The 72,089-nt window shown below is 36.1% G+C and overlaps 2 protein-coding genes across 4 annotated transcripts; one reads left to right on the top strand and one right to left on the bottom strand.

Moving 5' to 3' along the window:
• Positions 1-47,307: 47,307 nt before the first annotated feature.
• On the bottom strand, positions 47,308-68,156 carry LOC149946572 (monocarboxylate transporter 2-like). The gene is made up of 5 exons (XM_090171681.1): positions 68,109-68,156; positions 53,944-54,182; positions 51,990-52,139; positions 49,789-50,637; positions 47,308-47,715 (listed from the first exon to the last, which is right to left on the bottom strand). The coding sequence occupies exons 2-5, from the start codon at positions 54,167-54,169 to the stop codon at positions 47,573-47,575; spliced, it is 1,368 nt and encodes a 455-aa protein (XP_090027807.1). The 5' UTR covers positions 54,170-54,182; positions 68,109-68,156; the 3' UTR covers positions 47,308-47,572.
• On the top strand, positions 67,933-70,888 carry LOC149946571 (uncharacterized). 3 transcript variants are annotated; one of them, XM_090171682.1, is made up of 2 exons: positions 67,933-68,232; positions 70,243-70,888. In XM_090171682.1, the coding sequence occupies exon 2, from the start codon at positions 70,441-70,443 to the stop codon at positions 70,882-70,884; it is 444 nt and encodes a 147-aa protein (XP_090027808.1). In that variant the 5' UTR covers positions 67,933-68,232; positions 70,243-70,440; the 3' UTR covers positions 70,885-70,888. The 3 variants fall into 3 exon arrangements, with proteins under 3 accessions (XP_090027808.1, XP_090027810.1, XP_090027809.1); XM_090171684.1 differs by lacking the exon at positions 67,933-68,232 and adding an exon at positions 68,279-68,375; XM_090171683.1 differs by lacking the exon at positions 67,933-68,232 and adding an exon at positions 70,128-70,161.
• The last annotated feature ends 1,201 nt before the right edge of the window (positions 70,889-72,089 follow it).

Here is a 72,089-nt window from a genome sequence, read left to right as displayed (position 1 = left end):
TTTACACGTGAGAAATAACGTAATTTTCCTTTATTTAAGGAACCGTTTTTCCATGGTAAAACGTGATATGTAGCCATTAAATTATTTTGCACAAATTAAAGCTACCCCTTTTCCATGGAAAAACCTTATATGTGAGAAATAACGTAATTTTCCTTTATTTAAGGAACCGTTTTTCCATGGTAAAACGTGATATGTTGCAATTAAATTATTTTGCTCAAATTAAAGCGACCTTTTTCCATGGAAAAAACTTTACACGTGAGAAATAACGTAATTTTCCTTTATTTAAGGAACCGTTTTTCCATGGTAAAACGTGATATGTAGCCATTAAATTATTTTACACAAACTAAAGCTACCCCTTTTCCATAAAAAAACCTTACACGTGAGAAATAACGTAATTTTCCTTTATTTAAGGAACCGTTTTCCCATGGTTAAACGTGATATGTAGCCATTAAATTATTTTGCACAAATTAAAGCTACCCCTTTTCCATGGGAAAACCTTATATGTGAGAAATAACGTAATTTTCCTTTATTTAAGGAACCGTTTTTCCATGGTAAAACGTGATATGTAGCCATTAAATTATTTTGCACAAATTAAAGCTAACCCTTTTCCGTGGAAAAACCTTATATGTGAGAAATAACGTAATTTTCCTTTATTTAAGGAACCGTTTTTCCATGGTTAAACGTGATATGTAGCCATTAAATTATTTTGCACAAATTAAAGCTACCCCTTTTCCATGGAAAAACCTTATATGTGAGAAATAACGTAATTTTCCTTTATTTAAGGAACCGTTTTTCCATGGTAAAACGTGATATGTAGCCATTAAATTATTTTGCACAAATTAAAGCTACCCCTTTTCCATGGAAAAACCTTATATGTGAGAAATAACGTAATTTTCCTTTATTTAAGGAACCGTTTTTCCATGGTAAAACGTGATATGTTGCAATTAAATTATTTTGCTCAAATTAAAGCGACCTTTTTCCATGGAAAAAACTTTACACGTGAGAAATAACGTAATTTTCCTTTATTTAAGGAACCGTTTTCCCATGGTAAAACGTGATATGTTGCAATTAAATTATTTTGCTCAAATTAAAGCGACCTTTTTCCATGGAAAAAACTTTACACGTGAGAAATAACGTAATTTTCCTTTATTTAAGGAACCGTTTTCCCATGGTAAAACGTGATATGTTGCAATTAAATTATTTTGCTCAAATTAAAGCGACCTTTTTCCATGGAAAAAACTTTACACGTGAGAAATAACGTAATTTTCCTTTATTTAAGGAACCGTTTTCCCATGGTAAAACGTGATATGTTGCAATTAAATTATTTTGCTCAAATTAAAGCGACCTTTTTCCATGGAAAAAACTTTACACGTGAGAAATAACGTAATTTTCCTTTATTTAAGGAACCGTTTTCCCATGGTAAAACGTGATATGTTGCAACTAAATTATTTTGCTCAAATTAAAGCGACCTTTTTCCATGGAAAAAACTTTACACGTGAGAAATAACGTAATTTTCCTTTATTTAAGGAACCGTTTTCCCATGGTAAAACGTGATATGTTGCAATTAAATTATTTTGCTCAAATTAAAGCGACCTTTTTCCATGGAAAAAACTTTACACGTGAGAAATAACGTAATTTTCCTTTATTTAAGGAACCGTTTTCCCATGGTAAAACGTAATATGTTGCAATTAAATTATTTTGCTCAAATTAAAGCGACCTTTTTCCATGGAAAAAACTTTACACGTGAGAAATAACGTAATTTTCCTTTATTTAAGGAACCGTTTTCCCATGGTAAAACGTGATATGTTGCAATTAAATTATTTTGCTCAAATTAAAGCGACCTTTTTCCATGGAAAAAACTTTACACGTGAGAAATAACGTAATTTTCCTTTATTTAAGGAACCGTTTTCCCATGGTTAAACGTGATATGTTGCAATTAAATTATTTTGCTCAAATTAAAGCGACCTTTTTCCATGGAAAAAACTTTACACGTGAGAAATAACGTAATTTTCCTTTATTTAAGGAACCGTTTTTCCATGGTAAAACGTGATATGTAGCCATTAAATTATTTTACACAAACTAAAGCTACCCCTTTTCCATGGAAAAACCTTATATGTGAGAAATAACGTAATTTTCCTTTATTTAAGGAACCGTTTTTCCATGGTAAAACGTGTTATGTAGCCATTAAATTATTTTGCACAAATTAAAGCTACCCCTTTTCCATGGAAAAACCTTATATGTGAGAAATAACGTAATTTTCCTTTATTTAAGGAACCGTTTTTCCATGGTAAAACGTGATATGTAGCCATTAAATTATTTTGCACAAATTAAAGCTAACCCTTTTCCATGGAAAAACCTTATATGTGAGAAATAACGTAATTTTCCTTTATTTAAGGAACCGTTTTTCCATGGTAAAACGTGATATGTAGCCATTAAATTATTTTGCACAAATTAAAGCTACCCCTTTTCCATGGAAAAACCTTATATGTGAGAAATAACGTAATTTACCTTTATTTAAGGAACCGTTTTTCCATGGTAAAACGTGATATGTAGCCATTAAATTATTTTGCACAAATTAAAGCTAACCCTTTTCCATGGAAAAACCTTATATGTGAGAAATAACGTAATTTTCCTTTATTTAAGGAACCGTTTTTCCATGGTAAAACGTGATATGTAGCCATTAAATTATTTTGCACAAATTAAAGCTACCCCTTTTCCATGGAAAAACCTTATATGTGAGAAATAACGTAATTTTCCTTTATTTAAGGAACCGTTTTTCCATGGTAAAACGTGATATGTAGCCATTAAATTATTTTGCACAAATTAAAGCTACCCCTTTTCCATGGAAAAACCTTATATGTGAGAAATAACGTAATTTTCCTTTATTTAAGGAACCGTTTTTCCATGGTAAAACGTGATATGTAGCCATTAAATTATTTTGCACAAATTAAAGCTACCCCTTTTCCATGGAAAAACCTTATATGTGAGAAATAACGTAATTTTCCTTTATTTAAGAAACCGTTTTCCCATGGTAAAACGTGATATGTTGCAATTAAATTATTTTGCTCAAATTAAAGCGACCTTTTTCCATGGAAAAAACTTTACACGTGAGAAATAACGTAATTTTCCTTTATTTAAGGAACCGTTTTCCCATGGTAAAACGTAATATGTTGCAATTAAATTATTTTGCTCAAATTAAAGCGACCTTTTTCCATGGAAAAAACTTTACACGTGAGAAATAACGTAATTTTCCTTTATTTAAGGAACCGTTTTCCCATGATAAAACGTGATATGTTGCAATTAAATTATTTTGCTCAAATTAAAGCGACCTTTTTCCATGGAAAAAACTTTACACGTGAGAAATAACGTAATTTTCCTTTATTTAAGGAACCGTTTTCCCATGGTAAAACGTGATATGTTGCAATTAAATTATTTTGCTCAAATTAAAGCGACCTTTTTCCATGGAAAAAACTTTACACGTGAGAAATAACGTAATTTTCCTTTATTTAAGGAACCGTTTTTCCATGGTAAAACGTGATATGTAGCCATTAAATTATTTTACACAAACTAAAGCTACCCCTTTTCCATGGAAAAACCTTATATGTGAGAAATAACGTAATTTTCCTTTATTTAAGGAACCGTTTTTCCATGGTAAAACGTGATATGTAGCCATTAAATTATTTTGCACAAATTAAAGCTACCCCTTTTCCATGGAAAAACCTTATATGTGAGAAATAACGTAATTTTCCTTTATTTAAGGAACCGTTTTTCCATGGTAAAACGTGATATGTAGCCATTAAATTATTTTGCACAAATTAAAGCTAACCCTTTTCCATGGAAAAACCTTATATGTGAGAAATAACGTAATTTTCCTTTATTTAAGGAACCGTTTTTCCATGGTAAAACGTGATATGTAGCCATTAAATTATTTTGCACAAATTAAAGCTACCCCTTTTCCATGGAAAAACCTTATATGTGAGAAATAACGTAATTTACCTTTATTTAAGGAACCGTTTTTCCATGGTAAAACGTGATATGTAGCCATTAAATTATTTTGCACAAATTAAAGCTAACCCTTTTCCATGGAAAAACCTTATATGTGAGAAATAACGTAATTTTCCTTTATTTAAGGAACCGTTTTTCCATGGTAAAACGTGATATGTAGCCATTAAATTATTTTGCACAAATTAAAGCTACCCCTTTTCCATGGAAAAACCTTATATGTGAGAAATAACGTAATTTTCCTTTATTTAAGGAACCGTTTTTCCATGGTAAAACGTGATATGTAGCCATTAAATTATTTTGCACAAATTAAAGCTACCCCTTTTCCATGGAAAAACCTTATATGTGAGAAATAACGTAATTTTCCTTTATTTAAGGAACCGTTTTTCCATGGTAAAACGTGATATGTAGCCATTAAATTATTTTGCACAAATTAAAGCTACCCCTTTTCCATGGAAAAACCTTATATGTGAGAAATAACGTAATTTTCCTTTATTTAAGGAACAGTTTTTCCATGGTAAAACGTGATATGTTGCAATTAAATTATTTTGCTCAAATTAAAGCGACCTTTTTCCATGGAAAAAACTTTACACGTGAGAAATAACGTAATTTTCCTTTATTTAAGGAACCGTTTTCCCATGGTAAAACGTGATATGTTGCAATTAAATTATTTTGCTCAAATTAAAGCGACCTTTTTCCATGGAAAAAACTTTACACGTGAGAAATAACGTAATTTTCCTTTATTTAAGGAACCGTTTTCCCATGGTAAAACGTGATATGTTGCAATTAAATTATTTTGCTCAAATTAAAGCGACCTTTTTCCATGGAAAAAACTTTACACGTGAGAAATAACGTAATTTTCCTTTATTTAAGGAACCGTTTTTCCATGGTAAAACGTGATATGTAGCCATTAAATTATTTTACACAAACTAAAGCTACCCCTTTTCCATGGAAAAACCTTATATGTGAGAAATAACGAAACTTTCCTTTATTTAAGGAACCGTTTTTCCATGGTAAAACGTGATATGTAGCCATTAAATTATTTTGCACAAATTAAAGCTACCCCTTTTCCATGGAAAAACCTTATATGTGAGAAATAACGTAATTTTCCTTTATTTAAGGAACCGTTTTTCCATGGTTAAACGTGATATGTAGCCATTAAATTATTTTGCTCAAATTAAAGCGACCTTTTTCCATGGAAAAAACTTTACACGTGAGAAATAACGTAATTTTCCTTTATTTAAGGAACCGTTTTCCCATGGTAAAACGTGATATGTTGCAATTAAATTATTTTGCTCAAATTAAAGCGACCTTTTTCCATGGAAAAAACTTTACACGTGAGAAATAACGTAATTTTCCTTTATTTAAGGAACCGTTTTTCCATGGTAAAACGTGATATGTAGCCATTAAATTATTTAACACAAACTAAAGCTACCCCTTTTCCATGGAAAAACCTTATATGTGAGAAATAACGTAATTTTCCTTTATTTAAGGAACCGTTTTTCCATGGTAAAACGTGATATGTAGCCATTAAATTATTTTGCACAAATTAAAGCTACCCCTTTTCCATGGAAAAACCTTATATGTGAGAAATAACGTAATTTTCCTTTATTTAAGGAACCGTTTTTCCATGGTTAAACGTGATATGTAGCCATTAAATTATTTTGCACAAAATAAAGCTAACCCTTTTCCATGGAAAAACCTTATATGTGAGAAATAACGTAATTTTCCTTAATTTAAGGAACCGTTTTTCCATGGTAAAACGTGATATGTAGCCATTAAATTATTTTGCACAAATTAAAGCTACCCCTTTTCCATGGAAAAACCTTATATGTGAGAAATAACGTAATTTTCCTTTATTTAAGGAACCGTTTTTCCATGGTTAAACGTGATATGTAGCCATTAAATTATTTTGCACAAATTAAAGCTAACCCTTTTCCATGGAAAAACCTTATATGTGAGAAATAACGTAATTTTCCTTTATTTAAGGAACCGTTTTTCCATGGTAAAACGTGATATGTAGCCATTAAATTATTTTGCACAAATTAAAGCTACCCCTTTTCCATGGAAAAACCTTATATGTGAGAAATAACGTAATTTTCCTTTATTTAAGGAACCGTTTTTCCATGGTAAAACGTGATATGTAGCCATTAAATTATTTTGCACAAATTAAAGCTACCCCTTTTCCATGGATAAACCTTATATGTGAGAAATAACGTAATTTTCCTTTATTTAAGGAACCGTTTTTCCATGGTAAAACGTGATATGTAGCCATTAAATTATTTTGCACAAATTAAAGCTACCCCTTTTCCATGGAAAAACCTTATATGTGAGAAATAACGTAATTTTCCTTTATTTAAGGAACCGTTTTTCCATGGTAAAACGTGATATGTAGCCATTAAATTATTTTGCACAAATTAAAGCTACCCCTTTTCCATGGAAAAACCTTATATGTGAGAAATAACGTAATTTTCCTTTATTTAAGGAACCGTTTTTCCATGGTAAAACGTGATATGTAGCCATTAAATTATTTTGCACAAATTAAAGCTAACCCTTTTCCATGGAAAAACCTTATATGTGAGAAATAACGTAATTTTCCTTTATTTAAGGAACCGTTTTTCCATGGTAAAACGTGATATGTAGCCATTAAATTATTTTGCACAAATTAAAGCTACCCCTTTTCCATGGAAAAACCTTATATGTGAGAAATAACGTAATTTTCCTTTATTTAAGGAACCGTTTTTCCATGGTAAAACGTGATATGTAGCCATTAAATTATTTTGCACAAATTAAAGCTACCCCTTTTCCATGGAAAAACCTTATATGTGAGAAATAACGTAATTTTCCTTTATTTAAGGAACCGTTTTTCCATGGTAAAACGTGATATGTAGCCATTAAATTATTTTGCACAAATTAAAGCTACCCCTTTTCCATGGAAAAACCTTATATGTGAGAAATAACGTAATTTTCCTTTATTTAAGGAACAGTTTTTCCATGGTAAAACGTGATATGTTGCAATTAAATTATTTTGCTCAAATTAAAGCGACCTTTTTCCATGGAAAAAACTTTACACGTGAGAAATAACGTAATTTTCCTTTATTTAAGGAACCGTTTTCCCATGGTAAAACGTGATATGTTGCAATTAAATTATTTTGCTCAAATTAAAGCGACCTTTTTCCATGGAAAAAACTTTACACGTGAGAAATAACGTAATTTTCCTTTATTTAAGGAACCGTTTTCCCATGGTAAAACGTGATATGTTGCAATTAAATTATTTTGCTCAAATTAAAGCGACCTTTTTCCATGGAAAAAACTTTACACGTGAGAAATAACGTAATTTTCCTTTATTTAAGGAACCGTTTTTCCATGGTAAAACGTGATATGTAGCCATTAAATTATTTTACACAAACTAAAGCTACCCCTTTTCCATGGAAAAACCTTATATGTGAGAAATAACGTAATTTTCCTTTATTTAAGGAACCGTTTTTCCATGGTAAAACGTGATATGTAGCCATTAAATTATTTTGCACAAATTAAAGCTACCCCTTTTCCATGGAAAAACCTTATATGTGAGAAATAACGTAATTTTCCTTTATTTAAGGAACCGTTTTTCCATGGTTAAACGTGATATGTAGCCATTAAATTATTTTGCTCAAATTAAAGCGACCTTTTTCCATGGAAAAAACTTTACACGTGAGAAATAACGTAATTTTCCTTTATTTAAGGAACCGTTTTCCCATGGTAAAACGTGATATGTTGCAATTAAATTATTTTGCTCAAATTAAAGCGACCTTTTTCCATGGAAAAAACTTTACACGTGAGAAATAACGTAATTTTCCTTTATTTAAGGAACCGTTTTTCCATGGTAAAACGTGATATGTAGCCATTAAATTATTTAACACAAACTAAAGCTACCCCTTTTCCATGGAAAAACCTTATATGTGAGAAATAACGTAATTTTCCTTTATTTAAGGAACCGTTTTTCCATGGTAAAACGTGATATGTAGCCATTAAATTATTTTGCACAAATTAAAGCTACCCCTTTTCCATGGAAAAACCTTATATGTGAGAAATAACGTAATTTTCCTTTATTTAAGGAACCGTTTTTCCATGGTTAAACGTGATATGTAGCCATTAAATTATTTTGCACAAATTAAAGCTAACCCTTTTCCATGGAAAAACCTTATATGTGAGAAATAACGTAATTTTCCTTTATTTAAGGAACCGTTTTTCCATGGTAAAACGTGATATGTAGCCATTAAATTATTTTGCACAAATTAAAGCTACCCCTTTTCCATGGAAAAACCTTATATGTGAGAAATAACGTAATTTTCCTTTATTTAAGGAACCGTTTTTCCATGGTTAAACGTGATATGTAGCCATTAAATTATTTTGCACAAATTAAAGCTAACCCTTTTCCATGGAAAAACCTTATATGTGAGAAATAACGTAATTTTCCTTTATTTAAGGAACCGTTTTTCCATGGTAAAACGTGATATGTAGCCATTAAATTATTTTGCACAAATTAAAGCTACCCCTTTTCCATGGAAAAACCTTATATGTGAGAAATAACGTAATTTTCCTTTATTTAAGGAACCGTTTTTCCATGGTAAAACGTGATATGTAGCCATTAAATTATTTTGCACAAATTAAAGCTACCCCTTTTCCATGGATAAACCTTATATGTGAGAAATAACGTAATTTTCCTTTATTTAAGGAACCGTTTTTCCATGGTAAAACGTGATATGTAGCCATTAAATTATTTTGCACAAATTAAAGCTACCCCTTTTCCATGGAAAAACCTTATATGTGAGAAATAACGTAATTTTCCTTTATTTAAGGAACCGTTTTTCCATGGTAAAACGTGATATGTAGCCATTAAATTATTTTGCACAAATTAAAGCTACCCCTTTTCCATGGAAAAACCTTATATGTGAGAAATAACGTAATTTTCCTTTATTTAAGGAACCGTTTTTCCATGGTAAAACGTGATATGTAGCCATTAAATTATTTTGCACAAATTAAAGCTAACCCTTTTCCATGGAAAAACCTTATATGGAAAAAACTTTACACGTGAGAAATAACGTAATTTTCCTTTATTTAAGGAACCGTTTTCCCATGGTAAAACGTGATATGTTGCAATTAAATTATTTTGCTCAAATTAAAGCGACCTTTTTCCATGGAAAAAACTTTACACGTGAGAAATAACGTAATTTTCCTTTATTTAAGGAACCGTTTCCCCATGGTAAAACGTGATATGTTGCAATTAAATTATTTTGCTCAAATTAAAGCGACCTTTTTCCATGGAAAAAACTTTACACGTGAGAAATAACGTAATTTTCCCTTATTTAAGGAACCGTTTTCCCATGGTAAAACGTGATATGTTGCAATTAAATTATTTTGCTCAAATTAAAGCGACCTTTTTCCATGGAAAAAACTTTACACGTGAGAAATAACGTTATTTTCCTTTATTTAAGGAACCGTTTTCCCATGGTAAAACGTGATATGTTGCAATTAAATTATTTTGCTCAAATTAAAGCGACCTTTTTCCATGGAAAAAACTTTACACGTGAGAAATAACGTAATTTTCCTTTATTTAAGGAACCGTTTTCCCATGGTAAAACGTGATATGTTGCAATTAAATTATTTTGCTCAAATTAAAGCGACCTTTTTCCATGGAAAAAACTTTACACGTGAGAAATAACGTAATTTTCCTTTATTTAAGGAACCGTTTTCCCATGGTAAAACGTGATATGTTGCAATTAAATTATTTTGCTCAAATTAAAGCGACCTTTTTCCATGGAAAAAACTTTACACGTGAGAAATAACGTAATTTTCCTTTATTTAAGGAACCGTTTTCCCATGGTAAAACGTGATATGTTGCAATTAAATTATTTTGCTCAAATTAAAGCGACCTTTTTCCATGGAAAAACGTGATATGTAGCCATTAAATTATTTTGCACAAATTAAAGCTACCCCTTTTCCATGGAAAAACCTTATATGTGAGAAATAACGTAATTTTCCTTTATTTAAGGAACCGTTTTTCCATGGTAAAACGTGATATGTAGCCATTAAATTATTTTGCACAAATTAAAGCTACCCCTTTTCCATGGATAAACCTTATATGTGAGAAATAACGTAATTTTCCTTTATTTAAGGAACCGTTTTTCCATGGTAAAACGTGATATGTAGCCATTAAATTATTTTGCACAAATTAAAGCTACCCCTTTTCCATGGAAAAACCTTATATGTGAGAAATAACGTAATTTTCCTTTATTTAAGGAACCGTTTTTCCATGGTAAAACGTGATATGTAGCCATTAAATTATTTTGCACAAATTAAAGCTACCCCTTTTCCATGGAAAAACCTTATATGTGAGAAATAACGTAATTTTCCTTTATTTAAGGAACCGTTTTTCCATGGTAAAACGTGATATGTAGCCATTAAATTATTTTGCACAAATTAAAGCTAACCCTTTTCCATGGAAAAACCTTATATGGAAAAAACTTTACACGTGAGAAATAACGTAATTTTCCTTTATTTAAGGAACCGTTTTCCCATGGTAAAACGTGATATGTTGCAATTAAATTATTTTGCTCAAATTAAAGCGACCTTTTTCCATGGAAAAAACTTTACACGTGAGAAATAACGTAATTTTCCTTTATTTAAGGAACCGTTTCCCCATGGTAAAACGTGATATGTTGCAATTAAATTATTTTGCTCAAATTAAAGCGACCTTTTTCCATGGAAAAAACTTTACACGTGAGAAATAACGTAATTTTCCCTTATTTAAGGAACCGTTTTCCCATGGTAAAACGTGATATGTTGCAATTAAATTATTTTGCTCAAATTAAAGCGACCTTTTTCCATGGAAAAAACTTTACACGTGAGAAATAACGTTATTTTCCTTTATTTAAGGAACCGTTTTCCCATGGTAAAACGTGATATGTTGCAATTAAATTATTTTGCTCAAATTAAAGCGACCTTTTTCCATGGAAAAAACTTTACACGTGAGAAATAACGTAATTTTCCTTTATTTAAGGAACCGTTTTCCCATGGTAAAACGTGATATGTTGCAATTAAATTATTTTGCTCAAATTAAAGCGACCTTTTTCCATGGAAAAAACTTTACACGTGAGAAATAACGTAATTTTCCTTTATTTAAGGAACCGTTTTCCCATGGTAAAACGTGATATGTTGCAATTAAATTATTTTGCTCAAATTAAAGCGACCTTTTTCCATGGAAAAAACTTTACACGTGAGAAATAACGTAATTTTCCTTTATTTAAGGAACCGTTTTCCCATGGTAAAACGTGATATGTTGCAATTAAATTATTTTGCTCAAATTAAAGCGACCTTTTTCCATGGAAAAAACTTTACACGTGAGAAATAACGTAATTTTCCTTTATTTAAGGAACCGTTTTCCCATGGTAAAACGTGATATGTTGCAATTAAATTATTTTGCTCAAATTAAAGCGACCTTTTTCCATGGAAAAACTTTACACGTGAGAAATAACGTAATTTTTCTTTATTTAAGGAACCGTTTTCCCATGGTAAAACGTGATATGTTGCAATTAAATTATTTTGCTCAAATTAAAGCGACCTTTTTCCATGGAAAAAACTTTACACGTGAGAAATAACGTAATTTTCCCTTATTTAAGGAACCGTTTTCCCATGGTAAAACGTGATATGTTGCAATTAAATTATTTTGCTCAAATTAAAGCGACCTTTTTCCATGGAAAAAACTTTACACGTGAGAAATAACGTAATTTTCCTTTATTTAAGGAACCGTTTTCCCATGGTAAAACGTGATATGTTGCAATTAAATTATTTTGCTCAAATTAAAGCGACCTTTTTCCATGGAAAAAACTTTACACGTGAGAAATAACGTAATTTTCCTTTATTTAAGGAACCGTTTTCCCATGGTAAAACCAAAAATATATATAAAAGACATAAAGTGAACTTCTTCGGCCCTTACGCGCAACGTGAAAAATGAGTTTCCCCCTCAGAAAATGTGGGTTGCGGTCCCCCTTGGGGGTTGACAGGGGGGATTGGTAAATCGCCGCGGCGGAGTGTTAAATTCGCGCATTTTTACACCAGGTACATGAGCGAGTTGGTTTGAGTATTATAGTTCCCCCTATTCTCAAAACCTTTTGGTTGCAGAATACCCAAGCTAAGGCTTAGAGTTATGTTTTAATTCGCACATGCTTTTAATGAATGTGAAAACTTAGTGTTATTTAATATGAATGAACCAGAAATAAGTGGACGACAATTAGAACTAGCTGTACTACTAGAAAATTATGAAAATGACGAATACTTCGTAACTGATAAAACAGGGATCGTGAAACAAACAATTGACTATATGAAAAACAACGGAAGCTTGAATGAATTATTACAAGACATGTGTGCACAGCATGATCTGCTGTTTTCCAAATATGAAGATGACCCCTGTGGATATTCTTCTTTCGTGTTTGACTGGTACCAATGGGTGCGTAACTTGTTTGGTAATGAAGAACTGGATCCAGTTATAGTATGTGAAGCAATACATCGACCAGCACTCTCCAAGGTGCTTCACTGGTTTGCTGACAGTGTTATATGCCAAAGCGAGTATGAACCGGAAATATGCAATTGAAGAATCGTCTGCGGTTGAAAAGCCAAGAAAGTTTGAACGACCATACAATCTTGTAATTAATCAATCTGAAATCCAAAGGTGTAAAACTAGACATCTAAAGTCTGATCGTTTATACACCATGAATAGAGTAGTTGGGGGAGCTATGGGTGAAATTTGGTCAATCAACAAAAATGGTATGCAAATTATAAAGAGGCTGAAACAGGGTAAAAAACCTTTAACCACTAAACAAAGGGACGAAGCACATTTAATGTACACAATTAGTCTTTCGCTTCGCAACCAAGATCTTGGGAAAAACAATATACCACCAGCTTTAGACGCCATAAACAAAGGTGGATTATTTATTGCGGACAGTAAATTAATCCCATATGTAAATTACGTTTGCAAGATCATTGTGGATGGATTTCGCAAATGGAGGTTTGGCCCACAAGCTGCAAATGCCATAAGTAAGTTATCATTGTCTTTTAAACTCAAATAATTGATTTCTAAAATATTTTTTAATTGCAGAAGAAACAACCAATTTGGTTAGAAATACCAAGTACTTAAAAGGACTTTTTCATGCAGCTGTTAAGGATATACCTTCTATCCTTAAATATGGATTTGAAGAAAACGAATTGGAGAGGTATCGCATAATTTTTGAAAGAAAATTAATGCACGCTAAAATAGCGGATTTGGTTAGAGCTGCTGCTAGGAGAAGAAATGAAAGACGGGGGAAAAGAGGAGTTGGTGGCCAAACATTACGATGCATGCTGTATGGAATGAAACCTAAAAAAAGTAACAAAACTGTGAAATTTTTAAAAAGCAAGGCCCCAAAAAGAAGGAAGGTAGCAGAGAAAAAACAGCCCTCTAAGAAGAAAAATGAAACTGCTGAAATTTTTGCTGAAACCTCCCCTGTAACACCTGAAACTCAAACATCAACATCACGCTTTCAGTTGTCTCCAATTTCCAGAACTCCAACAATTTCCGTATCAAAAAAAGGAAGAAAAATTCGAAAGAAAATTATGGAAGATTTTGAATATTAGTTTTAATTTTTAAACTATAAAACAGTATTAGTTGGAATGTTGTTGGAAGCAATATTAAGTAAGCATTCTGTGATTTTTAAAATGTTCCTAATATTTTATTATCTAAGATGATATTGTTTATATGAATTTTGTGATAAGCCATTAACTAATATGATTGTCATTAAATATAAAAATTTATAATTGAGGGTATTTTTTAAATTACAATTGTTTGAAATGTTACTGGTCTTCAACCTCATTTAGACTATTTTTAATTGTAACAATTTCAACCTCATTAGATTTTTAATTGTAACAATTGCTCTTTGAATTGTAATACTTAATGAACTGAAGTACAAATATTAATTTCAAAATTCTGTTCCATGGTGCTTTACAAAATGGTTTTGAAATTTTACCAAAGACTGCTACTTCATGGATTTTAAAAAGTCACATTTAAAAGCTTTCGGACCGAGGTCCTTCCTCGGCTAGTCAATAATAAGGAAGGACCTTGGGTCCAAAAGCTTCTAAATAAATGTGATTTTTCAAACTTCATGAAGTAGCAATTTTTTATAAAATTTTAAAACAATTTTTAAGCAAAAATTCTTTTAGAAATTTAATTGAGCAAAATAATAATCTTGAAATTTGATTTCTTGGAAAGTAATAATTTTCTTATTTATTTATTTCAAATATCCAATACTACTTTACGGTACGAGGCTTCAGCATTTTGTGAAGTCTTAGTGCACCCTTTAATTAAGAGAGCTCTTCGAGCACTCTGATAATTTAAACTTGTGAGTTTTCCAGCAGTTATATATTTCATTTGACTGAATAGTGTCTCGACAGCTGATCCATTAATCCGAACTGGGAAAATGTAACGTGAAGAATGCCTAGTTGTAAAATCTTCAATATAATCTACAAAACCATAAACCGAAACTCTTAGTAGCTCCCAGGTTTGCCATGCTAAATATTTAGGGTTATTAGTCATAGACACATTTTTATCTTCATTAATTCTTTCTATGGCCCACTCTTCAAAGAACTTTAATCCATTTAACATGGATTTCACGTTGATTATCATCACACACCTCCATTGTTACAATTTGGGAAAAAGGAATACATGGTTTTGCTCCTTGTGAAGTGTTTACGACGTCACTTGTATACGGTTGTTTATCAGCAAGCTTTCGTTTCCGTTGCAACGTTCCACCAATCATAAACTTGTTTATTTCATCCCATTTGTCTGGTGGTACATAATTACCAAATATCTCAGTTTGGGTTTCTGAAACATTCGCATGCTTTTCAGTTTGTGAAGAAATATCATTTCCAATGCTTTCACTTTGGGTTTCTACGTCTTTGCTAGCTGGAGCTTGACTTCCAACACCAACAGTTCTGAAGAATGTATTCACTTTAAAAGTTTCAGTTTGAATGCACATTTCTAAAGTAATTGGTTTTTGCACTTCCATCATTGTTTGTAAAGCAACAGCACGACTTTCTTTTAGGTAGAAATTAATTTGAGTACTTTTATTTTTGGGCTTTAAAGCCAGAAGAGCCAACTGGGCTTCTGTTTTTTTTTTCGAGGCATTTTAAAAACTACAGAAAACAATCCAAAATTGAATTAAATGATTAGGAATTATTAAACCGACAAAATTTTATGCATCCAAATTCAAAACAAACCTAGAAAACGATGTAATATAAATTACTGGGCCTTTGGTCAAGGAAAAGCAGACACTGCAGACGACTTTGACAATTTCGCCTCTAGAGGTGCTAGTGTCGCTGAACTATTTTCCGTCAACGCGTGAGGTATAACGACTATTCCGATGAGGTAATCTAGCTCTATTGCGATTGGTAGTTAAAAAGATGGAAATAACCCCCCCTCCTCTAGCTTCTCATTTTACATGGCTAATACAGTGAAAGGTATCGAATGGCCGAAGAAGTTCACTTTATGTCTTTTATGTATATTTTTGGTAAAACGATATATGAAGCAAAATATTTCTTTTCCACGGGAAAAACCTTAATTGGGAAATATAAATTGTCGTTGCATTTCGTAAAAATAAAAGAAATATGTCGAAATTAAACACAATTTTATTATAACTTTCAATTTCATGTTACAATCAATTTAACAAAAATAATAACTTTCCCGAATTGTAAGTTTGTTAGGTAAATTAAAATTGTGTGACTACCTTATATCATTACCTAATATCACTTATAATGTGTAACATTTAGCAACATTTATAATTTTTAAACAGTATTAAAAATATTTTAGGTTTTCTTAATAAAATCTCACTTTGATTTAATACTGTATTTTTAATACTGATAATATTTTAAATATTAAAAAAAAAACATTTAGGACTCCCTTATCTCCTTTAATAAATTGTTCTCAAATCATTTCAAAATAACAATTTGTAGAGAAAATGTTTAATGTGATTACTAATAAGATGTTTAGAAATCAAAATAATATAAATAAATGTTTTCAAAGAAGAGCTACAAATCAGTGTGAGAAATAAGGCAATATCACAGGCCAATCTCCAGTTTAAAAATTATCTTGGCCAGTTTAAAAATTAGCTTGGCCAGTTTAAAAATTAGCTTGGCCAGTTTAAAAATTAGCTTGGCCAGTTTAAAAATTAGCTGGGCCAGTTTAAAAATGAAATGCTTAGGGCTGTAGTGGCCCTGGTGACCACTTAATTAATTCAAAGTTTTTTCCATTTAAGATTTATAGTTCTTTATTGAACACTCCAAAATTTTGAAATACCCATAATAACTAACCTACTAAGCCTATGCCCTAGCAAATATTGTCAAGAGTTGATAATTTGACCATAAATTATGAAAGCCTGATTTTGAAGGTTAAAGTGGTAAGTGGCCACTGGTCAGTTTTTTAATTAAAAAAAGGCTCTACTGGCCACAGGTCCAGTTTAAAAAAAAATCTTTATCTCTCAGCCTGCTACAAATTATTGCGGAGGTAAAGACTTGTCTAGAAGTGTCGTCTGTTACCGTCCAACCTCTCGGCTGCCTGCCGCAGAAGAGGGCAAAATATAAGCCGAGAGAAGAAAAAAAACGATATTTCTTTGGTAAAACGTTTTATCTCCAGCACGTATAATGTTATACCATGGTTTATATGGTTTTCCACGGTAAAACATCATATAAAATGGATTTATAAGGTTTTACCCGTGGTTTTCCGAAAAAAAAGTGTTATACTAAAAATATAAATTTTTTATAACTAATTAATTACTGAGATTTTAAATCTAAAATTTTTATGAAAGTCGTATTTTAGTTAGAGAAATACAAAAATTTAATAAAATCGAAATTTTAGAAAATGGATTTTATAAGGTTTTACCAAATGACAGCCGAATTGTCTACAACTAATTTTTCCACTGCCGGGAGGGGGTATTACCCAAACCCCATTTAAACAGACTCTGTTTACAATTTTACACGATTTAATTAACATCAAACACCAGAATATGTGAGATGGTAAGAAATTAATTAATTGAAATTGAATTTGGTCCATTTAATTTTTATTACGTAACTATAGTAGTGTTTACTTATTTTTCATAACATATTGGTTTTGTGTAAAAGTTGTGTTTCATTTTAGAATAGTGAATTTTAATATTTTTTTAGTTTTGAAGTCAACATTTTTACCAAGTTCCGTCTGCGTTTAGTGATAAAATATATTTCATTTCCAGTTTTCAAAGTCAAGTGATAACACCAAGTAAAAGACATCCGGTTAAAACAAAGCCACCCGCGTTCGAGACAAGTTAAGGCTAGATTACGGAAATATAATATTCGAAAATGAACGTAAAAATTTCGCTCGTTTTAATAATTACAATAATTTCTGTCAGCAAAAGCGAATTCTATTGTGGTACGTATAGATTTCGCCAATTGTATTAATTATCTAAAGGGCCGCAGAATCATTTGAAAAATTCTACGCGAATTTTAAGTGATCTTTTCTAGTGACAGCAGAACCGATCAATTAGATTCCTGAGACTAGTGCTGAAATTCAAAAGATACTGCGTCCCTTTAAAAAAAAAGTTCAAAATTGAAATACGCATATTTACGCCAATCAATGAATTCAAAATTAAAATTTAATTATTTTGCCTTTTTTGTCATTTTTGTCTCTCAAACCTTTCGACGGTTTGAATCGCAGATCAGCTCCGTCGAAACCAGACGTTACTTGCAAAAATTGTTGACTGCCAAAGAGACAACTTCCCAAGTGAGGTAAGTTCAACGCTCTAAAACATTTAGCAAAAACGCGTTCAGGTACATGATAATTTTTCAATACAGCATTAGCCTCTTGTACCGTCCTCACATACTTTGTAGCGTTAAATTCGTCTGCTTTCTAATCACGAAATGCAAACATAGATGGTGTAAGAGTGCCAACAAAAATAGAAAGCAGGTGAACTTTCGCTTCAAAGTATGCGATGGGGGTTTTAAAATCTCTGCTTTCCCATATTCTGTATCACAATTCCACTCTCTAACCGCATTTGACCTCGCCCACGTAGCTCCGAAAAGAAACTGGTTCGGGTTTGGTACCAATTGTTACCTCTATATTTTACTATGGTTTTATTAAAGGGACTTTCAAGGGGGGGCTGTGTGGGGTGCGGGGACGGTGAAAGTCCATTTGAAATACGTCATTTGGTCGCCGTTCGTCGCATTTACAAAGTTACACTCTGATGCCGTTCCAGTGACGTTTTTGATTCAACTTCCGACCTCTCACAACTCCCTTGAAAATCCCTTTAAATAAGATATTGGATATTAATGGATACGGCTCCCAAAAAAGTGGGGTGGCGGAGTGGTTAGCGCTTTCGCCTCGCAGCAAGAGGAGCCGGGTTCGATCCCAACTTGTGGCACTGGGTGAAAACTCGGAACTACTCCTTCTGCGTTGAGTTTGCAAGTTCTCTCCCCACTGGTTAAAGGGGTTTTCCCCCGAGTTCTTCGGTTTCCCCTTCCCATAAAAACTTGTCGAGGTTAACGGTAATAGTTAGTGTAGGGAGCTGTTGGCTCGCGTGGCATGAAGGGCTTGCCACCACCCTCCTACGAATTGTAACCCGACCACCTGTTTAAAGGCATTATAAGTCGCTAGATGACTTGGGCCTAAGGTGGTGCCTTGGGTAATAGCCTAGCTGATTATTATTATAAAAAAAAATAAAAAAAAATATCAACCTTAACTCTCGCTATTATTAAGCGTTTAATAAGAGTACTAACTTTAAAATTAAATCAGAATTAAATATAATTTATACCGAATTTAGTAAATAGATAACTCGCGCCGTTTCATGCAGGGCACCCAAGAGTGGGCCCGGACCCCGGTGGGATATAAATTCCTCCCCCCCCCCCCCCCCCAAGAGAATCGTTACTACTGGCGATAGCTATACTGTTTTGGAGAGAAACCAAAGATAAGTATACTACGTTGGTTCAAACAAGGGCCCCTTGGCTGCGCGGGCCCCGGTATATATAAATAATTAAGTAGTTTTTCCTAATAAATTAAACACAAAATCCCTGCCTTCCACAAGGCTAAATGTTAACCCCTCTCAATACCGCGATAATTAAAGTGTTTTTCTGGACATAATAATAATCAGCTAGGCTAATACCCAAGGCACCACCTCAGGTCTAAGTCATCAAGCGACTTTTAAAGCCTTTAATTCAGGTGGCCGGGTTACAATGCGTAGGAGGGTGGTGGCAAGCCCTTCATGATACGCGAGCCAACAGCTCCCTACACTCACTATTACCGTTAACCTCAACTAGTTTTTATGGATGGGGAAACCGAAGAGCTCGGGCGAAAGCCCGTTAAACTAGTGGGGAGATAACTTGCTAACTCAAGGCAGACGTTGGTCCTAGACTCCTAGTTTTTCACCCAGTAGCACAAGCTAGGATCGAACACGGCTCCTCTTGCTGCGAGGTGAAAGTGCTAACCACTGTCACCTGGAACCTGTTGAAATACCTTCCCTCCAACCCTACCCTAAAAAAATCTTATGACTCAGATGTTTTCCAACTTCACGCGCCTGGCCAACGCTAAAAAAACCCCTAAAAAACAGTGGATTTCAGCGGCAAAAAAAGGCATCCAGCCACCACGCACCAATTTCATGGAATCCTCCGCACCGTTCCGCGCCTCCACTATACCAGGGGCGTATTAACCATTAGGCAGAGTAGGCACGTGCCTAGGGCGCCATTTCTCTAGGGACACCAAAACTCTGATAAAGCCCCATGGTCGAAGTACTTGGCTTGCCCCTACTTTGCTAGCCAACCCGTTAGACAATGCCCAGGTGCGGCAAATTTTTCTGTGCCTAGAGGCGCCGAAAGGGTGAATCCGCCCCTGCACTATACTATCCGATAACCCACTGGAGGTTAAAAGAAACGTGCTTCTGGTTTTGTCAGTCAAACTCTCACTATTCAGAATTTAACTTCTAAGACTTATCGGAAAAGAATCGTCTCTCGCCTTCGTGCTGAAGCGAAGGATGAGAACATCGAAGATTTGCGTCACCGAATCATTGCAGCCTTCCAACTTGTCACTCCTGATATGATCAGACGCTCGTTTCAAAAAGTGCTTCATCGTGCCCAAACACGTATCGCGGCAAACGGAGGTATCATAGAACCTCACTTGTAAAATTCTTACGTTTATTCGAATAAAATGTTCAATTAAACCTTTCAGGAATTTCTTTCATTTACGTACAAAAATGCGAAGGCTATTGGCCACTACGGACAGCTTGTTGTTTTTTCATCAGCTCATATCTTCGTGAAAAAGTGTTCTTTTCCAATGAAACCAATTTCTTTGAACAGTTTCGACAGCACTCTACAACTTTCTCATTGTAACGTTTTTTCTAGCACCTACCGCTGGCTGAAAAAATATTTTTTACAAAAACCCGAAATTATTTCCGATTTTTCTGAAATTTAGGATTTAAAGCGAACCCACACTCGAAATAATACCCTGAAAATTTCGCAACTCTATCTCTTGCAGTTTCTGAAAAAATGCCCAGTCGGAGCATTTCAAAACACCCCGTATAAGAAAAACTCTTTTACATATTAGTGCTTCGGTTTATTAGCAGAATTATACCGGCTGGCCAGGACTTTTTCCTCGAACAATATTTAATTTAGAGTTTTGAAATTTTAAGGATATATTTATTGGCAAGGGAATATTTTAATTTGTAAATTTCAGAAAAATCATAGAGATTTCGTAGTTTTCTAAAAAAAAATTTAACCAATACTCTTGAACCCACAAATAAAAATGGTTCCGTCGAAAAGGGTCAATTTGGCAATTTTCACTTAGATATTACGTCATTAACAAAAATAAGTTGGTACTATCTTAGACACTTAAGACCTACTAGATACAACAACACTTGTTTTGGCGAATTTTAATGCTTTGTTAAAAGATAGTTCTTCTGGCAAGTTATTCATTTACGTTCCTCGTTATTCTTTGGAACAGCGCGCGTTATGCTATCTAGAGTTATTTCTTGGTGAAGGCAATCTTAATGTTACTAGAGTTAGCCAATTGTTTAGAAGGCGCTATCCTAATAGTATACCTAATCACCACCCTGTCCTCCGAGTTGTTCGTGATTTTGAAATTTATAGTTATGTCAAACCTTAGTTCCAAGTTATCATCCCATCAACAGTGGCGGCGCTAGGGGGTAGGCCAGATAGGCCACTGCCTACCTGAAAATGTTGAGGGGCCCCAAAATCACCCTATAAGGGACCCCAAATTGATCTAGAAAGGGTCTCAAAATTGTCCCAAGAGATAAAATTATTGATAAATTACAATGAAACAATTGTCTATAATGTATTTAGAAATTTTTGAGGTATCTCCTAGTAAATAAAACCAGTTCTGTTATATTTGGACTCTTTTTACTGTTGTTAGAACTTTTTTGTTCGTCATGTACATCACTACTTGATTTTATTGAATCATTTCGGGTCGGGGGCCCATTTCTTTGGTTTGCCTACCCTCGCGAAAATTCCTGGCGCCGCCACTGCCCATCAACTTGATGACCAAACTAAAGTCTTTAAATGTTAATAATTTGAACAGCCATTCATACTAATTTTATACGAGTGAGAGGCCTGTTTAAATTAATGGGATCTATTTTACAGGTTTTGAATCAAGCGTTAACGTGTTTAACCGCTTCATTTGAAAAACAGTTCAATTTGGAAATGTTCACGATGGCACTGTGCAGTCGGGATTCGTCTGTTAAAAGGAAAGTTGATCGCGTGCGTGAGTTTTCAATTATAATCAAAAGTTATTTATATTAGGTCTCCCATTAAGTGGCTTCTTGTAATCCAATGCTTTATCTAATTGCAAGTTTTCCCAGACTTTAGAATTGTGTTCATTAGTATTAGTTGTATTATATTAGTATTATTTCGTGTATTTTTATTCATTTAATTTAAATTATGTATTTCTGCTTGTCAACTTATCATATCCCGAACTGCCATCCTGAAAATATTTTTCGAATACCGATTTGTTATTTTCTAAAATATTTATATTTTCTTATTAAAGGGTCAACGATGTTTGATGAATAGTGACGTCATGAAAACCAAGGTACATCATTTTGATTCAACATTACACTCTAGCCCTAAGTCGTAAATAATTGCGGTATTAAGGCGTATGGTCAACGCCAAAGATTATATATACTAGCAAAAGTAAATAGGGGGAGAAAGTCTATCACTGCCTTCAGATTTTACCTTCCACCATGCTTGACACCCTTTTTAAAGAGCTAGTGATCACGTGATATTTCTAACCAATTAGTATAGCACATTACACGCGGAGTAGTGCATTTGTGGTATTCCGGTCGCCGATCAAGATGAAAATTTTGAATTTTATTCCCTGGCAACCATGTCACCGCCTCGTGATTTCAAAAGGTCTCTCTGTCAAATGCTGACCATTATTGCCTTCGATAACGGTTGATTTTAATTAATAAATACTATATCAATTGTAAAATAAACACAAAAGCTCGTAGCTATAGCTATTATTTCAGTTAAACTTGCAAATGGTTAGGCCTTAACATCGTAGATATACCAATTAGTTCCGATCTCTGCTCTTAGATGGCGCCACGCTCTTCATGATTTAAGTGAGCGTTACGGTTTATTTCTTTTCAAAAGTCGTGTTATTATTTCTAAAATGTCGCATTTTAGTTTCTATCATATATCTACTTTATTTAGGAACTAAATTAACCAAATTATCGAAAGCTAAAGTTTAATATTCGCGTATTTTATAGATAACTATTTTTCATCGTGGCGGAGTACAACCGATACCTTTGTGTCCCTGTAAAGAGGCGAGCGGGAAGTCATTTCTGAAGCCCAAAAATTTTACCCCTCAAATAAGACGTCGTGCGGTTGGACCCAAGTGCCAGACTTTCTACCCCTATTTACTTTTGATACTAGACAGGCGTCTCCCTAGGCAGAACCTGTTGGCAGTGTCGATTGTAGAGCCATCTTTTGGCTGGTCTGAATGGGTTATAAAAACCAAAGAATATACAGCAATAACATCGTCTTTAGAAAGCGGGTAATTTAAACCTTAGAGGAAGAAAGAATGTTTTTCTTCCTCTAAAGTTTAAACGAATCACCACTTAAGCGTTTAAAAAAAGGAAAATATATGTTTAGGAAGTAAAAATACACATTTATTAAGAAAATTCTGGATTTTGAAGTATTTAGAAGTATTATAAGTATGATTAGTATAAAATTGTAGGTAATTTTATATTAACAATACTATATTTAAAACCTTCGGGATACTAGTTTTGCCAGCCATAGTTTTATTGCTTTTATAGCTTTAATAACAAAATGGTTTTTAAATTTCATTCATCCATGCATATTTTAATATTCAAATATCACAAAGCTTGATATGGAAAAAACCAATTAGCAACCTAAATGTTGAATTCTTATTAATTTTTTCTGTTTTGCTGGTTTTACAGCAAGGTTAGTTTGATTGGCTGATATTGGGTTCCCACTTACAGGTGTTGCTGAAGTAGCGTTTTTATCGCTTGACGTGTTTTTCTATCTTTTTCATCTATCCCTCCAACATTTAGAAATTTTTCTGCATAATACCGCCTCATTCGGTAGTAAAGTTTCAAATGTTTTTTAAGAAATCCTTCGCATTGTTATGCACAGTAATTGTTTCGTTGAATTTTGCAATGCAATTTTGCAAGATGTTGGGCTGATGCATGTTTTCATTAAATTAATTTAGAAAAACATGTTCGCCATGCAACATTATTTGTAACACTGCATCAGATGGCGAAATAAGGCCCCCAAAGCTGCCCTTGTCGTACGAGTATGCTTTTATAGATGCGTGAAAATTTGACTATTGCTTTCCAATTCCTCAGATTGAGTTATAAATTGCCAAATTTCTTTACTGGATCCACAATTATGATTGTTCTTGACTTTACGAATTGTACTACCGATGACATATGATAAGCAATTGAGGTCAATTTTTGACCCAAAGTCTTTAACAGTTTTTTCAACGTGTAATTATTTTAAGGTCGCTTTGTTTGGATCTTTTGCACATATTGTGTTTGAACTTTCGGAAGAAACATGGTTGGACTTTTGTGTTAATGATTTCAGAGTAAACAGAGTTTCATTACAATCTTCTTCACAATTGTCATTGCCACAACTGGAAATTAATGTCATCATTAATACTTGTTTGAACGCATGCTTGAATTGTGTGGGATTTGGATTAGAATTGTTTACCCTTCGTTGCCTAATTGTGTCAAACAGATTTTCCAATGGGTCTTGCGTCAATCGTCTAGTGAAGAAAAATGTATACCCTTCACTTTTTAAATCTTCCCATAATCCTAGGATAGCTGTAATCGATTGAATCCATCCATCTACACAGTATATTTTGACTTTTGAATCGGCTACAGTTGACAGCATCAAAAGCTTCATCTACAGAACTGATGAATTCTGCTGTCGCAGCTGCTTGGGCATCAAGTTCACCTATAAATAATAAAAGGAAAACATTAACAAAGGCAGAGTAGAAATAATTCTGAAAGTAGTTGCCCGAAATACCAAGTGAAATGTAGGTTGATATTCCAACGGAGACTGAATGACTGAAAAGGTTCGCAGCCCAACTCACCCTCATCTTCCCAAAATTGTTTGGATTGAGCATTCTTTCTGTAAGTTTTGTCTGTCCTTTTTAAAGAACTCATCCACGTAGTGAAATAAAATTCTTCTACCTTTGTACACTATAACGTACTTCCTAAAGTTGTTTCTCAAACTCTTGAGCACAGGGCCGGATTAACCAATAGGCCGAATAGGCCTGGGCCTAGGGCACCAAGCCTACAAGGGGCACCAAGAGGGTTCGAAAAAAATAAAAGTACAAAACTTTAATCATTTGCTTTCCACAAAATATTTTCCGGAGTAATTTTAGTAAATGCGTCCACCCCTATGAACCAAAAATGTTTGATTGTCACATTCTCTGACGGACTACCGTCTAGCCCCTGACGGCATACTAAATCTGGCAGCAAAATGAATTTTCCTTCCATTTCTCAAAATTAACTTGGGCCTAGGGCCCCATAAAGTCTTAATCCGGCCCTGCTTGAGCAGATGGGGGCAATCAAATGCGCAATATATTTTATTGTGATTAATAGTGAGAAATGGTTGGGTTTTGGCAACTTGCATCTTATTGAAAACACTTCTGTTAGTGCCACTTTGGTCGCAAACTATAGCTCTTACTCAAAAGTCAATCGAGTGTAATTGGTTGATAGATTCTATTAGAAATGTTTTTAAAAAATCGGGGCTGGTATACATAGTTCCTTTTGCAAAAATGTTCGATACTGGCTGTTTATATTTTTTGAATAGCCCATGGACCATGACCACCAGAGCTTCATTATCGACTATTTGTTCTTTGTCATTTTCCCCATAATTAACGAATCGTTCAATTTCATCTCGGGATGGATTATAAGCTAGCATTTCAGAAAGAGACATATCATCTACTGTCAAAATGCAATTTTGATCCTTAGGCTTCATGTTCTTAGCCAGTTAGCCTTCTTCGTTAATTCTTCAAAAACGAATGAATTTAGACCTGGCTGGATGTTTATCGTGGAAAGCCAATCACGTAGCGTTCTGGGATGTGGCAGGCAGAAAATCTTCCTCAAAACTCTATAGCATTTTGGGCTCGCCCAATGTATTGACAGGGAAAATTTTTTGCCGTACTCTTCCCTTTAGGTTTTAAATTCGATTGTCTTAATTGACTTTCAAAAAAATCAGCTGTTCTTCTGATAAGAGAATCTCGCTATATTCTCGAATTTTTCTAATTTTCCATTTTTGAACGCACTAGATTTGCATTAATATGTAGTATCCGTTTCTTATATCGACTTATTTGAGTTGATTTTACTCTGAGTTTAGCTTTCAACAACTTTTGGACATAGAAAATTTCAAAATATATAATATAATATATTATATTCATTAGGTTTTCATTTTATTCAAAAGCTGTAGACTAACCTAAACTGGAGTTATATAGTGAAAAATCTTCAGCCTGACATTTAAATATTTCGAGCAAAGAAGGCAACGTATCAATTGAAGATAATTCCTAAAGTAATTAAAGAGATACATTAGTAAATATAAACCAGAGACAAAGTTTTCACTATTTTTACCTTATGTGAACATTTTTCAACCAGCAGTTGCGAAGCTTCAATATAGTTGTTGTCTATCAAGTACTTTTGGATCAAAGTGTTTAAAGGAAGACGATCTTCATCGATAGAAATTTCATCAGCAGGCCTCTTAGCCCAGTAAAAATAAATTCAAAAAGGGGTTTGTCTCAACAATTTTCCGAAAAAGATGAAAATTTGTATATATGTAGTTTTTAACGAGAAAAAAAATATACTAAAAGTCCCGAAGTCGGGGACGCGTGCGTCTACCGCTAGGGGGCGTCGAAATTCAAAATGGCCGCTTCTAGTTATCATTTTATTTCTGTTAAACTACTTAACCTAGAATCAAAAACTCAACGACAATTTAAAGGGTATGTTTAGCGTAATTATCTTACTTTTTTCCTTAATGCGGTGGCGTTAACTGGGGAAAGGCAGTGGTTTGATTTCACCCCCACCGTCTTTAATTCCGATATATTGTAGTTAATTTTATATTTAATCCAACTTTAATTTTTTTAATTTCTTTTATATTAATTAGTTTAAGGGGTATCTAATTTTGGTTTCTTTTTTGTTTTTTAATGAGGAATACATTTTTGGCGTAATTTACAATGTATTCCCACCTATCGTTGATACGTTAACTTGCATTATTTTACGCGATGTCTATTTTGTTTGTGGGACTTGCGCTTCCTCCGTTAGACGGCATAAGATATCAAAATGGCTGCCTAAAAATTATCGACGCCTAACTCGAAAAGTAGAAATCCAATTTAAAGAGGGGCCGTTTATGCTATCGGTTAAACCGAATTGATTTTTTGTGAACGGAACGTTGTATCACCTCGTTCAAAAGCGCACATAAATAAGTGAAACAAATTACGAACTCAAGTTAATTTTATTTAAATGTGTTTCATATAACAGTCATTTTTAAATCTCAAAATACTGTAATTATAATTAGTTTTAGACTTCGTTATCGTCTATTATTAAGTCATCTTGCTCAAGATATTAGATGTTTTCACAATCGTTTCCTCGGCAATGTCCACACATAGCTGTGCAAAAGAGACCGGACTTCTTACATTCACAATTACTAACGCATCGTTTTTTACACCCGCAACTAATGAGCTTAAGGAGGTGGTCAGGCGCTGGAGGAAGTAACGTTAATATAGGGATTAAATTTCCATTACTAATCATTTTCCAACCCCAGTCGTCCGGGGGTAAATAGTTCCCTCTCCACTGCTGTATTCGATGGTACACTCTAAATGAGTGTTGTTTTGCGGCTGCTGATGTAGGAGGTAGTTTAGCCAAATCAAATGTAGATTTAACAGCTAGTCGTGCTATGGATTTGTTGTAGGTGTAATATCGACTGCTGTGTGCGATGTGGCGAGCTGGTCGAACCATTGCTGCACCTTCTGCTGGGTTGAGCGGCTTGAGTCAAGGGTGCGGCCATCAGTAGTGGGGTTCTCCTACCCATGTTGGTTTTGTCACCTGTCCGGGCTTGTGGACGCTGGCGTAGGGCATAATGATGATAGACCTCTGGTAGTGTGGTTTGAATCTTACCGGCTATAAATCTGACTCATGTCCAGCTATCCAGTGATTCGTTTTTTTCCCTCCGTAATATCAAGTAAGGAAGTGTTCACCAGCACCAGCTATTTCTTTATGTGAACTGTTTTCCTCATTGAATTTTGATACAGACTTCATCAACGCCTTGTTCCCTTGTAGGAGTTTAAGGGCTGTTTTCTTGCCCTTTCCAAATAGGGCCGATGTATAGTGTCGCACCCGGTGACTGCATGAACGAAGAGTAAATGTTGACAAACATCTCCCAAATGTTTTTCAAAAAGGTCTATTTAAATTAGCTTGCGGTTGGTGTTTTTAGATCCTGGTTTATAAAAATACAGGTTCGAGTTTCCCCTTGCTAATACTATCAAAAGCACTAAGACGTCTGTGTCCTCGGAAACAACCGCGATGTTTATGTTTTTAGCTAGATCAATGGCGGTTGTAACTAGAAGTCTGTCTGCATCGGCTTGAGCCTCGTAACTCTTAATTCCTGATTTTTCAAGGTTTTCACGTAGTAAATTTATTAGTTGTTTTTTATTTAAGAAATTGGCCTGGTTTGTTGAAACGAAGAAGTTTTCTTTTACTTCCACATCCGTGGATATGTTTTTGGAAGACCTCCTTAAATGTTCCATCGATTTCGTAGAGCTTACGTTATTATATCCGTCATAAACAACTGTAACACTTGAGCCGTAGTTACCCTTCCTCATGGAATAATCATCGAAAAGCGAAGGTGGTCGAGGTGCTAGTTCGAAAGCTATGTAATCGGAAGCTCTTCGTTAGATCCCATGACGCGAGTTATTCGATTGAACAATTAATGTGAATTAACGAAAATAATGTCATCTCGAACTTTGATCGCATTGTTCATAGACGCCAGTGGTTTCACTTTGTCTTTGCGTTTCAATTTAATGTCAGCAACATTGGTTCCTATCATACCCTTCATAGATTTCAGGCCAGCTTCTTTAGCTAGATGACAATTTATAGTTTCATCACCAACCATACCAGACGCGAGTGATATTAAACTTTTGTTCGGCTTTTTGAAGGGGTTGCGATCTCGGAACCACGCTTATAGCTTTTCAACGTCTTCCTTATCTCTGCACTGACGACTATCTCGTAATTCGAAATGTTGATCTGAAGATCCGCTAGCGACACCGCAAAATTGTTCAAGTGCGTCACTTATTTTTTACATTCTGGAGTCGCATTAATCCAAGTAGAAAGTGTGCTGTCGGTTATACCCCGACCGTGGGTTAGACCTCCTCTTGTCTTCATGGACTTCATTTTTATTTGCTCAATTGTCTTATCGGTCCAAATACCAGCCCAGTAGCGTTCAGAGCGACGAACGGTAAAATATCCATCTTCGAAAATTTTTTTGAGATCTTCTTTGGACATGATATTTTTTAGGTCTTCCATTTGCTGAATATATATTTGAGATGCTTTAGCGTAGGGCAAATGTGACGCAGCGTGAAAATACGGCAGCATTTCTTAAATGCATTGTATGTGAAGATTCCAGTCACCAGTGCGTTCCGTACGAATAAACTGTCGAATTAAGGCTACTTGTTCAAAATATTGTATCCATAACATTGAAGTCAAGTTCTCTTCCTTGTACGTATTCAATAGTTACCTTGTTTTCGATGAAACTATTGAACATCTGGCGTATTTTTTCAATATCATCGTCTGCGATCTCAACGTCTTTGATTAACAAAGATAATATAGCCAGTTGAGTCAACGAATGTGCTCGAAGGGCTCTAGCGTAAGCATGACCCTTAAGCATACGGTCAACTGAAGACTTTGCATACACTATACACCACACCTCTTCAAGTCCACTCCCTGCCATAATATTACAAATGGCACCCATAAATGACATCAATAAATGGAACCCTCTAAGTCGAGGGATAACTTTCGATAGTGGACTACTTTTTTCGGCTGCAAAAAGCATTTCTACAGCTCTAATGTACAAGGGCTGGTCGAAGGTCACAAAACAGTGGTCTTGGTTTTGTTTTTGTGCTTCGTTAATAGCATATGTTAGAGCCGTGTAAATTGTAGTCAAGTTACCTGGATCCATATTTATAAAAGGAACTGGTATAACTTTTGTTGTTTCAAAGTTTGTTTGTCTTCTAAATGGCAGAGGCTCGGTTCGATCCTTGGTGCCATGACTGAGTTAAAAAATCCCCTAAACACTCACCGTTCTTATTTTCAATTTTCAACTTATAGTAATTTTTGTTTTATGAGATCTACCATTGTGCCATTTTGATATCTTATGCCCTCTAATGGAGGAAGCACAAGTCCCTCATTTTTTAATTCTTTTACTCGATATTAAATATCTGCCAATTTTTACCTTTCAGAAATATTTTGAGGTCTATGTCTAATTCCATTAAAGAAACGTTACAAAAATGGCGACCACCTTCCAAGAAATTAAAAAAAAAATAAAGTTAGATTAAATATAAAATTAACTACAATATATCGGAATTAAAGGCTGTGGGGGTGAAATCAAACCACTGCCTTTCCCCAGTTAACGCCACTGCATACTGCATTAAAGAAAAAAATTAAGATAATTAGGCTAAACATACCCTCTAAATTGTCGTTGAGCTTTTGATTCTAGGTTAAGTAGTTTAACAGAAATAAAATAAAAACTAGAAGCGGCCATTTTGAACTTCGACTCCCCCTAGCGGTAGACGCACGCGTCGCAGACTTTTTTTTCTCGTTAAAGACTACCTATATACAAATTGTCATCTTTTTCGGAGAATTTTTGAGGGCTAAATCTAATTTTACTGGACTATCTTAGATCTGTTCCTTTTCCTTATGACAAATTCTGATTCTTGACTATCAAGTCCATTGGCTGGAATTTCTTCAGCAGACCGGTTAGATCCGCTTCCTTTCCTTGCAAATTCTGGTTCTTGAATGTTGAAATCTCGTGGTGACAAAACTGTCATAATAATAATAATGGAAATTGCATTTATAATCAAAATCGAAATAAATAAACAATGTCGTTAATAATACCATGTACATCTTGAGCAAATTCTGGTTCTCGCGCGTTGAATTCTCGTGGTGATAAAACTGTCATGATAAAAATGGAAATTAGATAATTGACAAAAGTAAATATTACTGTCATTCTTAATATTACCATGTGTATTTTGAGCCATCACGGTAATTTTCTTAAGACTATCATGCTGGTCTTCAGAACCCAACAGGTTTCTTTTTTTTTTTAGTTCTTTTTGGTGTCCCTTTCAATTGAGGTGTTGATGGTGGTTGTCTTTAACACAAATTTTCAATTGGTTTTGGTGAGGCTTTAACCGTTGCTAATCTAGGACTTCTTCGGAGTGTTGCACTTCCAGTTCTACTCGAAGTTGTTTTTGATGTTGAACCTAGAGATTTTCTCCGGTAAATTTGCTGATGGCTCTTTGGAGCTGAAAATTGTCAGAACAGCATTTGGTATAAGTTTATTTTTTTCTGTATATTCATAAACTGCAATATTTCGAAGTGTTTGCCGCATAATCGGTGACTTTTGTACAATACCAAGGAGTTTAAGCCTTGAAACTTCACATTACCACAGTTTGAAACCCATTTCTGACACCTGGTAAAATAATTGTATATTAACGTAAGAAATTACAATGGATAACCTTTGTAGTTTTTGATGAACGAGGAATCAAAAACATCCGTCACTGAGACATATAATGAGGCGTAGTCAGTACCAGTCACATATCATTATGAATAACCAAATAAGTCATACCTTTCGTGATCTTTTGGAAACCGAAAAAATGAAAAATTACCTCCTTCTACCCCTTGTTTGTTGTTACATTGCGGAGCCGAGCAGGTCTTCAAACCATAGACTGGGTGATATTTTCCTGTGGCAATAATGTTCATACATTGCCCCAGACAGACAACTGAATTAGAATAAGTACGCTTTAAACAAAAAATCTAATAATAATAGAATCTGGTAAAAGCAAAGGCTAGATAAACTTACCAAGTTGATTATAACGGCCCTTAATAAGGTGGTTCGTATAAATGAAAATATTACATCACATTAACAACTATTTTAGTTTTAAACCAAAACCCGACAAATAATAATTATTAATTTAAATATCATAAGTTCAAAACATTAACAATACCCACTGATTCAGTGAAAGCATGGCAAAGAGGGTTATTTCTCGATGGTGAAATCGAGACACGCGATCTACGAAGGTAGATCCCAACTCGGTGGTTTTAAAAGAAACCCCGCCAATCAGAGGCCGCGACCTTCCGACTGTTTCTTTGATGTTTGTATGCAAGGAGCTAGGTACAACACGCCTGTCTAGTAAGCGAAGCGTATATATAGTCTTTGGTCAACGCGGTACATGTTCACTCTCCTTGTTGCCTCCTTTGTTATCCCCCCCTGAAGAACTTCTAGAAGCCTGATAAAACTGAGTTAAAGCAAGTGTCGGCTCGACGTGAAGTAACTCTTTTTTCAACAGATGTCGCTAGCATCGAAATAAAAACAAGATAGTTAAGCTACATTTTGACCCAAAGGTGGGTACAAATAGGTACCCCTCGCGTTGATTGGATCGTTTGTAAATTGATCAATAACATAAATTACAGTAATTTTAAACAATGTATTTTATATGGGATATATAATTTAGGTTAAAGTCCACTAAATAGAGTATAAGAGGTCTAAATATAATACTCTACAATGGCTTACTATCATTAGGCCATTTTAAACTTTAGCTTCCTTTGCCATAAATAGATGGCACCAGTAGTCGCACCACGCTCTCCAGTAAAGTCGTTTTTTTTTCTAAGAATCGGATAGATTCATGGCCATTTCTAATAACAGGGGCCTTTTCATAATACAGGTGGCAATGATAGTAAAAAATTATTAGTAAAATGAAAGGCAAATTTAAGATGGGGAATTTAAAATATTTAATACGGGATATGAGATTTGACTTCTAGATCTGTGAATTGGGTATCTTTTGAAAGCATTTCTTTTAAGCCCTATGAACCAGGCGCGGTTCTAGGGGTTGGACCAATGGGCATGGCCCATCCAAAAATTTATGATTCATATGAACTTCCATACTATTTCCTTCCCCACCCCCTATTATTTCCTGAAGTATTTTAGAACCGAGGCCTGCTATAAACCTGTCAACATAGATGAAACACTATGCTTCAACTAGTAGTTTCTCTCTCTTTTTTGGTAGAATGACTATCACGTGACGTTGATGATTTTATTATAAAACAAATCGATCAACGTTACCAGAAACCAGGCGAAAACAATTCAGTGTATGGCGAAGCCATGTTGTCATTAATGCGCAAATTATCAGAACCTATGACCGAGCGCGAACAAGTACGTCAAATCCGTCGGAATGTAGACACAGATATAAGAAGGCAATTGGCGCCCCCTCGAAGTGATAACTCGCGTCCCAAAAAGCAAGAAGTAATTTGTAAGCACTGCTGCCGAAGTGGACACTATCAATTATATTGAAAAAAATCTGGTGAAAGTTCCATCCACATCGACTGAGCCACCTGCCCCTTCCGCTTCCAAATTTTTAATCGCCAAGGCAGCACCCTTTGTCCATACCTGTCACTTGTGTGGCGAAACTGGCCGTATTCGGCCGAAATGCCCTGAGCTCCACGATTTAAATTTAAAATAAGTATAAACTAACTTTCAATGTTGAAAAAAATTCCATTAATTTAAATGAACCAGAGTTTCCACAACTTTAGTAACCTTATACTGACTAGTGGGATATAAAAGACTAGTATACTAGGCTACTAGCTTAATTATAGTAATTAATAGTAATATAACAATACAATACACATTTTTTAAAATCATTAATGTACCGTTTGTCCGTATATTGCTTAGGAAGTTAAGACTCCTGAGTCTTAATGCCGGCCGACATACGAACTCGTGAAGAGACATCAAAGTGAGACTTCAAACCAAAACTAAAACTTAATAATATTGTTTGGAGAAAAACCACGCAGGCGCACAACGTATTAAAAACCGTGATCCATCCCCAAGGTCATTCAAAACATTTGTTGTTTGTACGTCTTGTAGGTACCGTTTATTATTTCCACCCCCAAAAAACCATCTTTGAACTTATAGCAGCTTATTCGAGTAATCGAGTATCCGACTATGCAAAATTTTGGTACTCGATATTCGACGAGTATGTTCCCATTACTTATTCGAGGTCGAGTTCGAGTACTCGACCTCAAAAAATGCCGAGCAATCGATGATGTTCGAGTACTCGCACAGCCCTACCCCCCTTTCTCGACCCCCCTTAATGTACTTTTTAAGGAGATTCCAATGGTGCAACCATTATTATCCGCAAAGCGTTATTTAAAAAGTTCATTAAAAATTGCCCAAAGGCTATACATTGGCGCCTGCCCATCCCCGTTCTTATAATAAGAAATTTTTCTAGGAACCTTACTTATCATGGGTGCATATATAAACCCCATTAGTTCCCGAAAAATAATGTTTCGCGTTAAAAAAAACAAAAGAAAAAACTAGCGAAATGTGATGACTAGTAAATTAAACCTCCTGCATAGCTACTTCTCGGTAATAATGATTAAACTGAGACACAGATTTTTCTTATACACCGCGTGTTGCGGCAATTTGGCGCTGCAGACCGAAGTTACATACGTAAAAGTACACCATTAAAATAATTTCCCGCAAATCGAGGTGGGGGATTGAAAAAAAAAGGAATTTTTCCGAATTGAAACTTCGGTTTGACAGCTGACGGACTCCTTTTGATTCGGCACTTTTCGTCTTTTATCGCAACGCCAAACGTACCTGTCGGTGGTTCTCATCTGTTAGGTAAGAACCATTAAGTCGTCACACTTGCGACACGTTACATCTTTCGCAATTAGGTTGAGGCTTTGCAGATACTCTATTAATTTTAACCGATCCTTGGTAAGATCGTGGGTTTCATACTGATTAAAGACTTTATTATTATACGTATAATAGATTTTCATATTACACAGGCATAACGTGTTAAGGTTTTGAACACATATTAATGTTCAAAACTTTTTGATTCAGAATATTAGATTTTTCATTTTAAATACTTTAAATTTAAATCACTGGCAGCTCTATTACATTATTTGGGTGTTTTGATCTAAAATTAGTTGAGAAATAGCACCTAGTTTACCGTACTTGACCATTCGTAATGGGTGCTATTTCTTAACTACTCAGTGTGAGGCTGAGAGCGACCAAAATAATCTAATACAGCTGCCAGTGGATAACAAAAAGTATAGGAAAAAACAATTTAATTTGTAATGGTCAAGTACTGCCACCAGGTGTTATTTCTCAACTATTCAAAGTGCAAAACACCAAAATAATCTAATACAGCTGCCAGTGGATAACAAAAAGTATAGGGAAAATACAGTTTGGTTTGTAATGGTCAAGTACTGCCACCAGGTGTTATTTCTCAACTATTCAAAGTGCAAAACACCAAAATAATCTAATACTGCTGCCAGTGGATAACAAAAGTATGAGAAATAAACACAAATCTGGTTTGTTATGGTCAAGTACTGCCACCAGGTACTATTTCTCAACTATTCAAAGTGCCAGTGACCAAAATAATCTAATACAGCTGCCAGTGGATAACAAAAAGTATAGGGAAAATACAGTTTGGTTTGTAATGGTCAAGTACTGCCACCAGGTGTTATTTCTCAACTATTCAAAGTGCAAAACACCAAAATAATCTAATACTGCTGCCAGTGGATAACAAAAGTATGAGAAATAAACACAAATCTGGTTTGTTATGGTCAAGTACTGCCACCAGGTACTATTTCTCAACTATTCAAAGTGCCAGTGACCAAAATAATCTAATACAGCTGCCAGTGGATAACAAAAAGTATAGGAAAAATACAATTTGGTTTGTAATGGTCAAGTACTGCCACCAGGTGTTATTTCTCAACTATTCAAAGTGCTAAACACCAAAATAATCTAATACTGGTGCCAGTGGATAACAAAAGTATGAGAAAAAAACACAAATCTGGTTAGTAATGGTCAAGTACTGCCACCAGGTACTATTTCTCAACTATTCAAAGTGCCAGTGACCAAAATAATCTAATACAGCTGCCAGTGGATAACAAAAAGTATAGGGAAAATACAGTTTGGTTTGTAATGGTCAAGTACTGCCACCAGGTGTTATTTCTCAACTATTCAAAGTGGGAAACACCAAAATAATCTAATACTGCTGCCAGTGGATAACAAAAGTATAAGAAATAAACACAAATCTGGTTTGTAATGGTCAAGTACTGCCACCAGGTACTATTTCTCAACTATTCAAAGTGCCAGTGACCCTGTTTGACCCTGGGGGGGGGGGGTTATTATTTGAACCGAGTCGACTGTATCTTAGAATTATTGGTGAAGTTTTATTTCCTACTAAAATTACTTAAAATAAGCCCCGCCTTTTTCTCGACGCGCTTTCGTATCACCTTCACAATGGAACCTAGCATTCCAAGTGTATACCTCTATAGTTTCCTGGTACTACCATACCCGTCATCGCGACGATGAATTTGAAGTGGGCCAGTTAGTCCTAAAACGCACCCGTTTTTTAATTGCGGAGGAACTATTCCCTCTTACTTATAAGCAAAAGCGACACCGATTTGGGTGAAGAGTCTACCGAGCGAAACGCCGCCACTGCGAGCAACACGCTGATATCAACGAGTCTTAGGCCTACTAGCGTTGTTATAGACATTTTTCCTGATTTTAAATTTGATTAGAAAAGTGACTCATCTTAAATAGGACTGTAAATGCGTAATGATATTTTCGCTTAAACCATTATCTAACAGATCAGATTATAACCAGACGGGATAGAAATCTATACTAGCCTTATTTGGTTTGATAGACTCGTTGAAAGAAGGTTATTTAATTTACATTGCAGGTATTGGAAAACATAAGAAATGCTAATAATGCAAACGTACGTATAAAACTCTTTCTTATTTTACTAAAAATTAAATCTATTAAGAAATGAGTCTAATAATATTTTGAAAATTTAAGAGTGTGGGGTGGCGAAGTGGTGAGGGGAGCCGGGTTTGATCCCAGCTTGTGGTACACTACTGGGATAAATTTCGGAACAACTCCTTCTGCGATGAGTTAGCAAGTTCTCTCCCCATAGGTTAACGGGGTTTTCCCCGATCTCTTCGGTTTCCCTCTTCTATAAAAACTTGTGGACGTTAACGGTAATGTTGAGTGTAGATATTTGTTAGCTCGAGTGGCACGAAGGGCAATCCCTTTTTAGCGTTGTCCTTATGGGGAATTATTTCCATATGATCCGTAAGGAGAAAAGCAAAAATTTTACCACGTGTCCTATTTTTAGCCAATGGCATTTCCCGAACTTATCTCCTAAATGCTTGCATAACCACAAAACCGTGACAAATTGAAAGGATAAATTTCGGAAGTTAGTTAGATATTCATTTTAAAAGTAGGCCTCTTTACTTAAGATTTAAATTAAATTAAATTATGAAAATAAATATTGGGCAGGTAAAACAACAAATTTATGTTAATTTTGATATTAATTTCTTATTATTCTTTATCACTGAAAATCACTTTAAGGTGCTTTTTTGATATTCGCTATAACCGCTAAATACAAAATTTCAATATTTATCAAGGCCGCCATCTAGAAATATGAGCCAAATAGGGATAATTCTGAATCCTTACGCCTCTAAGGAGAGGTTTTACCTTCACTTTATCTTAAGGACTATTTTCACTGCTTACTAAGGACAATTTTTCTCAAGGATAAGAGTAGAATACGAAATTTCGAGTAAAAGGATAATTTTAATTTTGAAGGACAATTTTTGCTTCTTACGAATCATGGGGAGAGTTGTAGAATCAGACCCCAGAATCAGAGGCATTTAAAGTTGCTAGATGACGAACTCGTAAAAATGTACCTATTTCTATTATTTCAATAAGACGAATCCACGCGGTCATGGCGACTATAAGCATGACAGTCTATTAATTTATTTATTGATATCTAAATATATTATTTTATTAAGACGATTCCACACGGTCATGGCGACTATAAGCATGACAGTCTATTAATTTATTTATTAATTTATTTAATTCCAAAGTTCAATAATAAAATGTGTTATTCTAAAAATATTTTCACGTTTTATTTCAAACTTTGAAGCTAAAACCAAGTATTTTAAACCCGTTAGTTTAATATCATAAAGGGAAAAGCTCGCCTTACACCCCTTCAGATTTTCTTACGTAATGACAGGTATAAATGATAAAAGATTATTATTGCAAATAGTATCGCCACTGTTCTTATCCAACAACTCTAACTTTTAATTTCATTGTTTTTTTACTTTCATTTTGTTTTTTCAGCAATGCATCAGACGAGTAATTAACTAGAAAGTGCAAATGTTTCATTTGGTAAACCTTAAATTATATACAATTACAATTCACGTTATATGGCAAATGTATAAATCTCTTCAATATAAAAATACACGATTTTTATTGAGTAAACTGTACTTTATTAAAAGGAGTTTCAGTTAAAAATAGGGTTTGAAAAATCTCAGAATATGAAAAAATAATTAATGTTTAATAACAAGATGTCAAAGACATTTCCGTACACACAATCCCGCTGATGTGTTAATCCTCACAGTCTGAATAAAACATTCACCCCTGTCCCAGATTTCAAAAATCACAGTAAGAATAAAAAATTCACCTATATCAAAATTAGCTCCACAACGTCTCCAACAAAGCAAATAATCACAGTGCGATATAAAAAATTCACTCTGTATCAAAATTCGCACCAGAAAGCATCTAACATCACAGTCCGATATAAAACATTCACCATAAAATTAGCACCAGAATTTCCATAAAGTCTACAACACAGTAAATAATTACAGCCCAATATAAAACATTCACCCCTGTCCCAGATTTCAAAAATCACAGTCCGAATAAAACATTCACCCCTGTCCCAGATTTCAAAAACCACAGCCCGATATAAAACTTTCACCCCTGTCCCAGATTTCAAAAACCACAGTCCGATATAAAACATTTACCCCTGTCTCAGATTTCAAAAATCACAGTCCGAATAAAACATTCACCCCTGTCTCAGATTTCAAAAATCACAGTCCGAATGAAACATTCACCTCTGTCTCAGATTTCAAAAATCACAGTCCGAATGAAACATTAACCCTGTCTCAGATTTCAAAAACCACAGTCCGATATAAAACATTCACCCCTGTCTCAGATTTCAAAAATCACAGTCCGAATAAAACATTCACCCTGTCTCAGATTTCAAAAATCACAGTCCGAATAAAACATTCACCCCTGTCCCAGATTTCAAAAACCACAGTCCGATATAAAACATTCACCCCTGTTATTTCAAAAATCACAGTCCGAATAAAACATTAACCCTGTATGAAGATTCGCACCAGAAAATGTCCAACACAGTAAATAATCGAACCCGATATAAAACATTCACCTTGTATCAAAATTAGCACCAGAATTTCTATAAAGTCTACAACATAGTAAATAATCACAGCCCGATATAAAACATTCACCCTGTGCAAAAAAATAGTATCAAATCAGACTATTAAATTGAAAGAAAAAAATCATTACAACGCCCTTCTTATTCACCAACAACCACCGTGTATAGCAAAAACAACAAGTCGGCCCAGGCCGTAATATTAGTTCCACATCAGTGTATTCGAATGGGCAAAGCCATACACCCTTACAAACTAATACAAAGCTTTTGAGGATTTGTGATTTCTTATCGTTGGATATATAAATTGCCACCCTAAGTGAAAGGGTGGATGCCGCCCACCATCAGGAGACCCGGGTGGGCAAACTAATATAAAAACTGTTGAGCCCATGTGATTTCCTATAGTTAGATATACTATTTACCATCCTATGTTAAAGAGAGGCCACCGCCCACCCTCAGGATACATGGGTGGGCAAACCAATTCATAAGCTGTTGAGGTCATTTATTGACTTAACTTGCAAGGTAATTTGACAAAAAGCTATATTTTAAATTTCGATCTATTTGTGGTAGAGCTATAAACGGGTAGTCTTTACGTGAACTTGTAAGTTAATATACCTAAGTTTTGCGAATGGTATACGGCAAAGATTATCGTAATAAAAATTTACCTTCATAGATATAAAATTACATATGCCCGAATGCCCCTAGTTTTTGGATGAGTATGGGAGTCCAATAATTAATAATGGCGGAACGTAAGTGTGTGAAGGGAAATAGAGTCTTCAATGCTTTAACTTTTTAAGCGTACGCGTGTTCTTAATAATATAATACCTTCTCCCGATAGTGACTTCAATTTATAATTGTTTCTCTATGGTTCTATTGCTTTTATTACCCAAAAGGAAGTTCGTCAGTGTGGATTGAACTCGTAGTTTGTCTTGAACCTTTTGTTTGGTGTAACGAGTGATGAAGTTTTTTAATGTCTCTTGTTGATTTATTTAAATAAGAAAATAAGTATCTCATTGTGGGTCTTTTAGAGCATTTATAAGTACATATGGGGAAGAGGGCATTTAAAATTTTCGAGCTCGTTTATTCGAGTACTCACTTTCGAGCGAGGCATCTTAAGCGAGTACGCCCACCTACCACTGCTCACCACCCGAACATTTAAAATTTTCGAGCTCGTTTATTCGAGTACTCACTTTCGAGCGAGGCATCTTAAGCGAGTGTGCCCACCACCCACCACCCGACGCGAAGTTTGAGGTTCACTTGACCTTAAATTCCGAAAATATACGTAAAATAAGGCACAAAAACGGACGAGAATTTCGACAACTTAACTAGCCAACTCCCCCCGCGCCGCTAAAACTTACGAGAATACAGTAGAAGTTCCGAACAAATCTCGGGAACCTTCCAGTGGCCGAGAGCGTAAAGGCATCAATATTCGGAGTTTTTGACTGTGAGTTCGAATCCCGATTTCGCCAAAGCTGCAAATTATTTTCGCAGCGCCATCTGCCGTGTCGTTGCTTTCCACACCAAACAAACAAACACACACACAACACTTAACGACAATCCGTCCATAGCAATAGTCCCACTTCGATATATATATATCTCGATGTGGAACTAAAAGTAGTAGCTAACGTGAACTTTAGAACAGATAAAATAATTAACAGGAGCACGTGAAATAAGTCATTTCTACCGGTGTTCCGGCCATTCTAGAACTCCCCGGCCTGTCGCGGGACGATGGGAAACGACCCGACGGTATGACCTTGGTCCCTGGTCCGGTGGGAAATCCCTGGTCTGGGACTTTGCGTGCACCGACCCTCTAGCCTCGTCCTACTTGGCGTCTTCCTCTTCAGCTCCCTCTGGGCTGCAACCCAGGCCGAATTGCGGAAGAAATCAAAATACGCGGATTTGGAAAATCGGTTCATCTTCACTGCTGTCGCGGTCGAAGCCCTGGGCTAATTAGGGCGGGATGGTCTGGCCTTGATCCATTCGATAGGCCGTCGGATCATGGAGGTCACAGGCGAGCATCGGTTGGTGACTTGTACCTTTTGCAACGGATCGCCATCGCGGTGCACAGAGGCAATGCGGCCTCAGTACTAAACACTTTCCATCCGGGCACCTTACTCGGTGATTGTTTGTACTCCCTGCCCTAAGTTCGTGTGGGTGTGTGTGTGTGTTTTTATTTTTATTTTGTACTATTGTTCATATTTGTTAATAAAAACTAAGTAATATTCTTAGCCAAAAAAAAGAGTCTAGTAACACCTAATTGATACCTCTTTAAAAGCTATCTGGTTTATCTTGGGTGTTGCGGGAAATTCGAAATGCAAATGACCATCTTCTTGTCTTTCAATTTCTAAATTGTAAACAGTGGCAGCTAGGTTTTAATAGTCCCCATCAATTGGCATATTTGGTGTTTTAGTAACGCAAACGGTTTAAGAGTAATAACGTGAAATCCGTTCAAATTTTAATCGCCAAGAAGCGTGGGGGTCCACTAAATTGGGCAAATGACCAACTTCTTAGCACCCGATTCAAAAAAAATTGGCTTAGGGTTTTCTAAGTCTAATCGACCGACGTATCGTTTGTTTTTGTATTGCAAACGGTACGAGAGTAATCGAACGAACGGCGGCGGCGGACTACACTGTACACTCTGTTTAAAAAGTCTTCGACAGGTGAAATTTTTGCCCTCTTTTTAATTCTGCTAGAAAACTATAATAGATAGATGGATGAAACCAATTGCAACTATTATTTATTTTCCCATATCTTTCGTTATTTATCGGTTTCGTCCGCCAAAAATTAATAGTTTGGCGGGAACCGTCAAAACTCATTTTTGACAACTTTTTAAATATTGGTTCTACGGCACTGACTGGCGCGTTTTTGAATTCACAATGGTCGGTTCATATTTAGACAGTGGAAAAATTATCCCTCTACAACCAACGGTTGAGAAGTTATCGCGTTTACACACTTTCGTCGAAACTAGGAAACACCTAAAATGCATCAAGCGATTATTAATAACGCAACTTCAACAGCGATCCAACAACATATATTTAATTAAAGGCTGGTTTAAAATTGTGGTAACAATTATTATAAACAAATTATAATGCAAATAGCTTTTTAAAAGCTTTAACGTATGAAAAAGGATATTCTTAAAACCACTTGCAAGTTGTCCTAGGAATTTGGTTTTTTTAAACCAGCCTTTAATTAAATATATTTTCAATGTTGTTGGATCACTGTCGAAGTTGCGTTATTAAAATCACGTGATGCATTTTCAGGGTTGGCAAGTTTTAAACAAAATGTTTAAAACAAGTGTTTAAAACACATTTAAAACAACTATTTTAAACAAACACCAATTTGTTTTAAACGTTTTAAACTATCTGTTTTAAACATGTTTTTATAAGGTAAATTTTCATCGTTTTTTTGGAAGATTTTGGTTATTCAATATGAGGGAAAAGGTAGAAAAACCATTCCAAGGCTCTACGAAAGGTAAATTTTATTGATAACGGGTAGTTTGATTTTAAGATTCTCTGAAAAGTGCGACTGAAAGGGCTCGATATGATTTCCTAAATTTCCTACCAGTGCAAAAATCCTACGAACGCATTGAATTTTGTCTTTTTGTTTAAATATAATGTATATAGCTGCCAATATACATCTATTTGGGACAATACCTATGCACGAGATAAAAGTAGGGCTGCTGTTTAGTCGGGTTGTGCCGGGTTTTAAGTAACAAGAAACACGGCCGGTCTGGACAGATCGGGTTAAAACCGACTAGGCGGCACTCCTAGATAAAAATCAAGGGATTTCGGTCCCCTTTCTCGATTTTTTAGAAATTTTATGACGTGATGGAAGTTTTAAGATTATAGAGGTATCTAAGTTCTTTATTTATAACATTGTTTATTTGTGATGATTTATGACTGCAGACGTGCACATTTCAATAAACCAAAACTAAAAACAATGTGTGGATAACTAGCTATTTTCCCTTTTCTTAGTACTATGCGACCGAAAATTCCAGGATGATAGCTATATTAAAAACCATACTACCCTAAGTGTGCCAATTGGAGCCTTTCCAACAGAAAATCTTCAATTTGAGCTTGTTCTAAACAGACCAAAGAAACGTAGGACTCGCGAATTCCGTTCAAGTACCCTATATGGTATTTTTAATGCTCGCGCCGCAGACGCCACTTCGCAAACACATTACGTAAATTTCGTCACTGGAAAAAATGACGTAATTTACGTCACTTTCGGTAAACAAGGTATCATTGAAAAATTCATCTTATTGAAACACACTTAGGGTAATTATGCCACTTATGATAATTCGTTTAATGATACGTAATATTTCTTTAAATGAGTTTACTCGTGAGTCTGATTCCATTCATAAGTATAATGAAGAGTTTAAAACGTGTTTTAAACATAGTTTTTTATTGTTTATTATGTGTTTTTTATTGTTTGATTTAAAAACAGTTAAAAACAATGAACCGTGTTTAAAACAATAAAAAACATTGTTTTTGTTCTTTTTGAAAAAAACAAGGATTTTGCCAACCCTGTGCATTTTAGGTGTTTTCTAGTTTCGACGAAAGTGTGTAAACGCGATAACTTTTCAACCGTTGGTTGTAGAGGGATAATTTTTCCACTTTCTAAATATGAACCGACCATTGTGAATTCAAAAACGCGCGAGTCAGTGCCGTAGAAACAATATTGAATGTTGGAGAAAATCCTGCTTCGATCGTACATTGACCAACGATATGCAAATTATCATAAGTAACATAATACCCCTTAGTATGACACTTGTAGCCTTGCTCATGCATTTTTTCTTATTACATCATTTTCCACCAAAGATAAATCAGTAAAACGACTAGCAATTCTGTAACCCGGCAGTTTAACCCTGTTTGTGATTTGAATTCAGAGTTAAAATTCAGCCAATCATATAGTACTACAGGGGCGTGCCCCGCTTCTATTTCACAGAGGGGCAGGTTACCACTACTTTTTCCCAGGGCAGACTTTGCGCAGAGTTGTAATTAACTCAGAATGCTTATTTTCCAGCCTGACAGGCTGACTAAACATGCCACACCCTTGTGTTTACTGTTCTTTCTCTCGTCATTATTTCGGACGCAGCCTATTTAACAAGGTAAGTGCTTATAATTTTGTTTTTACTCCTGCTCTCGTAAACACGTCGAGTTACTCCAAAAAATTTCGTCTGTTGCGTAACCATAGTGTTGACTACGAGTACACGGCATAAGCAGCTATCGATGGTTTATCAGATAATTTTATCCAGTTATTAGCCCTTTATTACTTTATTAAGTGTTTTGAAATTTCTTACTTTATCAAGTGTTTTGAAATAAAAATAAGCCGTTAATAAATAGAAACTTTGGTGAATAAAAAAAACGGTTAATACTGAAACTGGTAGTTTACTAGGTTCAAGTGTTCTAAATGTCAAGGCGGTAGTTTCAACTTCAAGTTCAAATCATAAAATTGGCCTTACAATAAGCTAATAGTGTAAAACTGCTATTTAGCTTTTTTTTTAACCTTTTGAACGTCTTTGGAAATTAGATTATAAGATTGATAAACATAAATGAGATTGGCATATAGCTTCTCAATGGACGGCACTAGTAATCCAAAATCTTCGAGTGGTTCGTGAATTTCTAATTTAACACAGTTTGACCAATATAAAGATTTAATATTGCTGGAGGAAATACACACAATTTCTGGAATTTCTTCCGTTGTTAAAGTGTAGGTGAAAACAAAATTAGTGCGGCTAAATACGCATTAAGTCTTAATATGGCGGTATCCAAAATCTCGCGCTAAATATCACGTGGCCGGAATTTGTGTCTAAGTAAATAATTAATTGAAAGGAATTGAATTAGTTCAAGGCGCCGCTATCAAGTGGACAAGTGGTGCTATTTCGAAAAAAAATTTGGGCTCACTGTGAAGAGAGATTAAAGTAAAAAAATTTCATTTTAGAGGTATTATGCTACTTATGATATTATGTATAAGTGCCGCTGAAAGGTTTAATATGATTGGACAAATCTGCTACCACGAAGTACGTGAAAGGAGGAGTTTTTCAGTTTTCACCCATGTATTAAAATCGCCGGTGTGGCGCTTTAAAGAACAGACGGTAAAATAAATTTCAACGCCTTCCCGGCCTCGGAAGGTTTTTTGAAGTGGAGGGTAGGAAACAAGTCGGCCCAGGCCGTAATATTAGTTCCACATCGGTGTATTCGGGTGGGCAAACCCATACACCCTTAGTAGACACAGGTAGGCAAAATAGTACTAAAGCTGTTGAGGCTACGTGATTTCTTATCGTTGGATATATAAAATACCACCCTAAGTTAAAGAGTGGATGCCGCCCACCATCAGAAGACCGGGGTGGGCAAACTATTATAAAAGCTGTTGAGCCCATGTGATTTCCTATTGTTTGATATATAATTTACCATCATATGTTAAAGAGTGGGCACCGCCCACCCTCAGGATACGCGGGTGGGCAAACCAATACAAAAAATGTTGAGGCCATGTGATTTCCTATCGTTAGATAGACGGAGAGTATCAAAGGTGAAATAGGTAAGCAAAACACGACGAACCTAATTCTTTTACATTATTGAAATTAGTGGAAATATGATTTAAAGAAATTCTTAAACTGGGATTCAAATGTGTTTATTTTAGGAAATTTATATCAAAAATTTGGGTAGTTTAGGCACCAAAAGTCATGTAAATTCGGAAATTCATAAAATAATACCCATTAATGTAATTTTGCAGAACAGAAATTAATAGAATATGTCATTCTCGAATTTTACATTATCTCGGTGATTAAATATTTAACATGGATTATTAACATCTGCATGAATCGTATTATTGCAAGAATGTATTTATGTACTAAGAATATGGCAAGACGGAGATTCTGTCACCATGGTCGCATACTTTGCAGCTTAAGGGCCTGTTGCAAAAGCCCTAGCCAAAGTGCTAGCCCATTGAATTTAACATGTGTGATTCTAGCAAAGCAAACTTTTGCAACAGGCCCTATAAGTTCGACTGCTTTGGATTTTTTGGTCTCACTCTTTCACGTAGACGCGAGCGTAGACGATTCCAATCTTTTACTTTTATTGTTCTATCGAATGAGACCAACTTTTTTTCCGGTCACTCTCCCTTTAAGGGGGTTGGTCGGAGGTGGCGGAAATTAACGGCACTGCGTGCGCTTTAAAGAGTTCTATCGAATGAGACCAATTTGTTTTTTTCGGTCTCTCTCCAGAAATCTGGGTTCGAATCCTGGTTTCACCGATAATATTTATTATATAAATTATTTTTCGCAGCTCCATCTACCGTGTAGTCGCTTTCCACGACAAACCAACAACAATAACAAACACTTAACGACATTCCGTCCCACTTCGATATATATATATATCGATGTGGAACTAAAAAGGGGAACTTTTCGTGACGTCATGGCTGCCATCCTCACAGCTTAGTGACATTAATAATCACGGAAGTCATTTCTACCGTTTCGCACGTCTATTGTGATTCAACCGATTAAGAAATTGCTTTTTAATTCAACAAGTTCAAAGTTAGAACAAAATTTCTATTCAAACGAGCATTTTTTCAGCCTTTATTTCCGAAATACAAAAATAGATGGCGCCACATTCTCCAAGAGGGATCGTGTTTTACGTCTACCATTGATATTCGTTTCTCGGCAAAATGCAAAAAAATGGTACCCTGCGCATGCTCATATATCAAACAATCCGGTTTTCCTTCCCTAGCTAGCGTCCCGTTTTGAAGGAGCTGTTAAAAATTCCTACCCCATTTATTGAACCATCTATGCCATCAGAAACTGTAACAGATTTAGCAGGACCAATTGAGCTGTGACCAGTTTTTCGCGAAACGGAGAAAGAAATGGATGAATCTCCAGGTTTTTAAAATCTGAGGATTTTCGTCTGCTACTTAGACGCTTTGTGATGTAAAGAATCCAGGTGTGGTGTGTAATTAATTAAATATTATGTTCCTCAGTTTATAATAACAAATAGTCTGATTAGCAGACGGAAATCCAGTAGTTTATGAGCTTCTGAAGTTGACAGCTACGTGGTTCTATGTAAAGTGAAAAGGTTCATTGATAATAAAGCCATTTCATCATTGTGGTAAACTAAGTTTCTTTTTTTAATTCATCCTGGATATTTCTACTTATATTTTATAAAATTGGACTTTCACGCGGGTCCTGATTGAAATAACTTAAAAACTCAAAACAATAAAAAGCGCATCTTTTATTTCTTTATTTACAAAGTTATTTGGTCAAATCAAAATACAATAAAATCATTACGTAGCCTGTCTCTTAAACTTTCACCCCTTCAGATCCCAGACAAGGTTCATGGACAAGTATTTTGATTTTTTCACGTTTATGAGTCACTTCCCCGAAAACTTCAAGAAATAACTTTTATTTCATAAATATAATAATAAATAGATGTATTATATTAAAATTATTAACGGGGGTCTTTCTAGCTTCATTTATTTCCAGTTCCAGCATCTCGGCAAAGGAAATTTGCGTTGACGTAACTGAGAGTAAAAATGGACCAATGAGGCAAGCAGCAGAAATGATCCAAATATTAAGTAAATGTATTTGTAATCCTCATGTTCGTCCCTGAATTTGCCTGAAAATAGAGTTCCGCAATACGAATTATTTCTTCCAGTTCAAGCTTCATTGTTCGATTTAGAGTGGCTAACGCATTATTCAATTTAGAATGGCCAAGACATTGTTCGATTTAGAGTGGCTAACGCATTATTCAATTTAGAGTGACCAAGACATGGTTCGATTTAGAGTGACCAAGGCAGTAGCGTAGCCAGAATTTTGTTTCAGGGAGGGGACACCATTGGAAAAAAGTAAAAAAAAATAAAATGTACTACCATACGTTTCCGGGGGGCTTGTGCTCCCTGTGCGCCCCCTGGCTACGCCACTGGACAAAGTCATACTGATAATGTTTCTTGGACTACTCGTTAAAATAATTTTCAAATATTATTTATTCTGTTTTCAACTAAAATGCATCAATGAGACAGTGCAAGAGTTTTTTCCTTAACATAATTATGCCAAAAATTGCTTTGGCTTGTGGTTGCTGGAATATATCAAATTCGCTTTAAATTTGTGTGCATTATTAAAAGGCTCAAAACTAAACTTAATACACCTGAGCGCTTCATGATTATACATGTATGTTATTTTTATTTGACCTTCTTGGAAGCCCAAGTTATTTATAATGATAGAAATATTAACACTGTATTGTACAAGGACTGCGACGCTTTCAACACCGATACCGGGAACCGCGTGGAAGGGTTGTAGTAATCTTTGCTACAGATAACTACACTAGCTATTGCTTTAAAACCTATGACAGTTTTTGTAGTAATGAGATCGTAGACAGAAGCCAGGGTCAAAGTATCGATTTGGCGGCAAGTTTCTCAAAATCGTATCGGTCAACTCTGGCATCAAAACCAACTGGAAGTGCGTTTTTTCGAGGGGTTAACCACTTCTTTAAATTCTGTACACCGATTACAGCGAGTACAGCCTTTGGTAGTGCTAAATCTGTAATCGATTACGTAACCACTTTAGTACAGTCAAAGCTACGGGCTTTTATACTGATTACGGAAAGTGGTCAGCCCCTCGGGTTTTTTAAGGTCGAGTGTAACCGTGGCCTAAGAGTATCCCAAAGCCAGTGCACGGACGTGCTTGTTCATATCTGATATACTAATTAATTGGTCAGCTTACGTTTTTCACACTTCTCCACCAAACAATGCGTTTATATTTAATTTTTGTGGGTCGCAACAGCACGACAATTCCTCACAAGAGGGCTAAACATTTGGCTTCCTCCAATGGAATTATTCTTATTTTTTGCTGTCGTCTGCTATAATGTTTCCTATATGAAATTTAGATAGTAGGTTTAGCCTGTCAAAATTATTAACTGTTGCTATTTCGATAATAGCAATATTGGATAATAACCAGACGACGGGTCAAATGTTTCAAGTTCACACGTCAGTGGTGTTGCGAAATATCTTAATTCCATCGGTTGAATTTCCATAAGTTGTATATCTCAATTAAATGGTACACCTAACCCAAAAGTGTTGGATAAGTTTGGGGGCCCTTTAAAAGTTAAATAGTCTGAACGCCGCTTTAGTTTTAATTTAAGGTGGCTATTCCGGGCGCTATTTTATTTTCTGTTTTGCCCGATGATTTACAAAAGTTACACCAACTACATTGAAAACTATAATTTGTCGACAGGGGACAATACCTCTAGCGCAGGCGGTATGTACCTAACCCCGGGATAGTTTTCGTATATGTGACCGATTGTTTGAGATACACAACTAGTCTGTGGTTGGTGAGCAAAGCTGTTAAATTAACGAAACCAAAACTAACGTATAGAGATAGAAAGAGATCGTGTATCGATAATCGCTAACTTATATTTGCTCTAGTATTTTATTTGCGTATTAATAAGAAATGTTTTTAGATGTTTATGTATTTGTGTTTAATATCTGTCTGTAATATAACCCGACAATCGTTACCTTACCTAATATATTTTAATATGCTTCATAATTAGATAGAACTGTTCACGAGCTCGAGCCGCTGCTTTTGCTAGTCGAGTCGAGCCGAGCTATCAAAAAACTCGCTCAGCTCGGCTCGTGAACAGTCCTATAATTAGAGTCTCAGATGCCACTGCTTAAGGCCCTTTCGACATGCTTACCGATTAGTTCCGGTAGTAAGAGCAGAACGACGCCAGTGACGAACGACGAAAAACCGTACGTGAGAGCCGTGGTGTTGACTCCTAGTAAGGGAAAGAGAGGAGTGCGCGACACTTGGCTGCCCCCGTGGCACAAACCGATGAAGAACACGACGACGACGAAGTACTTTCCCGTCGACACAGTCAGCAAAACGTAAAGGAACGAAGAAGAAAACATAATTACTCCGACAACGAGCTCAGCATTGACTACCTTTTTATCGACCAGCAACGACACTGGCAACCGACCGAAGAGTTCCCCGACGCCGTGAACAACCAGAATGATGGAAGCCGTTTTGGAGGGAATCCCTTCGTCCAAAGCGAAATCCACGAGCGACATGTTACAAAAATAGTACGAACTTAGCCCGACGACGTCGCTGAAAACAATGATATATAAATTGACGTTTTTCGATAAGCGGATAACAGTTTGTCCTAAGGTCTCAATTTCGGAACATTCGTTTTTGGTAATGTCACATCTTTCAGTAACAATTTGTTCTTGCGGATTAGAGATATCGCGAGATATTGCGACATCGCCCTGAGAACGTAAATTTGGCGCCCTGTTCTCGTTATTAAGAGGATCGCATCCTTCCCTCACTAAATTTACGAACACTAAACACTGAACGACCATGGCGCTGTGAATAAGCCAGGATCCCTTCAAGCCATACGCCTCGTAGGCGGAATCCGTGATGAAGGGCAGAACTATGCCAGAAATGGAGTACCCCAAGATGACAATCATCAGGGCCTTGGCTCGGTGTTTCTCGAAGTGAGTGCTGACGACTTGAATAAGCAGAGGTGGAACGATGCCCATTCCAATGCCTAGAAATAGGTCAAAATATTGAAATTAATCATTAGTTCGAATATTTGCTTTAAAATTGACGTATTTGTAAAGGTTCTTTAAGCAAAGTGCTACTATAAGGACCAAGTCTAGATTTACACAAAGGACTATTTATTGCCGTTTTTCGAAATCCCCGGGTTTGTTTCAAAATCTTTCCAAAGTTTTTTTTTATTGATGTTTTAACCTAAATCTTACATTTCTAGTTTTATAAGTAGAGAAACACGTGTGTAAAATGTTATTAGGATCCGCTGACCCACGGTGGCATAACCTGGTGAATCCATAAGGATATTAGAATTATCATTATTATTCTGGTAGTTCAGAAAATTGTCAGATTTGTGGATTTTCTGGAGAAGGAAATATAAAGCTTATAAAATGGAAAATGCGTTATGCAAATCTCCTTGGTAGGATTTCCAAATTATTAGCGCAAATAAATTCTTTAATTCGACTGTAAAGAAAAACAGGGTGTCAAAAATTAATTAGTTTGACTTACTATTATAGTGAGAGCGCATGGTTACAAAAAAACACCCGAATTGTTCGGAATTGATATACAGCTCTGAAAATTGATATACACATGCCTTGAACTAAACTCTCGACTACCTAATTTTTATTTTTCAAAAAACCTACTGGAACAAAGACCCGCCTATTTTACAATAATATTTTCTAAGTTACACCACATCTCCGCAGCTTTACGAATAAAAAATGGTAAATCACGTGTAGCTCGGATGGTCAATGTGGTAAAGTTATGGAACCACATCGAAATATTTTTTCTACTTGACGTTTTTTACGATTTTACCTTTTTACCTATTGGGAAAAATGGTAAATCACTTGTAGCTCGGGTGGTAAAGGTGGTAAATTTACGTATGTTTTTACGGTGAAACGTGTCAAAGTACTTCTTAAAACCTGATATGGAACCTGCACGATTTTAGCAACCTTGATATGGAACCACGTCAAGATATTTTTTTAATTGACGTTTTTTACGATTTAATCTTTTTCTCATTAGGGAAAAATGGCAAATAACGTGTAGTTCAGGTGGTAAAGTAACGAATTTTTTATGGTGAAAAGTGTCATAGTACTTCTTAAATCCTAATAGCCACTTAGAATATTTTATTTTAAAAACACACACAAACGAAGATGCATGCGCCCTCGGCAACAAGCGGGTTTTTTGCTTATTTACTTTGGTAAATAAAAACTAGGTAGTCGAGAGTGTAGTTCAAGGCACGTGTATTTCAATTTTCAGAGCTGTATACCAATTCCGAAAAATTTATGACCATGCGCTCTCACTATTACTAATAACAGTTACACGACTTCTCTATTCGGTTATGAATGGAATTACCTCTCAATATCATACAAATGATAATCCACGTGAATTCGGAATCCATCGGTCGAAGAAACTGGAGGAACGCCCCGACAGCCTCCGTCAACACCACGAGGAACAGTGTTGTGCGGGGAGTGAGCTTGTGAAGAATCGCTCCAGATATTAGTCCTTCAAAATTCCAGGTAAGATAAGTGAAATCGTAACAGCCAAACAAATTAATCGTAAGTTCAATTTCTTTCGATCTTCACGCATTTGGTTTCAGCTACTCAACTGGTTTTTCTAATTAGGGGATGTCAAATGGACATTCCAAAAACGCGTCATAGCAATCTCAATCGCCCAGCTTTACTAGATGGCGGTGGGCACTTTTCTTATTGGAAATAGAACCGCCAGTATATAACTTTAGATATTTCGGGCGCTAGTTTGTGACGGGGTCTTCCATAAAGAATGCGTTGAGGTTATATTCCCTTCAAACGCTTGTTAGTTCCGAACTCTTTATCTTATTTCAATAACCAAGTTTAGTCAATAAACAATTTCTTTATCTAAATATTATGTTACGTCTAGTGAATTATTTATATTAAACTATCGGATAATTTTCAGCATTCCACTCTGTATGTAGAGTCAATGATCTCCGAAGAAGGTCTTGGTTATAATGAGCTCTGAGAGCAAAATCTTCGAAATGATTCTAGATAATATTAGAGTTGACATTCTCAAAGGAAAAAGGCAAGCTTCACGGCGATATCGATTAGGAATTCCACTGTCAAATTAGGGTACTATAGCCACAGTGAACGTTTAACTCGCTATGATATAGTCGGTTGTTTTTAAATTTACGGCGAACCGTTAGTTTAATAGAGTTCATACAGACCTCTTGGAGATTGTTGACAGAAAAATCAGGGAAATTCCAATTTTTTTTTTAAAATTAAGGAAATTTTATTACTTATATAAGATTTTCTTATTAAAGATTTGACTTTATTACTTATTTTATATAGTATATATGGAAAAAATTAAGCTTAAATGACATTCATGAAATAAGTTACACTGATCCTCATGGTTTTAATTGCGGTTAACTGGAACCTTCAAAAATCAGGGAAATATCATTGAGAAAACCGGCAAATATCAGGGAAATCGGTTTGCCATTAGTTGTATTAAAGGGACTTTAAAGGGAGAGCTGTGGTGGGGTTGAAGTCCATTTAAAATACGTCATTCGGTCGCCGTTCGTAGCATTCACAAAGTTACACTCTGATGACGTTTCACTGACGTTTTTTGAATCGACTTCCGATCTATCACACCTCCCTTGAAATTCCCTTTAACTCTGTTTAATATTAAGTATCCCATTATTTAGATAAAGGAGTTAAAGGACTTGTCTATCGCGTAAAGTTTCATTGAAATTGGCTGAATGGATCGGAAATAAGAAGCGTTTAAAGAAACGCCTCATCTTGAATAGCGATCGAGATTGTTATCACGCGGTTTTGGAATGTCCACGTGATTCCACGAACTGAAAATCATCAAAGCAGAGATCCTGGCAGTTATAGAGATGCGAAACTCCGCCGAAAATCTGACAAAAAATGCAAGCATCAGCGCCGCCCTTCGGCCGGAAGGAAGCGCCCGTTTCAAGCCGAGAGACGCAAAAATTGTAAACAATGGTAACAATCCTAGGATCTCTGCGATTACTCCCCACGTACAGGCGTCGCTGCGATCGGTAAAAATTTGAAAAAAACTGGTTTGCTTAGGGTATAGGGAGTTTCGCATCTCTATAACTGCCAGGATCTCTGGTCTGCTCCCGGAAGAGGACACTTAAATGTTGATATTCAAGAAGCCATAGAGGTATTAAATATAGAGTTGGTGACAATGGTGAAGTTATAATTAAAGGACATCATATTCAGACTTGATTTACTCATTTTAAATTTAATAGTTCATGTCAAACACTGTCAAAGAGTTGCTGGGCTTTGTTGATAGCTAAGAGAACGTAACTTACCCGAAAGCTGCGTGGCAGACACCATGACGTTAAGTGGCATGGCTGCTTCTTCCCTGGTGACTCCGTAAGTATTCAAGATGACCACGAAAACGTTTCCCATTCCGGAAACGAAGCAATTCGTCAATATTAAAATTAAGAGGCATAAGCACGTCATGTACCAGGAATAAAACGAGTCTCTCCTGGTACAAGAACGGAACAGAAACTCAGGGCCGACATCGAGAACCATCGCGAAGGCAGATCTGAAACGAAAAGTTGAGATTTCATTTCACTATCTGCATTGCCATAAAAGCGTATCATTCAGCGCCTCTACGCTATACTTCTGTAATAGTATAAATAAAAATTCATCTTTATCGTAATTTTGTTTATTCAAACAAGCGCGTTTCTGGGTTACAATATCGCAGATTCGCCCGCTTACTTAAATAATACTCATCGCCGTAAAGGAACGTTTATAGCACTCCTTTTAAAATAAGACAAAAGCTATGTGCTCAAATATCTAAGGTTACAAAACGAATTTTAAAATTTAGACTTCATCAGGATCTAGAAAATGATTTTAATCCTTAATATTTGATTGAAATCTATTAATTTTTACTGCGCAGACATATACTCTTAACAACTGGAATTGGTTATTAGAGGTATCTTCAATCATATTTTACATTCATAACATAAGCGTCTTTCAGCCGAGTGACACAGTTAATAATCGAGTATCTGTTATTTATTTTATTCGTACATAACAAACATTTATGGGGAATCAGATTCTCATAAAGCCATTTTAACCTATTAGTGCAACCAAGAATTTATTTATTTATTTATGCTCAAGGAGAATCAGAACTCTGACACGATCCTTGGTTATCATGTTCTATTTTAATAATGATAATAATCAGTTAGGCTAATACCAAAGGCACTAGCCTAGGCCCAAGTCAGCTAGCGACTTTTAATGCCTTTAATTCGCGGTGGCCGGGTTACAATGCGTAGGTAGGGCCGTATTAAGGCGTGTATTATTATTTTAAGTCAAAAAGTGAAGTCCAAATTTTTCTTTGGGGGCCCTAAATTCTACTTGCCACAGGGCCCCAATAGGGTTAATCCAACCCTGTGCGTAGGAGGGTGGTGGAAACCCCTTCATGCCCTCGGGCCAACATCTCCCCACACTAACTATTACCGTTAAGCTCAAGATGTTTATCCCCGGCACGAGAGGGGGGGAGAGAAAAAGTCACAGAAGTGTTCCTCAATCACGTCGGAAGACGTCGATTTAAGGGAGCTAATGAGATACAGCGATCATTTGAATTTTAGGCGGTGAAGGAGATAAGCCTGAGTTTCCACCATCTCTGGAGTTCAATAAAACCGTATATTATATATAGGCTTTAAACGAGAGCCAACTTCATATAGTAGAGTGGATATATAATTATCGGGTCTGAAAGCTCTAGAGCAAATTAATACTTTCTACTTTCCAATTTACTTTTCAGTGCTCTATTTAATTTATAGTGGGTATATTTGCCACGAAAACTCACGTCATATTTTGTTTTGTGCGTGATTAGGTTAGCTTTAAGTCCATCTCCGATCCTAAATACAATATCATAGTAAATATCAGTATGTAAAAGTCTGGCTGTTTTAAAAGCTATCAGATCCCTAGACAGCGTTTCGTAGTCTTGTCCTTTTTAAATAAATCATCCTCCCAGGAAATCGCCAAGAAGTAATATTTCCGAGAGCCAGGACCCGCAAGGTATTGTTTATATAGTGCTTGTGGAAATAATGGAACCTTTTCACCTGTAAACAGAACTTCGTGTTTTTGCTAAGCCTTAATATGTCAAAAAAAGCTAACTGGTTAAAAGGGAAGGCCATGGGGAACGCTTGTTACTGCCGTAAAGGTGAAAAAACTCCATTATTTTAACAAGCACTATATAAACAGTGACTTGCAGGTCCTGGCTCTCAGAAATATTATTTCTGGGCAATATTCTGGGCGGATGATTTATTGAAGCGTCTTTTGCTGGGCATACCAATTTGTCGGAATCTGGCAAAGTTTGCTGATATATAACACAAAGCTCCCAGTTGAATTTTGTTTCTGTTTTCAATGGTTATTATAGAAAACGTTTTATATCCATAGTTAACTGTTGAACGGTGCATTAACAATATAAGCGTAATCGACTAAGGTGTTAGGACTTAGTCGCGAGGGGAAAATGCAACCGTTAGATATTTTTCAAATGACGCCCTGCATCGAAGAGCTTGTCATAGTATCCGACTGAAAATGTCATCCCGCCCCCATTCTAGCTGACAGCCTCCCACTCCACACCCCGTTTTTTCTTCCTGGTATGGCCGATCAGTGTACATTCGGTTTTGTGCTATGGGGCTCACTTAAAAATAGATTCCCCTTTATTTTAATAAGACGAATGAAAACAAAACAAAACAAATAGGTAGAGAATACCGGATACTAAGAATATAAATAGCCTATTAAAGTGTGGCTATCTCGATTTTATTTCTAAAAAATAAATATAAAATAGCATGGAAGAAATAGAAATGAGGCGCGCGATTCCCACCCCACGCGAGAACTCCTCCACCCCCAGGTGGGAGAATTAGAGGGGTAAAAAAAGGGGGTATCGTGGTCAAATATTTTGGCACAGGATAGAATTATATTTCGTTGGCTCGCTATTCATTTGATTTATCGTAGCTTTTTCAGGTTGTATAAACACAATAACTTCCAATTTTATAAACTTTATAGCTAAATTAGATATAAAATGATCAGCAAAAACAGTGAAAACCTTGCCATTGTGGAGATGTTGTGGCTAAGAAATTAATTACGCGCGCAACCAAAAATATTTTAGTTATCTAGATGGCCGCATCATGGTGCGATGAAGCTAGTTTGCTGTCACGTGGAAGTTTTACCTCGATGTGGGCCCCCATATTTTCAACTCACCTCATTCACTCCATAGCTCAGTTGGAATTTCAGAAAAAAATGAACCTTTAGAAGCATTCACATATTGCCTAAAGGAAAATATGCAAAAAGGGGCGAAATCCACCCGAGGTACCTTCCAATAATAATGTTTGAGGTAGATGGCGACACTATAAAGTTTATGAAAAATTAACTGTTTTAATAAGTTATTAATTAATTACTAAATTATAGTACTTTAAATTTGTATTAAAAATATATAATTTTTGTACTTTAAATTAACAATTAATTTGAACAGTAGTTAAAACTCTCCGCCATAGATGGCGCTATAATACAATTTTAAACTATCCAATCGGGGAAGATAATTTTGTATTTTAAATCTCGACAAAACCGTTCTCCACTAAAAACTGAAAACTTTCAACCAATCGTTGAAAATCAAAATTATGACGTCATGTTGCTATCAGAGCGCCATCTACTAACAAATAACGCCATCACAACGTTACCTCGGATGAATTTTACCCCTTTAAAGTCGTTTTTGCCCGTTAAAAATTGTAAATCGATCTATGACGTAATGAAATGGCAGCCATCTTGGATTCAAGATGGTGGATGATCGAGTTAAGAGTTTTTTATTGTGGGTTGTGAATGTAACTAGCAATTAAACTTCTACTTCCGCTGTTAAAAGTAAGAAAATGGAATTTTGAACAGGGGTTACATTTAAAATCCGCCATCTTGGATTCAATGTGGCGGAAGTAAACGGAAAAAATATGGAATGTATCTTAACACCTAAGAACGTAAAAACCGCTATAATTTTGGTCGAAAGCTTAATTTATAGTTCCGAAAAACAATAAAATGATAACTTTTGCACATAAAATGGCCGCCATCTTGGATTCAAGGTGACGGGGCCCCTAACCTAGGGAGCCCCTGTGCCATGACACAAGCCTTAATACGGCCCTGCCTACGCATTTTAACCTGGCCACCTGAATTAAAGGCATTAACAGTCGCAAGATGACTTGGGTATTAGCCTAGCTGATTATTGATTGATTGATTGATTATTGATATTCTTGTCTTTTTAGAATAAAATATATGGAAGTTGTGAAGTAAAACAGTTTTCTATACGCCACATGTTGGTGTATTTCGATAATCACCTTGGGTAAAACTTGGGTCTATTTGAAAGATCAGTCGCAAAATTGTATCTTTTTTTAATGACGATAAATTAATTTTTAAACGAGCGAAATTTACCGCCAAGCGAGCTGCCATTTTATTTCGCCTTCCCTCCGCAGACTGCACGCGGAGCAAGCAAGCGCTGGGAACAGAGCGCAGTTAAAGCCTGTTATAGCGCGAACAGCGCGTGATTAAAGTCCTAAAACGTCACCCCGAAACAAAAAATGGCAGATCGCTTGGCGGTAAATTTCGCTCGATTAAAAATTAATTTCTCGTCATTAAAAAAAGATACAATTTTGCGACTGATATTTTTGAGTATATTTAAACATGATCTTTCAAATAGACCCAAGTTTTACCAAACCTGGACTTTTCCTTTAATAATAAATTCAATAAGATGTCACGGACATTTAAATACACACAATCCCCCCGATGTATTAAATATATTTGAAATATTAAATTTAAATTTGAACCAATGTTCAATCATTTTGTACTTAATAAATCCAAGAGGAATTTTGTCGAAATTGAATTTTTTGAGTTAGCTGGTTTTAGAAATAAGGTAACCATGTTTTTTCGAGTTAGATGGCGCCTGTATCAATTGGTACGAAATTCAAATATGACAATAGTGCGTACGCGGGTTATGAGGTCACGCCAATTGGCCAGTAATCTCACTTAAAATTAAAATTTCCTAATGAAACCGAAAACATAGTGCAGAAATGATCAGTACTAACTAAATATATAATTTTCAACCAAGTCGGTCTTAATTAAAAAAAAAGTAAGTAGACTTAAAGTCGAAAATCGCGAAAAGCACTTAAATGGAAAAATTATAAACTTTTTGGCCTCCGATTTCAAAAATTTATAACGGAGTACCGAGGGCATGATATGTCCTTTCGATCAAGATATCCCTGGCCCTTCTAAGCCTAATTCTTGGAGAGTTATGTGGAGTACGGCGGCATCGGCTACGCTGTATGTAGGCCCAGTACACACAAATCCCGGACGGATTGTGTGTAAAAAGGAGACTTATTTAAAAAGGTCCTGATTCAGGTAATACGTCAGACTAATAGACAACAATAGGATCTACGTTTTCAAGACAAAGAAAACTACATCGGAACTTGGAGTTAGGTACTTTTCCTGCATCTGGAGTCTATAATTATCTTCTGGATATACTTATTGAACTTAGATGCTTCTACGATATTTCATTAATTGTCTTGACCTTCGTTCTTATCCTGGTCCGTTTACTTATAAAACGTATCTACCCAAGAGCAGAAGTATATTTTTAAAATATCAGGCTTTGATTAAATTGTTTAAATGAACAATATCCTTTTTCACTGCTTCTCCTGATATCTCCCATTATGCTTATCAGGAATCCATACCTCTACTTGGAATGCTAATCCTGTCGTATCGCGTATGGTAAGGTCACTCTGACGGATTTGGCCCCGCCTACGAGAGAAAAAAAATCCCCTCTGCGCGCGCTCCCCTCTCACGTAGTTGTTTGTTAAGTTAACATAGTGACGTCAAAAAAACCGTCAGCCACATCGAGACGAAAGTCGGCCGCGATATGCATTCCAAGTAGAGGTATGGATTCCTGGGCTTATATAACGTAGCTGACAGCTATGACGACGTAGGGGGCTAATAAATCTATTGCTAGCCCGCTGTAAAATACTTCTTTATCTAAAAATGTATCCTTCTATTGATAAGTAAGTATGAAGAAAAGTTAAAGACGTGTTTTAAACAATGTTTTTTAAACTTTTTATTTTAAATTAAAAACAGTTTAAGACAACGAATTGTGTCTTTAACAATTAAAAACCGTGTTTTTGTTCTTTTTAAAAAAACAGAGTTTTCCACCCTGTATTTTCTACCGTCAGATATAGACGGTTAAATAAATAGGGCTTGAATTGTTTACCGTTGCTGCTCCTTCAAAAGAGCTCGCTATCTATAACTAGGAAAGGAACACCGTGGATGCGTTCAGTAACCCTCAACGAACTCAACGTTGAGACCGTTTACTATACTGTAAGATTTTTCGCGTATTTCGTTTTGATGTCAACGAAGTTATCGGCTGGAGGAGCAAATTATTTCGTTAATCAATGGTGACAGGAATCCATACCTCTACTTGGAATGCTCATCCTGCCGTATCGCGTATGTTAGATCACTCTGACGGCTTTGGCCCCGCCTACGAGATAAAAAATCCCCTTTGCGCGTTAAGTTAACATTGTGATGGCAATAAAACCGTCAGCCACATTGAGACGAATATCTGCCGCCATAAGCATTCCAGCCTTGGAAATAAGGTTTTTTTTAAACTGGTCCTTATGACCAGTGACCCCCTAGCATATGAATTATTAAACTGGTCCTTATGACCAGTGACCCCCTAGCTTATGAATTATTAAACTGGTCTTATATAAAATGTTCTAATGTCATTTATAGGCCTAAAAAACATATACAACATGTTTAGAAGTTAGATTATGTTGGTAACATTAACTTTACACGTATTCAAAATAGTTAACTTTATTTTACGTGTACCACCAGAATATTACAATATAGTACTATCTCACCTAAGACTACTACCAGAGCCTAGAAGACCCTCGTAATTTACCGTATTACCTCTATTTCTCTAGGCCCCGTAACTCCAGAGTCCGCGGTCCGTTACAGCGTAGCCAGGTAGCCTACCGTACTCGGGGGAAAGCGAGACTAGAGGATTGAGGGTTTGAGGCCAGAGGGGGGTTAGACAGTTCCACTCGTTCGAGGGATGCGAGTGAACTTCAACTAAGGGACTCTACATAAAACCTCGACGTGCGGCCCCGGCGGTAGTAAGAGGGGTCGCTGTACATAGAAATCCAGTGAATAGGGAAATCCAAATTGATATAAACCTTGAATTAATAGGTCATCTCCTATTATTTGGAATTATTAAACTGGTCACCTTCTGTTTTTTGTTATTATTTTGAATTAATAAACTGGACACGGTGACCAGTGACCCCCCAAATTTTGAATAAATAAACTGGTCTGAACAATTAATTAACTGGTCTTTGACCACCTGACCACCGTTATTTCCAAGGCTGATTCCAAGTACAGATATGGATTCCCGACGGTCACGAGACGTCGCCGTACGGAGGAAGCCTAGCTGCAGACGCCGAGACAGACGATATTTTAAAGAAATTACAACAAGCGTAAAATAGGGTTCAACAACATCTGACAACGGAGTCAACGTAATCGTAAAACGGTATCCAATTTTTGGAATGAATTTCCCGAACCTTTCTAAGTTTTATCTGCATGACCAATCTTCCAAATTTTCTCTGACCATTTTTGTACAATAAATGAAAGGTTTGAGGTAAATTTTGCAGAACATTTCATATATATATTTATCACATCTTTCAACAATTCATTTGATTGATTTATTGGGGCCATTTTCCAATTCCCTGATATTTTATAACCATTTTAAAATTACCTGTCTCTTCAGGTTTTCCAGGTCGTGTACGAACGATGCTGGATGTCCTAGCGATGTAATTTATTTCTAGAGTCACCAGCTTGTTCGTTAGTTTCAAACCCGTCAGCGTGCTGAGCGAACAAGCCGGAAAAGTCCGGGAAGATCATTCCGAAAATATCGTACGAAACCTAGACCAGTGTCCTCGTTAATTTATCAGACGTTTTTAATAGATCTTTGGAATCATCTCACCCTGTGACCACTTTTACTTAAAAGCTCCTTATGATAAAATTGCGCCTAGGGCCTCAAAGGAGCATAATCAGGCAATGCCCTGTAATCTCGAACTAATCATTAAGCTTGCGACTCAAGAATCTAAAGAATTGTAATTTACCACAAGTAGAAGTGTAGTACGTCAATTATTGGCTGAACCACAAATACACATCTTTGCTACAGAAAATAGAGAGGTGAATTTGTAGCGCAACAACATCCGCATTCCACTCAGAAAACTCTGATGTTATCGATAATTTGCAATTGTATTCAAACGAATAAAATAATAAGTATTATCATTTCTTTCGTTGTATTTTAAATTGGTAAAAATTCAACTAAAATGTTTGGATGCCAACCGTGATTTCCGCGTACTTTATTCGTCAATTTAAAAATTATTTTCTTAAAACTTCCACGAGATACCGAGCTGAAACTTTTTAGAAATATTCTCACCAATTACCGAAGAATGTTTCGATGCAATCTTTAGGGTTAAATTTGGCTGAAATGGCCGAATATCAGATGTTTTCAACTTAAATCGAAATTTTTGATAGGGTTATTAAAGTCCAGATACAAGCTTACTTCGTATAAAAATCAAATTATGATATATTTCTGATATATTAAAAGAAGGACATGTAGCGCCACCTGTAAGTGAACTTACGTCGTTAGTGAAGTAGCCACCAGGTGGCGCAATCGTCCAGAAACTTATATTTTTAAAATCCTCTCACCAAATCAAAGCCAAATATGTATATATTATATAGATAGATAGATACGGTGTATATTCAGGTCCGTATAAGGGGTGGCGCCAGGGGATGCTCAGCACCCCCAAATGAATACTTGAGCATCCCTAACCAAAAATCGATTGTACAACTACCAACTAATATCATAATCGCTTATCTGTATTTTTAATAAAAGATATTTTTTCAGAAAAGTTTCTTGGCAATAAAACAAATTTCTAGAGATAGAGAAAATTCATAAATAAATAAGTAAATATGTGGCCCCTCCTCAGAAATGCAGGGGGGCTAAAGCCCACTCCAGCCCACTATAAGCGCCGCTACTTCGCCCAGCTTAGAAGTGTTTTAGAAAACTCCTATCGAAAGAACATCTGTACAGCCCTTGTACTAGATAACGCCCTTCTAACACTGATTTATCATAAGACTATCAAGCCTCCCCCCCCCCCTCAGTTGGAAACGAATGGGATATTAACGTTAGGCTAATGACATGAATCCATCTGGTGGTGAAACACTGAAACTTATGCACAAATCCCCCAATGCGTGTTACCGGATTGCAAGAGGTAGCATAGGTGGTAGCAAGAACGCATAGAGGTACTAAGAACTATGAAAAACTTAAATGGTGGCGCCATGAAGTTATACTTTTCCCATGGCTTAAGCCTAAAGTGGGCCTTGGTGTAATGGATTTTTACATAGAGAGAGAGCCGTCGACTGCTTAGACTGCTTCTAAAAGTATAACAACAAGGCAGCATGGGCGAATGTTAAGGTTCCAAGTTCTTACTACCTATTTGCGTTCTTGGTGGTAGGGGTGACGGGGTATTTCGAGGATTTTCTATTTTTCTCCGCCAGGTAGCCTAGTACTGAAAGCATGTGCCTTTATGCCCAATTCAAACTTAAGGGGCCTTGATAGTCTTATGGTTTTATATAATGTGCCGTTCAGAGATATTCCGGGGCAAATTATGACTGAAACTTCCAAGAGGGGTTTTGGCGAAAACAGACGCGGGAGATTTCCCCCCTACCGGGCTCTGTATGTAAATAGCATAAACAATCTCAATAATTAGACATTTTTACGTTACAGACTATTGGTGCAGTCTGGTAAGATTTCGGGTATTTAATAATTGTATTCTAATGGGATTATCCCTGTGAAACGAGCTTCTCTCTTGTCAATATTTCTATGCTAAATAAAATGCCAATATAGACGTATTTTTATTTCATCCAGCTGTATACTTTCGGATCTTCGACTGAGTCTTGAGAGAGGGGAAATGCACTTGTAAACTTTAAACTTCAAACCATTTTTTCAACAACTTTAAACAAAAAAAACTCCAATTCTGTTCTTGCCTAATTGGTTTCCGTAATGTTAATCGGATTTCCTATTTTTTTATAAACAGTTATTGTAAATCAATGCCGTGGCTTTGAACCAATTGATTGATATGCTTATTCTTTAAATGACATTAAAAATGTCAAGGGCTAAAACTACGTGGCAGAGACTGCTCGAACGGCACCACCGTGACGCTGGGGAAAGGGGGAAACTTTAATTCTGGATCTAGTTCTGTGGGAGCCCACCGGTGGCGCTGCCGTGCTACTCTTGAAGTATGATCTTCAGTGTGACGGTGCAGTTTGAGTAGATTCTGCCAATTAGTTTTCCGAACACCACTTTTTTTGCCCTTTGACCTTTCAATGTATAAACTAGATTCGGACTGTTTCTGCAAGTATTTTCATTTGCCCTTGACGGTCATTCAGACAGGAATATATACATCTACATTCACACATACATAACTTACATACATAAACACACAAAACCACTTTCGTCAGTCAAAACAGTAGAAAAGTATAGATGATAAAAGCTGATTTATAGTTCTAATAATTTACTTGTCTATTACGGTTGTAAATATATGTTGCAAGATCATAAACATTTACAAAATTGTAACGTTCATTCTAAATATATTACATTATCACCGTTTAGTGCTCCATGAAATCATAAGTAACATAACATCCTTAAGTATGGCGCATCCTAGAAACTGTTGTTTTAGTGTATTGAAGTTTATATAGATTCGCAAAATGGTATTGAAAAGGTGTCAATTTACGCGACCATTTTCGGGTGATGGTTTTGGATACATTTCAAGAGATCAGGATCAAAAGTATATATACATATATATATATGATATATATTTTTGTCAGGACGAACCTTTCAAACTTCAAAAGTTTTGAATCGAAACGTAAGTGGATTTTAGACAAAATTAAGAATTATACGGCAACATTCAATGTTTTCACCAGTCATCGAAAGAGGGCGTAGATTTCATCACAAATACCAATAAGTAATATAGGTTATCTTTTACCCAACTAGGCCATTAAAATTAAACATGAAACTTCGGCGGCTTGAGGCACATTATAATGATCGCAAATTTCCCGCCAAATTACTGACTACTAAAAATTTACCGAGTGTTTTACTCCGCCTAACGATGTAAAATATAAATATTAACTGATATTTTCTCAACGTATTTAAAATCACAACAATAAGAAATTTTGCCCGCCATATTGTTATTAACCTAATAAACGTAAGTATGAAATTTTCTGTTGTCCAAACGCAATTTTTAATGATAGTCTGTTGCGCCAACGACCGTATAAATCATGAAGCTTGGCAACTCTCCACTAGTCGTTACTAGTCTATGGCAGTGGCAGGTAACATTGCCCAAGAAATCGCACTATTGTTTCTCCCGAAAGGTAGAATCTACTAGCGCAAATAATCTACCGGGTAGATGTTTCAAGCGATTAACAGCAACAATATAGGAAGATCAATACTTACTTATTATAGATATATTATATTCTTTTGGTAATACTCGGAGTTATAACAGGGGAAGAAATAGGCGTCCCCTCTCAGATAAATTGGAATTACAAGCAGACGACCCGAAGTGTAACACACCGATTTTGTTCAAACTCGGGGGATTGGTAGACCTTCATGTAACTTGAAAAATCCTAAAGGGAATTTATTCAATGGGCAACCGTTTTACCATGGCATCGAAAAATGTTTTTGACAACAACAAATGGAAATTTTCCCATTGAAAATAACATGGGATTCTGACCGATTCCTAGGACCCCCTGTGAAAAATTTGAACAAATTTCAAAATTTGGAAAATGCCAAAAATAGAAAAAATAGATAAAAATTGACAAAAAAACATCAAAATTGATAAATTTGAGGTCAAAATCCCATGTTATTTTCAATGGGAAAATTTAATATTATGTGTTGTGATAAACATTTTTCGTTGCCATGGCAAAACGGTTGCCCATTGAATAAATTCCCTTTAGGATTTATCATGATACATTAAGGTCTACCAATCCCCCGAGTTTGAACAAAATCGGTGGGTTACACTTCGGGATGTCTCCTAGTTAGTTTCGGTATTTTCCGCCAACGGAGAAAAGCGCTGCAGCCCCGACGAATTTATAAGACCGGTTAATCCCGCATTTTAAAAGCACTCTCTTCTCACCGTGAGTTCCGTGAGAGCAATAGAGAGGAGGTGAGATTCTCTAAGCTTCCAATGGATAGGAGCATGATGAGTTTTTCCAAGCTATGAATTTAAGTGAGAGGAGAATGAGTGGAAATAAGATTTTTCAAAGAATGTATTTGGAGTGTGAGCGAGGGTAATTTAATTAGTGAAATGCGATAAGAGGAGATCAGCTAAAAAGTTAGTTTGCGGTGGTGAGAGGAGGTGAGTTTGAATTAAGATGTAAGAAAACCAAAACAAATGAATTATAAAAACATGACCTTCTTGGAAATAATTATGTAACTTTGGCCAATAATAATAATAATAATAATCAGCTAGGCTAGTACCCAAGGTACCACCTAAGGCCTAAGTCATCAAGCGACTTTTAAAGCCATTAATCCAGGTGGCCGGGTTACAATGCGTACACTCCCTACACTAACTATTACCGTTAACCTTGACACGTTTTTAACAAAGCCCAAACGTACAATAAATCTAATGTGGCCAGCGGCCAGTGATGGTCGTTGTTCTACCCCTATGAGAACAGTGTGAGTATCTGAGAGGAGGTGAGATGCGCAAAACTTCAAAAGGAGAGGAGCGTGAGAGGAGTTTCACAAAGTATGTAGATCAGAGACAGAGAGAGGAGATTGAAACGAGATATTTTATGACTTCCATAAACGGAAAGAGCGTGAGATGAGATCAGATTTTTGAACGAAACTAGCGGGAGTGTGCGCGAGGTTAGATTAATTAGCGAAATTCGTTGAGAGGAGATGGGTTTGAGTTTAAAATTTTAGAAACGGGAATGAGGTGGAGTGAGAGTTAGCACAAAATTGCCCATCACTGTTCTAAAACGCGTAGGGGGAATAGGTGTTTTCATAAAATCCCCATTAAAGAATTGCTTAGGAGGTGATATACTCTGTAGTCTTTGGTTTTTATTGATATTTCGGGAAACATGTTTGACAGCTTGTTGACGTACATTCTTGCGAGTCGTGCCGACGGTCTTAGAACTGGAACGTACGGAACTGAACTCCCATCAAAGACTAAGGGGAAAATTATTGTCGGGGCAAAAAACAACACAGCCGGATTTAATGAAAACGGTGTTGGTCCATTTGATCGAAAAATATGTGATCGACAGTCGATCATTATACGTTGCAATTGATCGAAATTCCATTTGATCGAATCCCATTTGTCATTTGTTTCATAAGATCGAACCTTCAAATGATCGAATACTATTTGATCGAATTCAAAAGTATTTATAGTACCAGTTGGTATGTTTTTATTTTACCGAATGTCAATATGAAGTGCAGAAGGAATAATGATGGAATAATTCATTGCTTAAGTGCAGTAGGAATAATGATGGAATAATTCATTGCTTAAGTGCAGAAGGAATAATGATGGAATAATTCATTGCTTTAACTGTATTAAGCCACAAAGATGAAGAGATTTTTACTTTATACACTATATGATGGAATTTTTTATGACATCGACGATAACGGCCCGTTGTTTTTGATATATATAAATAGGGTCAGGTTAGGTTAGGTTAGGTTGATGTACGCGCGCCGTAGGCGCGTATGCACCGTTGCCTTTTCGATTTACTCCCAAAAACTAGTAGTTTTACCCTACAGTAGCTTTCGATCAAATTTCGTTCGATCAAATGCCATTCGATCAAATGGAAATTCGATCAAATGGGACCCGTTCGATCATTTGGGAATCGATCAAATAGACTCAAACCATGAAAACACCTATTGCAAATTGTAGGAGTATAGATTGTATCCAATAAAGGTACAAGTTTCCGAGTTCACGATTTAGAGGCGTGGCTTTACCTGTCTATTGTCTCTCGGTTCCTCCGCCTTGGACAGGTTCGGGAGGGGAAGCTCAGTTTTTCCGCTAACTATGCTAGCGGATCAATGCAAATGGCGGAAGGCCGGGTAAATTGTTAGGAGAGCAAAATCATGTTCCACACTTTTAATCCCCTCCACGCAACTACAAGTTTTCCCCACCTCCGACGACAGATAGATGGCGACACATATCCTGTAACAAATCCCCAAACCTTGTAAATTTTGTCTCTTTTTTCGCCATGCCTCTACCCCTTTTTCCGTGAAGAGGTGAAGCTAGTTCAGCGGCTTCACCTTCACATTTCCAGCCACCGACGACCTTTCGCGCCCCCCCCCCCCCCGTGCCCGACCACTCGATTTGCCCTGTTGAATATTAAAATATAATGGAAAACGTAGGAATCTGGGACTCACCCTAACAGAGCTGGAGGCGATAACAGAGCTGGAGGCGACCGCTGAATCGAAACCCTTTCTTCCTTGCAAAGGAAAAAACGATCATCTGGAACTGTGCCGAGTGGAGCCTATATTACGATCACACGTTTGCCATTCTTTTCATGCATACCGTCAGAAGTATATAATATATCTCTTAGGGAAAAGTATTCATATCCCTCTACCGCTACTGTGTTTCGCTTCAAGCGTCTGCGTTAGCGGCCTCCCACTGCATCTTTCAAAATACCGCAAGTAATATAATTCGTATAAGTACGACACTAAAATGCTATTTTGTCGCAAAGCCATTGAGTAATACGAGTTTTCAGATTTGACGGTAAAATAAATTGCAACGACTTCCCGGCCTCGGAAGGTTTTTTGAAGTTGGGGGTTGGAAAAAAATAAGAACTTTTATTTATGGCATGCCTGCCATCCTAATTTCTTCGCCACTTCAATAGTCACTGAGGTCATTTCACAACTATGATGTTTCAGGCAATTAATCATTTAACGGATTCAAAGTTAGAGTTAAATTTCTAGTTAAACGAGCATTGTGTCAAGCCTTTATTTCCGAAATATAGCGGCCAGTGAGCTTAGATGGCGCCACGTGCTCCACGAGGGATCGTGATTTACGTCTATCATAGATATTCGTTTCGCGGCAACAAGCCAAAAACGGTCTCCCAGAGACCTCAAATATATCTCCCAATCCAGTGTTCTCTCCCGAGAAAGCGACCAATTTTGAAGGAGCTTAGACGGTTTAAAATTCCTTCATTATTGCCACGTTAGAATGATGGCGAAAAATACGAGATAAAACGTGTTTACGACTCAAATTCGAAAATAAACACAAATGCAGTGTTTATAATAGCAGAAGTAAACAATGTATCACCTACTAGAGAAGGATTAATCTACCTATCTTGATAATGTCATACGATTGAAACATGTGCCTTCGCAGACTCCCGTTGATTTTTCAAAAATCGTTTTGGGAAGAAAAAATTGTTCATCGCTAAAATATGGTAAATATGCCTATGCAGTGTAATTTTTACAATTGTCAACTTTAAGCGAAGTAATAGTGATGCAGTGTACCCATCCGCGATTTGGCGGGAAATTCGAGTCCAATGGAATCCGCGTCGAGTCTGCCAACTTACGTGTTTCATATTAACAAAAATAAATAGACATAAACAGAAAGTCTCGCATTTGCGGTATTCTGTACCTTTCCCTTTGGTTTCCATGAAATCTAAGGTGCAAACCCCCAATGCTTCCCACCCTTTGAGTGCCACCCAATCAGATCGCCTGTAAAGCATTGGAAAATTTTGGTCGGAAATTTGTAAAAGTAGTGTTTCGCGATGCTAAACACCCTGGCGGGATTTCCTATAAGCTCTTTCGATCGGCCGCTTAATTTTCGGTTCTAAATGGCTCGGAAAAAAACCCCAGCATTAATGCCAGAAAATTCTAAAAACCAGGCAAGTCAATGTAATTTATACATAAAAGAGTTGCATACGACTGGAGTTCAAACTGAACTCGTTGAAATTGAAAACAATGAAGATATTTAAAAAAAAGCAAAGCGTTAGAAGACGTAGATAAGGTAGACCTAGGCTTAGTAACTGAATATCCAAAATCTGTGGAAGAGAAAGAACCGAACACTGAAATATTCGGATTTATAATTCCTTTAAGAAAATGGGATGAAATAAATACGTTTACGTCTTCAGCATAATTCTTAATAATAACATCCATAATTCTCCGAGAATTTTCCATCATTATAACACAAAACTAAAACATTAAGTTTTGATTTTGGTACACACGTGCGCGCGGAGACTACGCACTTAGCTGCTAGCTATTTCGCGGAGAGCGACGTTTTAAAACCAGTTTTCGCATGTACCTCTTGCAATGCCCTAAATTTGTAACGGTCCGCGAAGGGGGTCGGCACCGCTGAAAGGGGTTAAAGTAGTTTCTCAGATTACATGGCGCGAACTTTGCCTCCAATGCGAGACTTTCTGTTTATGTCTATTTATTTTTGATATTAATGACATGGATAGATACTACTCTCGTAAGATATATATTATACACTTAAAGTTTAGAAACAATAATTCACCGTAATTTGTTAAAGTAAGCGTTTTTTCTTTTTTAGAGCGTTTCATTTTTCAATGAAACCTTGGTTGATCAGTTAAAGCAACTATCGGCTCTATCATTGACACCTGCATTATGAAAAGGCCCTTGTTATTAGAGATGACCATGAATCTATCCGATTCTTCGAAAAAAACGACTTTACTGGAGATCGTGGTGCCATCTATTTATGGCAAAGGAAGCTAAAGTTTAAAATGGCCAAATGATACCGTCGTCAGTAAGCAAGGCCATCGAAATGCGCGATTGTTTTTCGGCAAGAGGTTACTCTGACAAGGTTCTACAGCTTGCTCTTACCAAGGCCTCTGCTGTTACACGCGATGATGGTCTTGCCATTCACCCCAAGAAGCCCGCTACTGAGAGGCCTTCTGTCGTCCTGACGTATCATCCGCAAATTCATCGAATCGAAACTGTTATTCGGAAAAACTATCACCTTTTACAGATGGACCCAGACACAAGCCATATTTTCAGTGATCCGCCTAGATTTTGTTACCACCGTGATAATAACGCGCGATCTATCCTTGTTTCTAGCCCCTTGTCGGGACATGACGCCAGCGCGACTTACGAGGGTACCCAAAAGTGCAATCACCCGCGGTGTAACACTTGCGCTTTTGTGTCTGGTGATCTACTGGTGCGTGGTCCGAAGTGAGATTTCCAGATCAAAGGGTCTTTCACCCGCACGACGTCCAATCTCGTTTACGCTCTTAGCTGTACAGTCTGCTCGATGCTCTACATCGGTGAGACTGAAAGGCGGCTCGCCGACAGGTTCAGGGAGCATCTCAACGACATTGAAAGACGCCAGCAAAGAACCACGTCACCCAACATTTTAATCACGTTCACAACATCAATGACGTTTCCATCCGCGTCATGAAAACTACTAATCTTCCCGCCCGCGTTCGACATTGCTCGATTGTCGTTTTTTTCGAACGAGGACGGTTTTTTGGTTGTCGGGTAGGGGTTTGTTCGCAAGCATTTGATGTTTGGTTCCCTCGCCTCTCGTTTTTCTTTCGTCGTCCCCCCCCCCTTAATTGTTCATCAAACTTATTGCGAACATTCCCCTTTTATGACAGTCCTTTTTAGCTTTTTTTAGTTTTTCTAGTCCCCCCCCTTTTTGTCGCGTGTTTGTATTCTCCTTTTGTTGTCGCGTGTTATCGTCTCGCGCCTCGCGTCTTTAATATTTTTAAACATTTTCAAATTGTCAGTTAGTCGTATTAAATTTTTCGCCTTGAAGGCCTATCGGCCGAAGTACCGCAAATTTTTTCCCAATAAAGCTTAGTTTTCTCCCCCACTTCTTGGTCTCTTTACTTGTTCGCGTTTTTACTCCTCACTCTCTAGACCATTGGTGGTTCTCGTGTTTTTGCAGTAAGCCATTGTAGCGTTTTATATTTAGACCTCTTACACTCTATTTAGTGGATTTTAACCTAAATTTTATATCCCATATAAAATATATTGTTTAAAATTACTGTAATTTATGTTATTGGTCAATTTTCAAACGAGCCAATCAAGGCGAGGGGTACCTATAAGTACCCGCCTTTTTGATCAAAATGTAGCTTAGCTATCTTGTTTTTATTTCGATGCTAGCGACATCTGTTGGAAAAAGAGCTACTTCACGTCGAACCGACACTGGCTTTAAAAAGGCGATAATAAGGTTCCTGGAATATTTTTGGATAAAAGGGGGTGCTGCACATCAATAGGGGACCGAATCTGCCTTCGGGTTTGTATAAGCCTCACGAGACATCGGCGCAGATGTTTTTTTATTTATGCGAGTGGCATGTAAAGCAAAGGCTAATTTAGCCCCGTAATGTTATGCAGCACCCACTTTTATTTAGAAATATTTCATCAACCTCATTTCTC

The sequence above is a fragment of the Leiobunum rupestre genome, chromosome 4 (assembly GCF_980474605.1).
Source record: "Leiobunum rupestre chromosome 4, qqLeiRupe1.1.hap1, whole genome shotgun sequence".
In the NCBI taxonomy this organism is placed as follows: Eukaryota; Metazoa; Arthropoda; class Arachnida; order Opiliones; family Sclerosomatidae; genus Leiobunum; species Leiobunum rupestre.
Note: the sequence above shows the minus strand (reverse complement) of the source record. Positions and strands in the feature narration are given on the sequence as shown.

Coding starts and splice junctions, on each gene's coding strand:
- LOC149946572 (XM_090171681.1), bottom strand. CDS start 54,169: ATGGTTCTCGATGTCGGCCCTGAGTTTCTGTTCCGTTCTTGTACCAGG. Junction 52,140..53,943: donor GTCTGCCACGCAGCTTTCGG/GTAAGTTACGTT, acceptor GGAATTTTGAAG/GACTAATATCTGGAGCGATT. Junction 50,638..51,989: donor CATTTGTATGATATTGAGAG/GTAATTCCATTC, acceptor ACCTATTTCTAG/GCATTGGAATGGGCATCGTT.
- LOC149946571 (XM_090171682.1), top strand. CDS start 70,441: ATGATACCGTCGTCAGTAAGCAAGGCCATCGAAATGCGCGATTGTTTT.